This window comes from Anguilla rostrata, chromosome 17 (genome assembly GCF_018555375.3).
Source record: "Anguilla rostrata isolate EN2019 chromosome 17, ASM1855537v3, whole genome shotgun sequence".
In the NCBI taxonomy this organism is placed as follows: Eukaryota; Metazoa; Chordata; class Actinopteri; order Anguilliformes; family Anguillidae; genus Anguilla; species Anguilla rostrata.
Window position 1 is genome coordinate 6,457,224 of NC_057949.1, and position 70,537 is coordinate 6,527,760.

Here is a 70,537-nt window from a genome sequence, read left to right on the forward strand (position 1 = left end):
GACCAGGCGCTCGCCGTGCAGACGCATTTCAACCGGCTGGTGGACAAGGTCAGCCAGGACTCCAGATTCCTGCAGGAGGCCCTGGCCAGGTAACAGCACCACCCAGCCCTGCATGCTCGCTGTCCTACGGAAGGAACGTAGTCTCTGCTGATCTAAAGAAGGTGCTCATTTCATGTTTTGGTGCCAATGCAGCTCCTGGTAGAGTGAGTATATGAGAGAAAGTTACTGAAGATGGAGTGACCCCCCTGCTCGAGTCACAATAAGGGTATGATTGGTACTTGGGTACCTGATGGGACCTGGATTTAGTTACGTGTCCTGCATAGGCAAAAGCAGCAGTCAGAAACCTGTAGCAGATTTGACAAGCTCCTTTATACTGAGCATACAGAAGTCGGAGAGACCCTTGCCAATGATGTCACAGCTGAGAGATATCATGCCCATTTTAATTATCCCTTTTCCCCAGCACTATCAAAGTGGATGATTTCATCGCAAGATTGTTCGACATATACACGCACGTTCTTCAGGAGGGCTGCTCTCAGGTAGGCAAACGGACGTTTTCTCGGTTTATAAATCTACTTTATGGCACTTTGATTGATTGACATGTGATACAAATACACTGTATAAATACACTAATAAACTGTAATATTTCCAATTCACAGCCAGTGTAGCCAGCAGTCACAACGATGCTTTGTAATGCGACAGCTTATTTCCTGGAAGAGCTGTCCGGTGTAAATGCTCATGAATGGCGCAGTGAAGGTGAAGACGATAATTGTACGTAATCAATGCTCATTAACAGTTCAGAGTTTTGTGGTTGTGCTTCCTCAGCCAGTCGCCGTGGGCCTGAATCGCTCAGACTACATGCTGGACCAGGGGCCCGACGGGAACCCGGCCCTGAAGCAGATCGAGATCAACACCATCGCAGTCGGCTGCGGCGGGGTGTCCTCGCGGCTTCCGGCCCTCCACAGGTACGGCGCGCCCTGACGGGAGGGGACGCGAGGGCGAGGCGGGTGACCCCTCAGGTGACCGGCTCTCCGGCACCGTAGGAACCGCCCCTGCTTAGGGCGGGGGCTCGATTCCCGCCATTGCACTTTCGGACCGATCGACCCTTCTCCCGTCACGACGTGAAAAGAGTTTGGGATCCCAGAACTCGGCTGAAGCAGCTCCAGGGTGCACGCTGTTATTTGCATTAAAGTATTTGCCTGCCTGACACCATATAGCCCCTTTCACACAGCTAATACCGCACCTGAGCCGCCTCAGGTAACAGGTTCCCTTTCCCACAGAATTTGTAATGCGGTATTCGAGCCGTCTTTACCTTTCACACACAGTGGAACTCAACTCTTGTGAATGAATTGTTTACGTTCCCTTACCATAAGCCGCGTTTCCACCAAAAGTACCCGGAACTTTTAGTCCCAGGAACTACTTTTCAAGGAACTAAAAGGTTCCTTCAGCCCATTGTTGTCTGCGTTTCCACCGCGGTCTAAAGCCCCGCGAAGATTAGGCAAATTAGCCCACTGACATTTTAAAAAGCGACGTTGTCGTCGGTCCATCTGGCCTATGATTTCTTCTGTAACCCCATACTACCACCGAAGTAGCTTACATTGTTTTCTAATAACCGGGACAGCCCGGAGGGGTTTATTCCACTTATATACAACGGGTTACCAACAATGACTATATATGGTTACTTTTGTATTTATTGATTTTTTCGATTTAATCACCTGAAATTGAAATATTCTTCCGCGGCTGTTTGGGCATATTTTACCGTTGTGAAGCAAAGCTGTCGTTGGTAGTTGGACTTGGACCGTTGTTATGCAACAAATAGGTTATAACAGGCCAATGGGGCTGAATACATGGCTGACATCGGTGTGCCTCGCCCATGGGATGAAGTTTATTGACAATTCCAATATCTTTTGGAACTGTAAAGACCACTTTAAACCTGATGGGGTTCATCCAAACATCACTGGGTCCAGACTACTCGGTGCCAACCTACGTCATGCTCTCGGGATGCCATACCCAAACAGGAATGTGAGGATAAGTGCAAAGGACAGTGCACACAGGCAGACAGCCTGTATCTCTCCCCCCTCACCTGACCCTCTGCTCCACATCACCCAAGGAATTCAGAGGATGCCTCTGTCCCAATCAGGGACCCAATGACCCCCCTCCCCCCTTCCACCACACTCACCAATCAAGGAGTTAGTTAAAGCTGCCACGCTGAAGCTCAGTCAAATTGATGAACTATTAAACAGCAATAACCACAGACATCATCACTCAGGTGTCTACCAGAAATGAGACAGACCCCATGCCGCTTCCTTAAACATACCGGTGATCTTAACCAGCCGGTGGCATGGTCAAACACATCGTAGCAATCACAGACCATCTGGTACCTGTCTCAGTAATCTTAAATTTGTCAATGTTCAGGCACAACCAGTCTCCTTTCCTGTCACAGAATCCCTACAGCTGAAATTAGCTGTCTTTAATGTCAGATCATTGGCTAACAAATCATTGTTGATTAATGATCTGATAATTGAAAAGAATTTACATTGTATGTTTTTAGTTGAGACCTGGCTAAACGGCACTACTGGTGTAGCAACACTGATAGAGGCTTGTCCTCCAAACTATAATTTTTATCAGTCAGTCAGACAAAACAGGAAAGGAGGTGGGATTGCAGTCATTTTCTCTAGACAGTTTGCATTTCTCTAGACATCTTCCCTGTTTTTATGTTCATTCTATGTCACATTAATTATGGCATTCTATCCCCGTTTTTATAATTATGGCATTTCATCACTGTTTTTATGTTCATTCTATGTCTATTTTCATGTGAAGCAGTCGGTGCATGTAATTTCTTTATTGTAAAGCACATTGTATGAAAGGTGCTATACAAATAATGTTTATTATTATTATTATTATTATTATTATTATTATTGTTATTATTGGCTCACAGTGTGTTGAAGGAGTGCTCAGGCTTCATGCCTCTTGTGTAGGTAAAGGTGGTGCATTGTGCATTGTTCACTACTGTAAAGTGGTATGAAAACAGGCATTATTTTCCTATGGGTTTTTAGTGCATAAGCCGGTTTGTAGCAATAGTAATTATTAATGCTAAAGTAGATCTTGATATGGAAGAAGGATGGGAGGAGTTTCCAAAAATATGCTTCCATTACTAAATTCTGTTCATTTTTAATATACTGCAATACAGTAAGAAAAGCAGTGATCCCAATGCACTTTCCTCCCATTATAATCACAACTCGATTATGGCTGTTTGTGAGAGTATCACTGTGTCCAGCGCGAAGAATGCCTCCCTCGTAAGGAACCTGAACCTTTGCTCGGGTGTCAACTCTGACCAGCGGGAAAATTCTGCCGTGTGACTACCTGAAAATTAGTCGGAAAATATGTTTCCGAAAATGCCACCTTTCTCTCGTGTCACTCCAGGCACATTCTGAGGGTCGCTGGCCGAGCGGAAGAGCAGAAAATGATCCAGGACAATAACCCGGTGGCAGGGATCGCCAAGGCCCTGGCCATGGCCTGGAAGCTGTATGACCGTGAGAGGTGGGCTATATATTAGGCAAGTAGGGGCTCCGCTACTCTCTATAAAGTGTTTCGGAAGCCCCTGTGGAAATCATGTTAAGTCTGTTGGCTTTGCAGTTAGCTCACAGATTCTGTGGTAAAGAGGATTCTGAGAGTGATTTGTTGCCATTCGGGTGTAGACAGCACTGGGTACAGTGTAACATCACGGTTTTCATATTTCCTAGATAACCCATGTTAGATTGTTGACATTCACGTAACCTTGAGTTGAGCGTGTTGAGTTGGTGATGTGATGAGCTGAGTTGTGATTCTATTACTGTTGTTGGGTGGTTCATAGAAGTCTGCCTCTTATCAGACCATCAAAGTAAAACAGACTGTTTACTGTGCTGACAGGGAGTCAGCAAGTGTGATGAAGAGACAATGCTCAGTTGCAAAACATCCTACTGGATCAGCATTCGTACAATGATACAATGTAATCATGGTTTGTATTGTTGGAAAACTGATATCACGGGGAACCAGTTGGTGTCTTTGGTGGTGGGGTGCTGACTAAAGATCTTCATACCTATGGGTCAGCGCCCAGCCAGATACAAAGGTTAACCCAGTGTGATATGCTTACAAAGGTATGTTGTCATTATTACTGAACACACTGCAAAACTGCATTCTTTTTAACAAGACATTCCTCTTTGACTCTTAACACTGCCCACCTAGCAGTTTTATGGTCCTAACATACACATAAAACTCAGGATATCTGTACTAATCACAACTGTAGTGTCGTAGCAGGATACACAATTGTATTTATGCAGGCTACATAAGCCAAAGACATGTTCGCATCTGCCAAGATAGATAGCGATTTGTATATAGCCACACTACTGGCAGACGGCAGTCTCCTCCATCTTTGCGAAACTGTTGGCACAGAGGAAAGGTTAAAACATTATTATGGAGTCAGTTAACTGAGATCACATTAAATGAATCCCATTACAGTAGCACCAGGTCTACACACTACACACGTTCCTTCACCATTCAGATACTTCTGCTGTTTGGGTTGTGGAGGGGCTTTTTGAAGTGGGTGACCTCGACGTGATGAGTTTTGGTTTCTTACTGTTGGTGACCTTGTTGGTGACCTGTTTGTGACCTTGACACATGTGTCTGAGTGGTTTCTTACACAGTCAACCTTAGCTGGCTTACCCCCGAAAAACTGGTTTCACACATGTCCTCATGACTTACTGTAGAATCTCATTCTGTCCACGGGCTCCAATTCACCCTCTTTAGCTGTCTTCACTTCTTTTGCATTTCCTTTCAGGATAATCATCGCCGTTGGTATCACTGTGTAGCTGAGATAGATTAGCTTTGTAGTTGAGCTTTGTTTGCAATTCTAATAGCAGGTTTTGTTTGGTTGGCTTTTACGCTTATTGATTTTAGATGAGTCTCTTCTGTGCCTTGTTGGTGACATCACACTTCCTGTGTTCCTGAAACAGCACTGGTGTTGTCTGGATGGCGTGCCGTCACTGTGAAAATTTGGGCATACGCTGGGACCTTGAAATTATTTCCATGGATTCCTTTCGTGCTGCAGTGAATAGGGAACGTTTCACAGCTTCAGAATTTGGCTGACATTAGTAATACTGCAGTTTGCCCCTAAATGCGGTCATATTTTATTAACAAAAGGAGGGCATCAGAACTAATGGAGAAGGTTTTGAATGAACGCGGTCTAATGGCAGAAGGTTTAACACCGCTGGTCTTCTTTTCTGCAGGGCCGTGGTCATGTTTCTGGTGGCGGATTCTGAGTTAAATATCTACGACCATCGATGTGTTGAGAATGAGCTGTGGAACAGGTGAGATGTGTCCAAACGGGACGGGTTCACTTCACACCTTGTCTATCTGAACTCTTCTGAAGGGTGCTCACGTGTCTTCATTTGCACACCTTGTCTATCTGAACTCTTCTGAAGGGTGCGCACGTGTCTTCATTTGCATCTCAAAGGGATTCCTCACTCCAAGTCACTGCGGTTACTGTGTGGGACGTTATGGTAGTGTAATTTACGTGCATGTTTCCATTCAGACTTGTAAATGCCTTTTTTGTCTGTCCGCAGGGGTATTCCAGTCATACGAAGGAGGTTCGTGGATGTGTGTAAGACAGGGTCTCTGGACCAGGACAAGAGGCTGTTTGTGTAGGTTTATGATGATGTTTTCAACATGTAGGTCAGATAATGGATTTGATCACTTAACTCTTCTTTACTCTTCAGAGGCTTCAGAACACTTGTTTTTGCAAATGGCTCAAAATGCACTGCAGCTGTTCTTGCTCTGTTTTTTTTGCTGCAAAACATCTATGCTAGATTTAGCTAAACGATTGACTTCACAGATTTGCCATTAGTCTAACATTGAAATGCTCTGTTTGTATCATTACTTTTTAGGAAATGGACAAAATGTGTCAAGTGAAATGACTTTGTTTCTTTTTTGTCTTCGTAGAGATGGCCAAGAGGTTGCAATAGTGTACTTCCGTAGTGGGTTCATGCCACAGAACTACACGGAACAGGTCAGTGCGCAGTTACGGTTATTCTGAAGCTCTCTTCTATTTGACACCGTATCCGTATCTTGGGCCAGTACTGAAGAGCCCACTTCACCCATTGCTGTTCATCGAATGCAGTGAAGAAAATTGGCAATTAAAAAGCACGACTCACAGTCAGAATTGTACAGCTTCAGTTTCTATGCAGCATTTACCGCCTTTGAGAAGTTGGACTTGAAGACGGATCAGCGTAGAGCCTGGAATGCGCCTTTGTTTTGAGTGTTTGATTACAGGTCACCAAGCGAGCTTGTTGCATTACACTACATTACAGGCATTTAGCAGACACTCTTATCCAGAGCGACTTACAAAACTTTCACATAACATTTTTACATTGTATCCATTCATACAGCTAGATATATACTGAAGCAATTCCAGTTAAGTACCTTGCTCAAGGGTACAACGGCAGTGTCCTTACCCGGGAATCAAACCTGCGACCTTTCGCTTACAAGCCCAGTTCCTTACCCGCTGTGCTACACTCCGTTCCTTACCCGCTGTGCTACAACTTACCTTACCTGTTGCATTTGAACAGGTTTCATTATTCCTGCCGAAGAAGTCAACGCTTAGTGTGCGTCGGTGAGGAGTTCCTCCGATAAACCAAGAGCGACCTGATCATCGGTTTATCCTCGTCCCTGCCGGCCGCGAGTGTTCGTGGAGTGAAAATGTCACGAGGCCGTCCCGTCTTTTCGGCCGTGTTCGCAGCCTTCTGATCTTTACGACTCCACCGGAACGCCGGCGTCGGGACGGTCAGAGTCCACAGACGGTCAAAATCGAACCTTAACGGTCCTTCAGGCTGTCGATTCAGGCTGTGGACGGAGTGTAGCACAGTGGGTAAGGAACTGGGCTTGTAACCGAAAGGTCGCAGGTTTGATTCCCGGGTAGGACATTGCCGTTGTACCCTTGAGCAAGGTACTTAACCGAAAGTGCTTCATTATATATCCAGCTGTATAAATGGATACAGTGTAAAAAAAGTTGTGTAAGTCGCTCTGGATAAGAGCGCCTGTAATGTAATGATTCGACAAATGGCTACATGCCTCAAGAAATATGAACATTGCCTTTTATCCTGGAAATCCTGGATTCTTAATTCCAGTTTTTTTCAAAGATGGACTAATTGTAGTCACGCTGTAGGCGTGTAATGCATTTTTGCATTGAATTGAAATACTGACCGTACAAAAAGGACCTGGCCACAGCCTTACTGGCTCAGCCACTGCATTAATTGTGTGAGCTAGCCTTGATGTTCACGGCTATGGCTAGCTGCTGCCTTTACGAGAATTGTACCTAACCTGAGCTGCATTAGCGTTTGTTCCGTCAAACTTCGGTACACCCTTATTGTACGCGGCTTAAAGCGACTGCCAAATGACTGCACTGCAATGCAGAAACGTGAATGCCTTATAGCACTTTGAGAAGGAGAAGCAGAGCACTCTGGCTTATAGGAAAATTCCTTTTTTAAATTCCAGCAACTAAGTTCTAAAAAGCCCCACAGAATAGATTCTCAGGCTCGTGTCGATCAGCCGACGAATCGCCTCGGAATCGATCGACGATCGGTGCAGCCGACGGACGGCGTCCGACAGCGTCCGATCCTCCGGCCAGCCCGACCCTACGCCTGAGAAAAATTTCTCGTCGTGTGAAAATGCGAGCTGCTCTGAATAAGGGTGTCTGATAGACGGAGACGCCCTTGTTTCAGGGTGTGACCCTGATCCCGAGTGGTGCGTGTGTGTGTGCGTGTGTGTGTGTGTGTGTGTGCAGGGCTGGGGGGCCCGGCTCATGGTGGAGCGCTCTCTGGCGCTCAAGTGCCCCGACATCGCCACCCACTTGGCCGGAACCAAAAAGGTCCAGCAGGAGCTGGCCCGCCCCGGGGTCCTGGAGAAGTTCTTTCCGGATGACCCGGAGGCTGTGGCTCTGATCCAAGCAACGTTTACTGGACTTCACACTCTGGACATGGTGAGAGAGAGAGAGAAAAAAAGCTTCAAAAGCTAAACAACGCTGTGAAAACAATGAAATCATTTTGTAATAATGATTATTTAAAAGGAAAATGTTTTGGTGAGTTAAATCATGAACTGATACATCGTTAAAGATGATACAGTTCAGCAATATAGGGGAAGTGTGCGCAAACAAAATCACGTATGTTTTATCTTCCTGTTCAGGAAATGCCAGCACAGAGCTTCGCATATTAGTAATAAATTGGTAAAACATACAATGTTTAAGGTCACCAGAGAATGAATTGGCCTGATGCTCCAACATGGAAAAGCATGCCTTTCGTTTTTACATGTCAGTGATTTTAAAGGCTGAATGTGAGAACCTCGTCTTACATTTATCTCGGTCTACAAAATGGATACTTCTGTCTCCCTCAGTGTGCTGCTTGGAAATGAACACCGAATATAGCACGGTGTTGAGGCCAGTCTGTGGCGTTACCACGTTTTTACTCAGTCCGCTGAGTGGACCGGGTGGATGTGAGTGAGGAACGGTTTTTAATGCGAGCCGCAATCGGGGGGCGATCGCCGGACGTTTGCGCAGGCGGCCTGACGCATACGGTTCGTTTTCTGCTTGCGCAGGGAGAGGAGGGAGACAAGTCTGTGGCCATGGCCTTGGCAAACCCGGACCAGTACGTCCTGAAACCCCAGAGGGAAGGAGGGGGTACGACCGTTCCACTTTTTTTCATTTTTTTTTTCATATTCCAGCGTTTCTTTTATTTCGGACGGCGCCCTCGACGCACTCTTCGCTCGTCTGTGATTCGCCGGCTGACGGCCGGTTCTCGTTCCGGCAGGTAACAACGTCTACGGCGACGACATCCGCCGGGCGCTGTCGGGAGCCGCGGGCGGCGCGGAAAGGACGGCCTACATTCTGATGGACAGGGTCCGGCCCCGCCCCTTCTGCAACTACCTGCTGAGGGGCGGCTGCCCCCTCGGACCCAGCGCGTGCGTGAGCGAGCTGGGCGTCTTCGGGGCTTACGTGAGGTACGCGCCGCCCCCTAACGGAGTGGGCCACATTCGTTTCACCGGGCACTTTCACGTGAATCGGAAATTAAACCATAGCCTACAGTAATTCACCAAAAAAAAAATAGCATGTAATAATAAAATGAAGCTTAAAATCATTACATGCGTAAGCGACAATGTGGATATGTTGACGGCACAGACATTTTGAGGGTTACTGTTTGATCGGACACATTTTCAGTGTAATATCTGATGCGATTCAGCAGTTTCGGAGTCTCTGTGTGCTAAAACCTGTTAGCCGTTTGCCGTGCGTTTGTGCTCTTCCACACAGACAGGGGAAAGATATGCTGCTCAATGAGTGCGTGGGACATCTTCTCAGAACCAAGAGTGCAGAATGTTCCGAAGGAAGTGTGTTCGTAGGGGCGGCCCTGGACACCCCGCTTCTAGTCTGACCCGCCTCCTGGAGGATCGGCCGCCTGTTGGAACAGCGTACCAGAAATACCTCGAAGAGCCTTTCCACCTAATGTGCTGCTCTATGCTACAAATAATACATTAAAAAAAAAACTTTCATCAATGCATATTTTTGGTGTATATTCATATTTGTGCAATTTAAAAATAGTCTGGGGGGGTAGGGTTGTGGGGGGTTAATGGCATTTAATAGGCTGAAATATTGGCTCGTTTTCATTATTTACAGGAAAAAGCATAATATGGGCAAAGACAGCCTTTCCGTATGATTTGCTGTAGGCCTACTGCAATGTTGTTACTAAGGTGGAAATTATTCAAGATGCCAATTGCCTACTGCTGATAAATTCACCCCATTACTTAAAAACTTAAATTACACTTTATGTCAGCATGTTTTCATTAAGAGATTGCAAATTCACTGAAAAAAATGAACATTTGTGTCCTTCGAAAAGCGGTAGTCAGTCTACAATTAGAAGCAGAAGGTGGTGTTATTACTATCTGCCAAACTAGCACAATGGAAATAACAGCAAGTAGGCTATTCTATAAACTCCTGCAGCCACTGCTGTGATGTTTGTCCTCTCACAGCACATAGGCAAATTTTGGCACTTACTGAGCATATCGAAATATGAGGGTAGCCAAAAAATACAAATAAATAGATAACACTCAAAAATGATGTAAAATCTAAATAAATTAGATATTTTGTCCCTAAAATAATAAATTATATTAATAAATTAATCTTATGTATTATTTTATATTCATGCAGTCGTCATCTTTGTAATCAACATGTTTAACATCATCACCACGAGTAATGACATATGAAAAATAAATAGGCTAACATAAAGAAATAATGAGAATAGCTTAAAATTTTCATTTGATCTAACATTATTTTTGAGATGATGCTGATAAAGGCGAATATCATGCAAAAACAGAAATACTACAACTAATAACATTTTTAATAACAGTAAGCTATTAGCTGTAAAAATGCTGTCAACATAATAATATGGTGGAATCCTTTATTATATGATTAGTAATAATATCAAAATAACAATATAACCAAAACAATAATGAAAGTGGATCTATGTAATTCTAGGTCATGGTTTAATACTCTGCGTATTCTGATACATTGGTACTGCGTAAGCAACTCTGAATTCAACCCTTATGTGCACCGATGAGTCAATAACAGTCAATTCAATTCCATTCAATAATGCTTTATTGGCATGACTGTATAGAACAATATTGCCAAAGCAATTCACAATTAAACAATTAACAATAACACATGACACAATTAATACAATAAATTAATAAACAAATAAATAACCAAAGCCAAACCTACAGACAATCTGCAAGTTAAATGACAAATAATAAAGGACAATAATAAAAAATAAAGACTACCAACAATGCAGATAACAGAGATGGTGCCTCACTGGTTGTCCCTCATTTTGTGACAGGAGGCCATATACCTTGCAGCCAATGCCACACATTTTTTCTCCGCGAGTATATAGGGGAGTTTTTCGAGATTATTGTAATTAGAGAATTTAGGTGAAATTGTTCCAATTTTAGAAAATACATTTTTCTTATGTCTTCATATTTTGTGCATTCTGTGAGGAAGTGCAGCTCTGTCTCCACTGCCCCCTGATCGCAGTGGGAGCACCGCCTGTCCTCTCTGGGCAGCCAGGTCTGCCTGTTATGGCTGGTCTCTATGGCCAGGCTGTGCTCACTGAGTCTGTACACTGTCAATGCTTTTCTCAATTTGTTATCAGTCACCATGGTCAAATATTCTGCCATGGTGTACGGTCTTTTTAGGGCCAAATAGCATTTAAGCTTATGTTTTTGTGGTTTCATTCCAATATGTGATATAGTTTTCTTTTTCTTTCATCATAATTTGTCCTATTTAACAAAATCACATTGTATGTGTACCTCACTGCCATAAAGTGCAATTGGTTTGATCACTGATTCTAATATTTTGAGCCAGATCCTAATTAGAATTTTGATTTTAATTGATTTTTTGATGGCATAGAAAGCTCTTCTTGCTTCCTCTTTCAGTTCATTCATGGCCAAGCTGAAATTTCCTATGGAACTGATTCTTAAGCCTAAATAAGTATAATTAGTTGTTGATTATATGGTATGTTTTCCTTGGGTAAAATTTTAAGTGATTCCCTGAGATCTGGACCTTTTCTGGAAAATTAATATTTTAGTTTTCTTTTGATTAACTGTCAGGGCCCAGGTCTAAAAGAGCCAGGTTCTGCTGTAATCCCTCTTTTGTGGGCAACAGCAGAACCAGGTCATCTGCGTACAGAAGACATTTAATTTCTGTGTCATGCAGAGTGAGGCCAGGGGCTGCAGATTGCTCCAGCAATGTTGCCAATTTGTTAATATAAATGTTGAATAGGGTAGGACTCAAACTGTGACCCTGTCTCACTCCACGCCCTTGAGTAAAGAAATCTGTTTGTTTAGTTCCAATTTTGACTGCACATTTGCTATTTGTGTACATTGATTTGATGACATCATAACATTTCCCTCTACACCACTTTCAATAAGTTTAAAGAATAAACCTTCATGCCAAATGGAATCAAATGCTTTCTGGAAATCAACAAAGCAAGCAAAAATTTTGGCTTTGTTTTGGTTCACATATTTATCCACTAGGGTGTGCAGGGTGAAAATGTGGTCAGATGTTTTGGTAAAAATCCAATTTGACTTTTACTCAGGACATTGTGCTTAATAAGGAAGTCTATGATTCTTGTATTTAAAATACTGCAAAATGCCTTTCCCAGATTACTGTTAACACAAATGCCTTGGTAGTTGTTTGGGTCAAATTTATCTCCACTCCTGAAAATAGTTATGAGTCCTTGGTTCCAGATTTCAGGGAAATGACCCACACTCAGAACAAAATTGAACAGTTTTAGAATGGCTAACCTAAATTTGCTATCTGTGTGTTTCAGCATCTCATTTAAGATGCCCCATCTGCCCCACAGGCTTTTCTGTGTTGCAAGGCCTTCAATTTTTTCACAAGTTCTGATTCGGTAATTTTATAATCTAGAGGGTTCTGATTGTCTTTAACAATTTTTTCAAGGTTGTTCAGTTTTTCACATATTTGGTTTTGTTCTGGGTTCTTTATTGTCTTACTATATAATTGTTCAGAATAATTCTTCCATAGTTCTCCGTTTTGGATGGCCAACGCATCATGGTGTGGTTTGTTTAAAGATTTCCAGTTGTCCCAGAAGTTATTCAGCTTATACATAACAACCAGACTGGGTTTATCTCAGAGACAAACTCACGATAACATCAGACGATTGTTGCACATATTAAACCATATCCAACAGAACAATCTTGAAGCCTTCTTATTTAGTCTGGATGCTGAGAAGGCTTTTGATTCAGTGAGTTGGCCTTTCTTATATAAAGTTTTTTTTCTTCCAGTCCAGTTTTTTCTTCCAGTCCAGTTTTTCTTAACAGTTCTAAAATCAATGCACTACAAAATCCAGTCTAATGCAATTTCAGGGGAGGCACCACCATCAAAAACGAAAGCTTTTGGTTCTATAACTTTTATAGTTTCATAAAATGAATAAACTATGGTTAAATAATCGTTATGAATTGTTAATTTAGATGATAATATAACACCATCGTCACGTACTCAAATCATAAAATGAGCCAAGTATTTAGTCGCAGAGGGGTTTTGTAGGCTAATTTTATTCAATTGTCCTATTTATATATTTATTTAAATTATTATTATTATTATTCTTTATTCATATTATTATTCATCTTCTTGACTGTAATTCCTCATTTGTTGATTTTGCTGTTGGCTACCTTTTATTTTCAGCTTTGATTTGATCCATATTTTATAGTCATGTATTTCAATTTCTCTTTATTTGCCGCTGTTGATCATCTATGTATTCCAGTTTACAGTGAATCCAAGACACAATCATAGTTTTTATGTTTTTATTTTAGACATTAAAACAGAATAAAATATAAGAAACTACTTTAAGACAAAGCAAACAAAACTGAAAAATCCCATGTCAATACAAAATTCAACTGCTTTATCAATCAAAATGTGTAAATTATTACTATCAGATTAATAAAAACATTATTATACAACATTCTCAAGTGTCATCAGCAACTGTTTCTAAAAGGATTTTCTTTACTCACAAATACAACTGTCTGCCTCTGTCTCTTCCCTCTGATTGATGTCTGATCTCTAATGCATTTAATTATGTAGACTCAAAACAGAAGTTTCCATTAAGAATGGCGGGAACAAAATGTTTTAAAGTTATGTATGGGCAGAGATCAGTGCCAACAGAAAGTGAATTTGAATGGCATAACCTTTTGTGGTGCAATTATTTGAGCACATTGAAGTTGAATTTTTAAGTTGAAATGAAGAGTGCAATTTGAATGCATAAAGACCGAGTTCAATTTCAAACCATTACATTCAGTTTCAAATAGTGAAACACAAATTCAGTTTGAATACAAATTCCATTTTTAAGTGCAATAATTCAGCTTTAACATTACATATTTAAATAGTTGCAATTCAAACTGTTGCACTAATTTCTGCCCATAATGACCCATTCTAAATTACAGAAATATTTTTGGTCTGACTTTATGTCATCAATATAATAACAATATTTAACATTAAACAGATTTTTAAAAAATTTAAAAATAAAAAAAAAACAGTTCCTGCAAATGGCTTCCCATGGAGTCATTGCAGTTCTGCATACCATTGTTTACGTCTTATGCAGGTAAATCACACCACGTTCTGTATAGCAGAACAGGCTCAGATATAATGCTTCACTGGTAACTCTCTTGTTGGGAAGGGGTGGTATCGTCAATGAACTGCCAGAAAGAGAGAGAGAAATAAGAGCGAAAGAGAGTGAGAAACAGGAAAATGGACAGTTGCAGCTGTTCTTAATATTATCAGTAGCATATATATTTCTATGAATAGCACATGATTTTATTATATGATTGTAGGCTATTATTGCATTTATTTAACATTTGCAACCACAATGATATAATTCATAATTTCTGTCATATACCCTTTTATTATTAGTGATAACACAACAAGCAAAGCCAGTAGTTGTAGTTTTAAGGAAAATTTGTTTTACATTATTTGAAGTTACATCAGTTATAAACCATATATACTCTTCAATTCAATATGCAAAATATAAAATAATAACGTGCCATGTCGCATTTCATAGCCAAGGCGCTAGGCTTGTAACTCAGAGGTTTCAGGTTTGTGTGGGGCACTGCCATTTTACCCTTAATGGCATACTATGCAGGATTTCATAGCCTGTGTTTACAATCAAAGAAGTCTCCTCCTCCATCTTCAACCCCACCTACTCACGCCAGGTCAGTTACCCCGCTGAATGCAGCTAGCTGGATAGCTAGCGGTCACCGTGGGAAGAGCCACCGTGAATGACAGTTAGAAGGCAGATCCAGTTCTAGCTTAATTAATTCTATTACGTCTAACTTTATTGCTGGAACTTTACATTTAAAAATTTCAGACCCTTGCCAAAGCCCTTATTGTCGCCAGCTTCACACTGCCATTAAATGTTGCACACAGGTCCGACAGAAAACAAGTCAACTCTGCCTCACTTTTAATTCCCCTTGGCGAACTTCAGCTGATGCCACAGAGTAAAATCAATCAACTTTAGGGTCCTGTTCGCTGGTCTTTTTGCTTCGCTGTACCTGGACCTCTTTGCTAGCTAGCTCTGCAGCCACACACACCCCTCCCCACACAGAAAACAGGGTCACAGAAATGTGACAGACACATTTTAGAATAACAAATACAGGTAAAGGTGCACAAATTTGGTGAAAGTGAGTAACGACAGAGATCGCCAGTGCATCACAGATATGCTTTAGCCTGGTTCTTTGATAATATTTACAATTTTTCAGGTAAAAATCCCGCATAGTATGCCTTTAAGCACTTAGTGTGCACTGCTCCTGTTAATATGCAGCTGTATGAACTGTACGTAATCTGTGTAAGTCACCTAAATAAGTGCATTTGCTACATGTGTAAATGTAATGCATTTTGACCATCCTTCATGTACCTCTTTACTTCACTCTAGTGTGTTTCTTTTGCACCTATACATCGTGAACCAATGCACTTGTTGTACGTCGCTCTGGATAAGAGCGTCTGCTAAATGCCTGTAATGTAATGTAATGTAATGTAGAAGACATATGCAGGGGTATTTCATGAGACAGAGCACCTGTTTGTGCTGTGGTCCAGGGGTGTGCTAGATTTGGGGGATTACCTCGCGTGTGTTGACGTAGTCTGAGTTGCTGTTGTTGTCACTGTCCACATTATCAAGGGAGACCCCTGCAGATGCAGACAGCACACGGATAGGGTCAAATGAACAGCAGCACATCCATCGCACATCATAACATCCGTCACATCCATCACATCCGTCACACATCATAACATCCATCACACATCCATCACACATGTATCACAAATGTCACAAATCTTTGTCACATCGTCCATCGCGTTTGTTACACATCGTCACACATCCATCAACTCCGTCACATATCCATCACATTCATGACACATACATCATATTCGTTGCATCATCCATCACATCCGTCACAAATCCATTACACATCCATCACATCATCACATTTGTTACACATCATCACACATCCATCACACCTGTCACAATTCACCTTCACTGCAGCTAACAGCCCCACCAGCACCACAATTCAACATCATTCATCAATGAAAAAAATCCCCTTTTTGATGATTTGATGTGACACTAACTTTGCTCAGTGAGGTACTGCAAATTCATGTTTCTACAAGTATTCGAAATGTACCAACCTGGGGAAAGCTTATAGCACTCTCCACCAGCTTCCACGTTAATGTAGTTTTGACTGCTGCCGTCTGTGAATACACACACACAGGTATGAGAAAGAGAGACAGAGTGAGAGTGAGTGTGTGTGTTTGGTTTAGTATTGTCAAGTTTCATTGATGCATAATGAATTAAAGATGTTTTTTTCCACGTTCAGATACTGATGTTCAGATACTGTACACATTAAGTACATATGAATATGTTTAATTTGCTTGTTGTTTTCTGTTCTGCTTTCTCTTAATTTATGTATATTTTATGGTGCACTAAAAAAATAATAAAAAGAAAAGCTGGTAATGAGCTATAATTTAAAATAATAATAATTATTATTATATTTATATTTATATAGTTGATTGCTTACCAGAACGGTTATCATCCTCAGCCAAATTAACGTAATTACCGTGATCTAGAAAAGTTCAGACAAGTTCAAGTTTGGAATCTGTGACAATAACAAAAATATTTCTACAGCTATGACAAGGCATTTTAAGACATTACAGTAAAAACATTAATTTTTCATTACACACAAATTTGCAAGTGAATAAAATCATAGGCCAAACCAGCAACTCATTTCCCCTTAATAATAATAATAATAATAATAATAATAATAATAATAATAATAACTATTTTTATTATTAGGATTATTATTATTATTGTTATTGTTGTTGTTGTTGTTGTTGTTGTTGTTATTATTATTATTATTATCATTATTATTATTATTATTATTATTATTCTCTGCATGGACACCAGACTCTGCTAATGGATCCTCTTTACCTGAACTCTGCGTGGACATCAGGCTCTGCTGAGATCTACAATTGGACACAGCTACAGGCGGATCTGCCAACACCTCTCTGAAACACACAGAAACTATTATAGATATCATTTAGCACTGCCACTAACACACAAACACACACACACACAAATGTATACACATAGACACATACATACTTACCCCAACGTGCATATATACATGTCAGAGACAGAAAAACAGACAGACTGGCAGGCAGGCAGGCAGACAGGCAGGCAGACAGACAGACAGACAGACAGACAGACAGACAGACAGACAGACAGACAGACAGGCAGGCAGACAGACAGACAGACAGACAGGCAGACAGACAGACAGACAGGTACTCACATGTAGCCTTCTCCCTTCTCGTTGTACTCCTCGTCACTGTCAGGATTCTCATTGATGTAGTCGTCTGCGGAGAGTGAAAACGCGCTCATAAAGCCCATCGGAGGAGGTTTATTTGGTGGAAACTGTAACCACCATGACGCATTCAACTGCATTCATACTGCATCACGGTGGTCACAGGACAGCAACATGTCCCCAATGACCTTTTCTAATGACCTTCTGGTTTCAGGGCTTTTCGGGGGCTTGTGGTTTAACACCAAATAACTCCAAAGCAGCTTGCACAGTTACATTAAGGTTTAACAAGCTATACGGATCATTTTCTAGCGTTTATTCATAATTATAAACGTCAAAATATTATGTTCTTTCCTTGAGTGTAGAAGGCTTGGGCTGCAAGTACCATAAGAAATAGTCCCAACTGAAAATAAGATTTTAAATAATTTTAGGATACTTTTAAGAAATCAATGCACACACACACGCACACAAAACCTCTAGGGGCATAACATCACTGCACAAACTGCTTTGAAGTGACTTGAAGTGTCTTTTCTTGCTTTGGACCAAAAACTCTGGACTTTCCCCTGACATACCTGCCATTGTAAAGTTTAGTGGTGGTGAGAAACTTCTGTTAATGTCTCAAATATCCATTCATTGATCTACAAACCATGTGGGCCAACTGAAAATATTGATTATATTTAATACATGTTGCAATTGAAATGTGTAAATGCTTGCGAAGCAACTATACCCAAATTTCTTTAAAAAAAATTTTGTACTGTATGTTCTATATGCTATATGTATCGTATTGTTTTATACCAACACTGTGTTCGCTGCTACCTTGACCAGGTCTCTCTTGACAAAGAGATTTTGGATCTCAGTGAGACTTCTTGGTTAAATGAAGCTTTATAAAAAAATAATAATTATATGCTAAAACTGAAATAACATTTTTTTTTAAACAATTTTTTTAAAAACAGAAAACAACCTGAAAAAAAAATCTCTTTAAAGTCATAGTATTTATTTTCTTTGGTTCTTCATGTGTGATATAGTCTAACCATTTAAAAATGATTATTTTGATTGGGCAGAGTCTTTAATGTTCTGCTCTAGAGTTAGACTGTCCTGAATATTCTGCAATTATTTATCTATTGTGTCCAGCTCCAGCAAGATACTGTCTTTTGAAGTAACAATTCAGTCCATTTGAATTGAATCATGTTTTCAATCACTGTTACAGTTTTTTTGAAAAAGGAATACTTAATCGACAAATAGTTTTACTGTTATTACTGAACATTGGAAATTAGTTCAGAATCAGTTAGTAGAAAAGAGTTGCTTTTTTAAAAACTCTCATATAAATTTACCTGAAGTATGGGAACAAACACATAACAGACATGAATGATTGAATGTAAATAATTACCATCTTGAGAGGCAGGATTCGCATAGGTGGTAGGGCTTCCTCCTGTAAGTAATGTTTTTGATGTACATTTATCATTTCCAAATACCAATTAAAAGGCTCAGGGAAAAGGGTGTGATTAATTAAGCCCTTTAATGAAAAAGTGGCCAATCGAGAGAGAGAAAGTAGAGAGAAAGAGAGTGGTGTGTGAGAGATAGAAAGAGAGAGAGCGAGAGAGAGCAAAAAAACTTACCATCTACACGAGGAATGTGGGAAGAACAACGATGCATTTCGAGCATAGGAGAACTGAGAAACACAGGAACAGAGATCACATCATACTGCTATCATTTTGCCTGTCTTAGTGGCCCATGTTGTTATTGTATTTTCTTCTTATTACCTACATACTATGGCTGGGTGTTGCAAAGTGGGATCTAGTTAATGTGCAATTTAGCCAGTAAACCCAATCAAATATGTTTAAACATGTATCAGTTGTACCCTTTGAATGTAAGAAGTGTATAATTAACAATAATAAAAATAACAGAAACAGCAGAAGAATAATAACAAAAACAATGAATATTATTATTGTTATTATTAGTGTTAATATGTATATTAATATTAACATTAATGTTAATATTAATATTTTAACATTTGAGACTCCTTTGACAGAAGGAGAGCACAGCGAGTAAGAAAATGAGACCAAATTATGTGGCAAATATATAGATATGTGTCCTGCAGAAACCAGTGGGGGGGGGGGGGGATTCCACAGGTAATGTTCTGTAGTCCAGTCAGTGAGACCCAAAGAAGGTCAGAGAAGGTCAGAGGTCAGCTGTACACAGACTGTGCTGAACCAGAGATACACAGCTGTACCCAGACTGTGTCTGCAGAAACCCCAGTGGCACAGTGTGCTGAAGAGATACACAGGTAATGTTCTGTAGCACAGACTGTGCTGAACCAGAGATACACAGCTGTCACAGACTGTGCTGAACCAGAGATACACAGCCGTACCCAGACTGTTCTGAACCAGAGATACACAGCTGTGCACAGACTGTGCTGAACCAGAGATACACAGCTGTGCACAGACTGTGCTGAACCAGAGATACACAGCTGTGCACAGACTGTGCTGAACCAGAGATACACAGCCGTACCCAGACTGTGCTGAACCAGAGATACACAGCTGTACACAGACTGTGCTGAACCAGAGATACACAGCCGTCACAGACTGTGCGAACCAGAGATACAGCTGTACCAGACTGTGCTGAACCAGAGATACACAGCTGTACCAGACTGTGCTGAACCAGAGATACACAGCTGTACCAGACTGTGCTGAACCAGAGATACACAGCGTACACAGACTGTGCTGAACCAGAGATACACAGCTGTACCAGACTGTGCTGAACCAGAGATACACAGCCGTACACAGACTGTTCTGAACCAGAGATACACAGCTGTACACAGACTGTGCTGAACCAGAGATACACAGCTGTACACAGACTGTGCTGAACCAGAGATACACAGCTGTACACAGACTGTGCTGAACCAGAGGTACACAGCTGTACCCAGACTGTGCTGAACCAGAGATACACAGCTGTACCCAGACTGTGCTGAACCAGAGATACACAGCTGTACCCAGACTGTGCTGAACCAGAGATACACAGCTGTACCCAGACTGTGCTGAACCAGAGATACACAGCTGTACCCAGACTGTGCTGAACCAGAGATACACAGCTGTACTCAGACTGTGCTGAACCAGAGATACACAGCTGTACCCAGACTGTTCTGAACCAGAGATACACAGCTGCACTCAGACTGTGCTGAACCAGAGATACACAGCTGTCCACTGCTGACGAGATACCACTGTCGACTGCGAACCAGAGATACACAGCTGTACCAGACTGTGTCTGAACCAGAGATACACAGCTGTCACCAGACTGTGCTGAACCAGAGATACACAGCTGCCAGACGGGCTAAACCGATCACGCGACTAGATGGCTGAACCAGAGATACACAGCTGTACCCAGACTGTGCTGAACCAGATATACACAGCTGCGCTCAGACTGTGCTGAACCAGAGATACACAGCTGTACTCAGACTGTGCTGAACCAGAGATACACAGCTGTACTCAGACTGTGCTGAACCAGAGATACACAGCTGTACCCAGACTGTGCTGAACCAGAGACACACAGCTGCTCTCAGACTATGCTGAACCAGAGATACACAGCTGCTCTCACGCTGTGCTGGACCTTGGCAAGCTGGAGTGATGGCACTGACCTACCTGGCAAAAGGGAGGTGGGTGGAATTTCCTGAACTTCTGGTGGAGACAGGAAGAACCGTGCCTAAAATCACATGACCACACCCCTTTAATTCACAGATTCACATGTAAACCTTCTTATCTCTTCCTCCTCATCATCATCATCAACATCTTCATCTTCATAATCGTGATCATAATTACAATGCTCGCCATCATCATCATCATCCTCATAATCATGATAGCCATGATGATGATGATTATCATCATCTAATGGTTTATTACCAGTTCTTATATTTTCTCCAGTCTGGAAATCCAGAATGTCATTCTAACTTTGTCCACTTACTGCCAGATTCTTTTCAAGTGCAGGAGAGTAAACACAAGCCCATTGGCCCTCCAAAATGCCTGCTCCCAAATGCTGCTCCATGTATTCTGTGGGCTTTACCTACAGCACTTCACAGCTGGAGCTGACTGACTGCTGGTGCCATGGCAATGAATATCCTGGCAACAGAACCCTCCCTCTCTAGGTGACAATGCAACCAATCAGATGATGCCACCTATCAGAATTGCTCTACAGAACTCCAAACCACAGGGTGTCAGGGTTTGATTATAGACTGGGAGGGGACTTTTCTGATTTATAAAAGGAAAAAGATTTTTAGATAAGAAATACACATATTTACATGTAGGTCTCACAACTCTGAATCCATGGGGGTTGTGGTCCCTGCAGAAACAGGAAAATGTATAATAATAAAGTTGATACACAGCAAAAGGTTACACAATTTCTCTGATCATATGGAGTTGTATAATGTAGTATAATTGAAGATGGAGCTCTTACTGTATAAGGGGTTGCATAATGGAAGATGGAGCTCTTACTGTATAAGGGGTTATATAATGGAAGATGGAGCTCTTACTGTATAAGGGGTTATATAATGGAAGATGGAGCTCTTACTGTATAAGGGGTTATATAATGGAAGATGGAGCTCTTACTGTATAAGGGGTTATATAATTGAAGATGGAGCTCTTACTGTATAAGGGGTTATATAATGGAAGATGGAGCTCTTACTGTATAAGGGGTTATATAATGGAAGATGGAGCTCTTACTGTATAAGGGGTTATATAATGGAAGATGGAGCTCTTACTGTATAAGGGGTTGCATAATGGAAGATGGAGCTCTTACTGTATAAGGGGTTATATAATTGAAGATGGAGCTCTTACTGTATAAGGGGTTGCATAATGGAAGATGGAGCTCTTACTGTATAAGGGGTTATATAATGGAAGATGGAGCTCTTACTGTATAAGGGGTTGCATAATGGAAGATGGAGCTCTTACTGTATAAGGGGTTATATAATGGAAGATGGAGCCCTTACTGTATAAGGGGTTATATAATGGAAGATGGAGCCTTACTGTTGTATGTAGTCGTCGGTGAAGTGTTCTGGGATAGTCGCTGAGGAGACAGAAATCTATGTTCATTGATGGTGAAACACTTCACTCTGCTTTACTTCCTTTTTCCCCATCCCCCATTCCTGTTTTCATCCCTCCCCCAATCTTCTCCTTCTGAGTAACATAATCCTGTCTGATCACACTCTCTCTCACACACCTTTTCTTTCTATTTCGCAATATTCCTCTTTGCATTGTCATTGTTTATTATTATTATTATTATTATTATTATTATTATATCAACAGTAACAACAATAATAATGAAAATAACTTTTCAAAGTGTACAAAGCAATATACACAAAACATTTAGAATTAATAAATAAAACCAAATACATTGAATAAAATAAAAGACAAAACATTGAATTAAACAGTAATACATTTAAAACAGTTGCATAGTATTGAAAGAAAGTTCTCACTGTAAATAAATAGCATAAATAAAATGAATTCATGCTTACTGCGGTGTGCGGACCGCCTGCAGCCACCACACAGGCCAATCAGAAGCACCACAGATACAGCCAGGAGGATCCCACTCAGCAGAGATCCCAGAGCTGCAGCCTCCATCACTGCAGTCTGGACACTCACCAGGAGAAACATGGAGGTTAATAATAATAATAATAATAATAATAATAATAACAGCAACTACAACAATAACAACAACAACAGCAAAAACAATAATAATAATGATATAATAATAATAGTATCAATAAACATAATATAATAATAATAGTAACAATAAAAATAAACATAATAATAATAATAATAATAATAACAGCAAGAACAACAACAACAACAATAATAATAATAATAATAATAATAATTGTACAGCTCTTTTTTTTTGCTGGTGCACAAATCACTTGACACCACAAAAGAATATATAAAAAGAAATATAAACATTAAAAACTGAACAAAACATAAATACAGTAAAAATAGTTCAGGTTGAAAGCAAGTTTTTTTTTTTTTTTTAAGTGTCTTTAATCAACATCTAAAAGAAGACAGTCACTGATAAAAAAATGAGGCAAATTATTCCATTTGGCCCAATCTGTGAATGCCCTTTCTCCTCCTCTTGTAAAATCAGTGGCTGTGACAGTGAGGAGGTCTTTAGCTGAGGATTTATGAAGAGTGCTTAATGTAATACTGCATTAATGTATAGATGCACATACCCTAACCATTATCTGAGCTGAGGCAGACAGACACAGTCATCCTTGCCTGGCTTCAATTACCCGTTGTCACTGACATTTATGAATTGTCACTTTTCTGTTAATTATACGTGTATTATTCCAAGCACCTTGCACTGCAGTGCTATGGTTCCAGAGGCTGTGCATTTGAATGTATTAATTGTATAGCATTTATTTACACTTATCAACATAAATAAGTTTTATACTGTGCTGGTACTTCCTTGCTTGACTGCAGTTCTCTCACATTGCATGTGCCATAGGAAACAGGGGGTTTCTGGCCAGACGTGATATGCAATGATTATAGGAATATATTTCATATTGTAAAAACTTTTTTTCAAATATAACCCTTTCTAACTTTTTATAGGGGGCTACTGGATGCCTTTGAGCCTGGGTGGGGGTCTTTGGATCAGAAAAGCCCCTGCTTTAAACCATGAACACTCAAAAGTCCCTATAGCATTCACTGTAAAGCCGGCAGCTTGCCAGAATCTTCTAGAAGTATCAAATAGTTCCTTTATCACACACAGAAAATTTCCAATCAACACCTCAAATAATATTAATAAAACACGAGAAAGTGAACTATTCTTGTAAATCATTGTCACACTAAAAAGAGAACTTGATTTATTGATTTGATAGCCAAGAAAGTGCAAGAAAGATAACAGTTATTGTGAGGTGTGAGGTGAAAATGGTTAGGATCAGATTCATCTCATTAACCTGTAGAATCATTTTCTTGTTAAAATACAATGTTGGCCAATGGTTCCTCACTAAAATGTTTATTAGGGCAGAGATTTAGCCAACGGGGGTGAGGGTTGTCAGGTTTAAACACCCCTGTTTTCCCCACAAAATGATGACTGTGCTATGAGTATAATATGTGGAAGACACCTCCCCCCCGACAGAAGAGGATTACAGGAAAATTTAATTACCAGCCCTCACACCCCAATATCAATAATTTAGTTAAATTTGTTGGATCGGTTCAGAATTTTGAACACCCCAAAAATGACTTCCTGTCACAGGATTACACCACCGCTTGTGTCTGAAAAAGATACTTTAAATGTGTTTTTTCCTCTTTGTGGCTGAATTCAGTGTTGAATTGACAGGAAGTGGATTTCCTGTCGCTTGCAAAGAAACAAACCCCACGCCATCTCCCCACGGTACACCCTGAACCCCCTTCTGTCCCCATTAAAGCGAACATACAATCGTTTACACCAAAGAACAGGACACTGATCGCCCTGCTTCGATCGTGCCTTTCTTTAAACCTCCAAACGGTCAATACAGGGCCAGAAAGTGACCGCGGCATGAACCCCGGCGTGCTCGCGAGGTTCAAACGCCTCTGGTCACCCTTCGGTTCGAGCCCTGCGACTTGCAGCGTAAGGGTCGCCCTGTGGTTCGCCGCGCCAGACCACAAACAGTGGCCACGAGCGACAGGGCCAGGTGCTAATAGAGCACATTTGCTGACGGAACATCGTCGTAGATACAGGGGGGGCAGGTACCACAGAACACAAACCTGCTGAACTCTGCTTTTTGTGAGTTAATAAGGAGACCTAGATCGATCATTGCTTTACATCACTGTTGACAAATTCAAAAGAGAATCAGTACCTATTTTCTAGAATATACGTGTGCTGTATGTACGAAATTGGCCAAAATCTTTCTGAAGTAAAGGCTTGAATTCCTAATGCGTGATACCAAGAAGTCAAACAACTCACCAATTGTGCAGCTGTCCAGTTGCGAAGGTTACTCTCGACGTGCAGTTATACAAGCTTCGTAGAAAATACCCCAAAGGTTCTTGGTTAAAATGCAAAATCTCACAGCAAAAACTGTAAGCTGGCCCCAGGCGGCACGTAGGCGAAACTCCTCACCAACAGTCACACTCTGAGTTCCGCCATCTTAGGATGTTAGTCCCTCTGGCTTCTCTCCATCGGCCACACCTGTTACACTCGTTCTCCACTGCGCATTTCCATCCAATTTCTGTCTTTATTTCTTAGTTTTAATTTCTGCCTCTCTTTTTGTTCTTGTTGCTACCAGTGTCAGGTTCTACCTGGCCTCAATTATTACTTTAAAACTCAATTATTGACTTGCTCTGCCAGCGTTATATTCTCCAGAAGTATTGATATTCCCCGGCTAGATCTGGATATAATCTGTTAGTCTTTCGGGTGGCTTCTTTCCTCTCTCCTCCACTCAACTCCTAGAACATGGGTTCTGAACCCTCCCTCCCTCTCTCTCTCCGCTCCCTTACCTCACTCTCTTTTTCCCTTTGAGGTCACCAACTCAAACTTCTGACAAGGTGTATCTCGGTCATCAAACCTCTTCAGAAAAGAGTGCCCAAAACCATCCTGTCTCTATCTATGGAGTCACTTCTCACTCTAACAGCTCAACTGAGTATTTCAATGTGCTTTCTTGTACAAAATGGCAGTTTATCATGCCAATGATGTAATGGTGGAAGAGTAAAATGATGCTCCAGTGAGCCTTTCATGAATACACGCCCAATTTAAATATCCAATAAATGTGCACCAATAAAATTGCAAGTCAGGCATTTAAGCTGTGTGTTTTCATTACTCTTTGTCACTATTTGAGCAGGCTGAACGTTCTCAGTCCTTGCAGTTACGGCTCAGTTTTTCGGCGATCAGACCGAATTACCACACGGCACCACGTGTCAGCCGTGTGGGAAAGCCCCTCCCCCCCTCCGCGCCGCGGCAACGCCATGGCGAGAGGCTGGTTCACACATCCGCTGTGCGTGCCGTTCCCCCCCCACCCCCACCCTCACCCCCACCCCCAACCCCCCGGCAAACAGGAAACCAAACATGAAGACGGGAAACGAAGGGCCCTCCTTCGCTCCTTCAAAGAAAAACGAGTGACGAGTAAACGAAAAAGGCCTGGTAACGATGGAGTGATGGTGAGAGGAGTGCAGAGGAGGAGAGCGGTGGAGCGGGGGGTAGAGAGAGAAGGAGTGTAGCGGAGAGGGATTGGGAGGGAGGTAGAGAGAGAGAGGGAGTGTAGAGGATGAGAGTGATGGGGTGAGAGAGAGAGAGGGAGTGTAGAGGAGAGCGATGGGGTGGGGGGGTAGAGAGAGAGGGAGTGTAGAGGAGAGCGATGGGGAGGGGGGTAGAGAGAGAGGGAGTGTAGAGGAGAGTGATGGGGTGGGGGGTAGAGAGAGCGATTTTTGTGTGGTTACTTAATGAATAATAATTTGCAGGTGTCTGCAACAAAAACTCTGAGTCAAAGTCAGATAAAAGACTGATGCTAATTTTTAATCATCCTTTAATCTTTAAAAAAAAATGTTACAACAAAAGACCAAAAAGCAAAATTATATCGTTGTTACATGTTTCTTTTAAAAAATAACAAACATAATGTACTGTTAGAATATACCACAATTGTCTTCCTTAAAAAAAAAAAAAAAAAAAAAAAGAAATCAAAGAAACCGAAGCCCATCCTCGGAATCTGGTGATAAACCTCCCGTCACACTGCATCTTCACGACCAAGGAAGTTACACACAAGTTTATTCCTTATTAATGTTCCAGATGAGTCGCATCGCATTCCTTGATTGCTTTCTGAAGATGAACCGTTGCAGAAAAAGGGATGAGCTCCACCAATCACAACGTACGTCAGTCACAACAAACCAACCAACACCAACGGTGATCGGTGCACGTATTTCCAGGTGCCCTGTGGGTATCAAGGAAGTATGATTTTTTTTTTTTTAAATGACCACTGGCCTGATTCTAATAGTTGTTGTCTTTGCGCTCTGTGATTGGTGGAACTCCTCTCAGATTTACACCAGTGAGGAAGGGCATAGCTATCACATGACCGTCAGCGTGCCAGCCGATTGGCCTGGGAGGAGATGGTCCGCAGTGCTAAGGGTTCGCTGTGAGACAGTAAGCACAGAGGCCAGGGTGCGACAGATCAATTCTGTAGTGAGACTTCCTTAGCTCCAGAGCCTGAGTCCACTGTACACCAGAAGAAACCCTGTGTCTCTCCACGCCATTTCCCTCACCAAGTCCAGCACCAAAATGGCGCCTTAAAAAAAAAACCTGCATATCATTTCCAAACAAGAAAACCGTCTCCAGTGTTAAAAAAATAAAATAAAAAATAAAATAAAAATAAAAAACCTTTTGGAAGCATAATCCTCTAGACAGATAAGTGAAGTATACACAATATTAGGCATTGGCTAGGTCAACACGGACCATAATTATTAATGATATTGACCTAATAAAAATGACGATTAATAATCTGAGACCGACGCAAAACCCGGCGATATGGACAGTGTAACGAGGAAACGAGCAGAGCGGATTGCGGACTGCGAGAAGCCGCAGACCGCTAGGAGGCGGGGCTATACTGAAGGCCATCTCAGAGACTGTAAATCCTTTCTCTAAGGCCAGCCCCCTGGAAAAGTCTGCACGGACAGGTGCAGTTTAACCGTCAGGGTCACGCTGGACCAATCGCAGGGCAGGGTGGAGTGCAGTCAGGGGCATTTCTAGAGCAAAGGCCAATGGCGGAGCGGGACGTAGTGGTTAGAGCTCTGGACGAGGGAGCAGAGGGGTCCGCAGCTCCAAACTCCACCCGTGTGCTTTTTAAAAAAACTACCGTACTGCAACCACAGCAAAACACACAAGTGACAAAATATCCCTGAACTGTTTTTAGCCTGTCTCCTCATTAAGAACAGGTTGAATTCAGCAACAACCCACAATTTCAGTGAAGTAAAGGGGACTGCAGGGGAACTACCGAGGGTGCACTTTCTCCCAGATCACCCTAAACTCTTAAAATAGTGACGGTCATCAAAATGCAGTATTGTGCCCTTTTAACCCTTTTTACACTCCAAGAACCCAGAATACTCTCGATATGCCTCCCTCAGATGAACTGATCTAATTACATGAACCTGTCTCCCTGAAAATGGTCTGTCACCCTCATATGAACACCTCCCATGCTGGCTGTCGCTGCCCCCTAGTGGCAGCACCGGAACTGTGACACACACGCAGCCATCCGTCATTAACATGCAGTAATCCCAGCCAGGTGAGTTTACTAAGGTAAGAGCAGGGACTGGGTGATGCGGACGGATGCGCAGACAGAGCAGGTACAGGACATCCGTACGGCTATCCTAAACTCAGTTCCATAAAGTCTTAAGCTAATGTGTCTTCTGACGTTTTTCAAGCAAATCGGAAATGTTCCCAAAACAGCGATATAAACAAACCAAAAAAAAAAGAATTACAATAGTAATAAATAACCGTTTGAAAAAAATTCCCTAGAGAGGAAACGAAGTCCGATTAACGACCGTCCAGGCGCGGCGGCGGCGAAACGCGGCCGAGAAGCTTCGCCACTTCCTCTCGGGCGAGCGCGCGCGGGACGCGGCTCCGCGGGTTTCCCAGCGTCCCTTCCTCCCGTCGTCAAATCAGAACGCTCGAAACGGGCACCTTCGTGGACCTCCCTCTCTTAGGCACGACGATCGGGTCATCGCCTGATGACAAAAAAACCACAACAAAAAAAAAACTCATGAAAACTCAAAAATCATAAGTTAATATGCAGGTCCTCACCAGCATATTAGCTCAATACGCAATTCATTTAATGTGACTTTCTCTCATTTCTACTGCGTCACGAATGCGACTATATATTAAATTAGCTCCACCCTCCAATGATGATGTCACCTAGCCATAACTCCTCCCCTTTCCCTCACTGTACAAAATAAATCCAGAAAGTTCAGTGGAACGGGCAGTTCAGATGAAGCAAAAACAAAATTCCAAATGTTCCGTTTTGTTTTAAATATTGTGAGCGCTTTAAATATTGCTGATCTGTGTGGTCACTTCTGGCACTACGATTTTTACTTCACTCTAGTGTGAAGTAAACTTCACAAAAGTTGTGTAAGTCGCTCTGGATAAGAGCGTCTGCTAAATGCCTGTAATGTAATGTAATGTTTTTCTGCACCTCTGCACCTTGAACTGATGCACTTGTTGTACGTCGCTCTGGATAAGAGCGTCTGCTAAATGCCTGTAATGTAATATTGCAAATGGGACCTAAGAAATACAGAGGAAATACAAGATTTCTTGTGACTACGTTCTCATTAGCATTGTAAATGTCACCAGTTTCATTCACTAAAATAAGACGAGAACTTGTATCCCAATACCGTCATCGCTTCAAATGTTTTTTTTAGCAGACAGAGGAAGTGCAGGTTGGTCACACCAGTTAACCTGAGGGGGGCGACGGAACATAACAAATTCAGTTTTTTGGGGAAGGGGGGGGGCGGTCTTCACCTGAGGGTGCGTAGTTCTCCGCCTCGTTCCTGTCTTTCTCAATGAAGAGGGCGGTGGCCAGGAAGAAGGCTCCGCCCACCACAGCCACAAAGGAGCAGAGCAGGAGGGACAGCTGCAGGGAGCGGAACTGCCACAGGTACGAGTCCGACTTCCGCAGGGAGTCCGACACCTGGGGGGGGTTTAGCACACACACGCACACACACGCACACACAGAAGGAGATGCGTCAAAACGGCCGGGGTGAAATGTATGCTGGGAAATACCTGCTACTACTATCTATACACAGAAACGCAAATAAAACCAAAAGCTGAAAAAAAAGTCCTTCAGATCCCACATTCAACAAAATGTTACCATCCAAAATATACATATCAAACATTAAAGAACGTTGAATGTTGTTCTGAACACCGCTGGAAACAGAAGCTTGCTAAACAATTGGAACACAGAGGAAACGCATTTTATTAGTTTCTAAAGGGTTAAAGGATTTAGAACATCAACTTGAGCCAGGTCTGACATGAGCGCTGGACAGGAAAAGGGAGAGAACACTGAGTGGGGCACTGAGGGTTAACTGTGGGATGGAAAGAGTGTGTGAACCAATTAGGGGGAGGAACAGAGTGTGTGGGCCAATGAGGGGGAGGGACAGAGCATGTGAACCAATGAGGGTGAGGGACAGAGCATGTGAACCAATGAGGGCGAGGGACAGAGCGTGTGAGCCAATGAGGGTGAGGAACAGAGCATGTGAGCCAATGAGGGGTAGGGACAGAGTGTGTGAGCCAATGAGGGGGGGGGGGCAGAGTGTATGAGCCAATGAGGGAGAGGGACAGAGTATGTGAGCCAATAAGGAGGTGGGGGGGGTTGTTTCAGCCAATAGGGCGACAGTACTGACCACTCCAATGAGGTAGGGGCTCCCTGCATCCCCCAGCAGGTGGGAGACCACAATCTGAAAGGCTTCAGCTGTCGAGCGGCGTGTTGGCACGACAACATACTGACACAGAGTGGGGGGAGAGAGAGAGAGAGAGAGAGAGAGAGGCAAGTTTGACCTAGTTAGCTCACTTCCATAGCGAGGAACAGCACTTTTTCCACATTCACCACACAGCCACTGTCCTGCGTGCTATTCCAATACCAGCCCCTTCACAGCTCACGCATTATAAAGCTGCTAAACGGAAGTGAGAAATGACTTAGGTTTCACATTGCATAAGTTCTACAAATTTATTAACATCAAGATATACAACACATTTCCTGTGCAGAACCACAGACCTGCAGTCAGTTCCTTAGGGCACAAGTACTGGTGTACCTTTTCTCTAACAAATACAATCCGAAAGACATTAGCAAAGGTCGTAAGACACGTCTCTTCAGACTCTACCTTGACTAACTTTAACACTGCACTGCCCTGCAGGGCAATCCCCAATCAAGCAGGGCTTTCATGTAACACCTGTATCTTCATCTCTTGTAATCGTGCCTCACTTCTAGCTAACTTAGCCATAGCTTTACTGCATTAACTGGACTTGAGGTTCATGGCTATGGATAACTGACACTTCATGAGAATTGTACCTTATCTGACCTGTGCTATGCATTTGTACCAGTGACCTTCAGTATGCAGTTATTGTGCGTCACTTTGGATAAAAGCGTCTGCCTAATAAAATGTAATGCACAGACATATATGTGAAACGTGTATTTTAACATCCCTGTAGTACAGATATTGAGTATACTGCAATATACTGTAAATATATGCTTTTTGAAAAATAAAATGCTCACATTTCACATCAATCTATTGTTCTCAATATATTGCAATATCTGAAAGTGGCAACAATTTTTAAAAAATATTTGTGCATATTGAAAAAATATTTTATTTGAATGTACTGCACTGCATTCCATGTCCAGGTGGGGTAAGATGCACACTGAAGCACGAAAGTGAATCATGACCCTGAACAATGTGAGCTACAGAGAGCTGAATAAAAACCGTTGACTTCAAACGACCCTGCAACTGCAGATCTGTCACTCTCAGAAACGGCTGAATTCAAACGACTGCAGCTGCATGGTAAATGGTAAATGGATGCATTTATATAGCGCTTTTATCCAAAGCGCTTTACAATTGACGCCTCTCATTCGCACAGCAGTTAGGGGTTAGGTGTCTTGCCAAGGACACTTCGACACGCCCAGGGCGGGTTTGAACCGGCAACCTCCGACTGCCAGACAATCAGTCTTACCTCCTGAGCTATGTCCGCCCGCGCTGCAAATCTCATTCTCGGGAATGACTGAATTCAAACGACTCTGCAACTGCAAATCTGTCGCTATGGGAAACGGCTGAATTCAGACGGCTCTGATTGGCCAGACGTTCTCTCCCAGCGTTGGGACCCGGAGCAGAACGGTGGCCCGCAGGAAGGCCGGCGGTTGTGTGTGTGTGTGTGTGTGTGTGTGTGAGCGTGTGTGTGTGTGTGTGAGTGTGTGTGTAAGCTCCATGACAACGCAGGGCAGGATGACAGGCAGACTCACCAGCAGTATGTCCGCCACTATCGCCCAGTTCATGGACAGGAAGGTCTCTCCAAAGAATATAAACACCTGGGAGGGAACAGAGGAATCAAAACGAAGGGAGTGAGGGACCAAGAGAAATACAGAGAGAGAGGGAGATTCTGGCAATTTTTACAAATGTATTTTATGCCAATAAAGCTTGTAAAATGTTGAATCTGAAATTGAGAGGGGGGGAGGGAAAGACGCTCTTACATAGGCGGCGATAGAGAGAGAGAGAGAGAGAGGGAGGGAGAGAGAAAGACAGGGAGAGAGAGTGGCTCTTACGCAGGTGGCGATAGAGTGATATAGACACAGAGAGAGAGAGTGGCTCTTACGTAGGTGCCGATAGAGCGATATAGACAGAGAGAGAGAGAGAGAGTGAGAGTGGCCCTTACATAGGTGGCGACGGTGCTGGCCTGCGCGAAGACGATGGCGAGGTAGAGGAAGGGAGCGGCCAGGAGCAGGCCGGCCGCACAGACCAGCGGGTCGGCCCGAGGGGTCCTCATCCTCAGCCTCCTGCTCACCTCCACTCCGCTGGCCACGCCCAGGACTCCCGTCACACAGGTAATTATCCCAAAATACAGGCTGGGGGGGGGACAACACGTGTCTTTCACTTTTCATCTGTCCGTGAGATGCCAGCACTTAATACTACTGCTACTTCATGACTCTGCCAAGGTGCATTCAAAATGAGTCAAAGAGTGAGTAACACAGGGGCTGATGGGAAATGAAGTCTTTGAAGTAAGGAAATAAGGACATTTCCAGTATGTTTACAACTGGATGTGGTTAAAAATAAGAAATAAAAAAACATTTATTCAACATATATAGACTACACTTATACTAGCATAATTATAATTCTAACCACTGAGGGAAATGTATGAATATTTGATAATTTCCCATATTTTTGAACACCTTGATGTGCTGCATTAACACAGCCATTTTGATTTTCTGAAGTCTGCCTTCCCAGTACAGCTCCAATGACCTTGTGTTGTTTCTAATCAGTCTAATCTGTTTGCATTTGCTCTTCTGTTTCATACCTAATGCAGCAAAGAATGAGTGTTGTAATAAGCAGAAAGGTTAGTAAAGTCCATTTCAAACGCTCTCTCACAAGTCATATGTTTTTCTTGTGTTGTGTTACAGATAAAACAAATCTTCACCTTGGACTTTAGAGCAGAAACTAGATTGGATTTATATAAATCGACAGAAACAGAACCCATGATCTTTCATGACTGGCTGAACACAATCTGCCCCTCCAGTATGAAGGACGGGGCAGATTTCTCGAGTGTTCCCACGTTCCACTGTCGTATGACAGCAGTGTGTTTGCCACTGCAGGGTAATGGGGCACAGCTCTCTCGGATCTGCTGAATCTGAGCGGTGGAACTGCTCTAAGACATCGCTGACCCCTTCCTCAAGCAGGACCATTTACCGCATCCCCATCCCGGCCTCTAACCCTCTTAGCCTCCAATGCCCTCAGCCTCTAACCCTCTCAGCCTCCAACACCCTCGGCCTCTAACCCTCTCAGCCTCCAATACCCTCGGCCTCTAACCCTCTCAGCCTCCAATACCCTCAGCCTCTAACCCTCTCAGCCTCCAATACCCTCAGCCTCTAACCCACTCAGCCTCCAATGCCCTCAGCCTCTAACCCTCTCAGCCTCCAATGCCCTCGGCCTCTAACCCTCTCAGCCTCCAACACCCTCAGCCTCTAACCCTCTCAGCTTCCAATGCCCTCAGCCTCTAACCCTCTCAGCCTCCAATACCCTCACCCTCTAACCCTCTCAGCCTCCAACACCCTCAGCCTCCAACCCTCTCAGCCTCCAACACCCTCAGCCTCCAACACCCTCAGCCTCCAACACCCTCAGCCTCCAACCCTCTCAGCCTCCAACACCCTCGGCCTCTAACCCTCTTAGCCTCCAACACCCTCGGCCTCTAACCCTCTCATCCTCCAATGCCCTCGGCCTCTAACCCTCTTTTTTTTCCAGTTTCACCTGTACACAGGAACACCTGCTACACTGCCTCCTGTCAAAGGTGTTGCCCGTCTCCAGCCACACCCGTTTGAAGGCGTTACCTGTCCTCGGACTCACCTGTCGGAGGTGTCGCAGGGCCCAGAGCGGCAGGGGGGCTTTTCTCCGGTGAAGATGGCGGCCCTGAGCAGGAAGGCTGGGGCCCAGAGGGCCAGAGACCCCGTCACAAAAGCCACGGCGGTAAAGCCAAAGGTGGAGAGGATGAAGCTCTTACTGCGGGAGAGAACACAGCCGCAAATATAAACCATAAACATGGAACACAGCCGCAAATATAAACCATGAACACAAAACACAACCGCAAACATAAACCATAAACATGGATCAGAGCCACAAACATAAACCATAAACATGGAACACAGCCGCAAACATAAACCATAAACACGGAACACAGCCGCAAACATAAACCATAAACACGGAACAGTAAAAATGCAAACACAAACACGGTTAATAGGGTAACTGCTATGGTTTGAGGGGCAGAGGAGCAGATTGTGACGGTGGTCTGGGGGCAGAAGGGCAGATTGTGACGGTGGTCTGGGGGCAGAGGAGCAGATTGTGACGGGGTTGGGGCAGAAGGCAGATTGACGGTGCTTGGGGCAGAAGGGCAGATGTGACGTGGTCTGGGGGCAGAAGGGCAGATTGTGACGGTGGTCTGGGGCAGAAGGGCAGATTGTGACGGTGGTCTGGGGGCAGAGGAGCAGATTGTGACGGTGGTCTGGGGGCAGAAGGGCAGATTGTGATGGTGCTTTGGGGGCAGAAGGGCAGATTGTGAAGGTGCTTTGAGGGCAGCGGGGCCTACTTTTTGCTGAGGGCCTGGATGTCCGCAGTCCAGCTGGTCCTGTGCAGGCTGTGCTCTGGACGAGCCTCGATGGCTCCTCTCTTGGGCTCTTTCACCACCACGAAGAGCAGCAGCACCGCCAGCAGTCCCAGACCTGGGGTTACCTACAGGGACAGGAGCAGGGGTGATGCACGCATGTGCATGCGCACACACGCACGTGCGCACACACACATACATACACTTGAACATGCAAACGTACGCACACACACACGCATGCATGCACATGCACGCACGCACACTAGACTCACCCGTAGAGCCCAGTGCCAGTCCTGAGCCACATCATCCACTTTGGAGCCCACAATGTAGCCAAAGCCACTGAGAGAGGAGAGAGGAGCGCGTAACAGTCATTTAAAATAACCCTAGGCTAGGCTATAGAGAAGCAGCGCTGTATGTGCAGTGTGCAAGGCTATAGATAAGCAGCTATATGCTGTGCGCTAGGCTACAGAGAAGCAGCACTGTGCAGTGTGCTAGGCTATAGAGAAGCAGCGATATGCTTTGTGCTAGGCTATAGAGAAGGAGCACTGTGCAGTGTGCTAGGCTATAGAGAAGCAGCTATATGCTGTGCGCTAGGCTATAGAGAAGCAGCTATATGCTGTGCGCTAGGCTATAGAGAAGCAGCTATATGTAGTGCTGTAGGCTATAGAGAAGCAGCTATATGTCGTGCGCTAGGCTATAGATAAGCAGCTATATGCTGTGCGCTAGGCTATAGAGAAGCAGCACTGTGCAGTGCGCTAGGCTACAGAGAAGCAGTTATATGCTGTGCACTAGGCTACAGAGAAGCAGCTATATGCTGTGCTAGGCTAAGAGAATGTGCTAGGCTACAGAGAAGCAGCTATATGCTGTGCGCTAGGCTACAGAGAAGCAGCTATATGCTGTGCGCTAGGCTACAGAGAAGCAGCTATATGCTGTGCGCTAGGCTACAGAGAAGCAGCTATATGCTGTGCGCTAGGCTACAGAGAAGCAGTTATATGCTGTGCGCTAGGCTACAGAGAAGCAGCTATATGCTGTGCACTAGGCTATAGAGAAGCAGCTATATGCTATGCTAGGCTATAGAGAAGCAGCTACATGCTGAGCGCTAGGTTATAGAGAAGCAGCTATATGCAGTGCGCTAGGCTATAGAGAAGCAGCTATATGCTGTGCGCTAGGCTATAGATAAGCAGCTATATGCTGTGCGCTAGGCTATAGAGAAGCAGCCATATGCTGTGTGCTAGGCTATAGAGGAGCAGCGCTGGATATGCGGTATCCTAGGTTACCACTAACAGGCACTCTACTCTCAGTCTTACAGCTGAACTCACCTGCCCACAGGGATGGCAAAGTAGAAGACTGACAGCATCCTGGTCCTCTTCTCCTTGATGAAGAGGTCAGCAATGATGGTGGGGGCTATGGTCGAGTAGCTGGCCTCTCCCACCCCCACCAAACCCCGAGTGAGGAGCAGCGCCCAGAAATGCTGACAAAGCAAGAGCAGAGGGGGTACTCTGAAATTTGGCACTCTTATCTCTAACTGCTGTTCCGTCAGAGAGTAACCCAAGTAAACACGGCCTCTTTTGCTTTTGCATGCTACAAATCAATCATCTACATTCTGTCATGCTCGGCAAAAACCACTCTTCTGGTCAGGTGTTGTAATACAAGTCCCATCAACCACTTCACCGACACCTCACAGACATCACAGACAATGACTCTGCAGTGAACTATGGGAAAATAAGGGATTGTACTGACACGTCAAACTGCTTGACTGACAGAGGATAAGTACCTCCTCATGTATACATGGCTAATTTCGAAATCATAAAGATCAGGTGTGATTCTACAGAACATTCTCATCAAGCAGAACATTGCATATGTTTTTTCCAAAGTATTATCATGTTCAGAAATACATGTTTGTGTGCAAATTTTCCCTACAAAACAGATAACATACTACCAGAAACGAACATAGTTAACAGGACGAATGTGCCTGCGTTGTGGTACAGTTAGCAGGGTACACAGGCCTGTGTTCTGGCACAGTTAGCAGGATAAACATGCCTGTTAAAAGGAGGACAGGCATAAGTAAGAACTCACATCTTTGGGGGTGTAGGAGCTGGCTAAAGTCACCAAAGCCCAGAAGCTGATGCCAGCACACATTATCAGCTTCCTGTTGTACCTGTCGCCAAGGTAACCAAACACCGGAGCCAGAAACATATAGCTGCAGATAAACACTAATAGAGAGAGGGAGGGAGGGAGGGAGGGAGGACAGAGAGAGACAGAAAGGAAGAGAGAAGCCAGATAAAAGGTTCATGCATTCCCCAAGTCAGCTATAACAACCCCAGCCTTTTATGAACACAGGGATGGCTGAGCACCTATGCCTGACAAGTAAATAACTTTTATTTATATAGCACCTCTCACAGACAAGAGTCAAGAGTGCTTCATAATTATAGACCCTTCCCACAGTGCATCACACCGAATTACTGAACACAGCAACATGCTACCACCAAAGCTCAGCTCAAGGGTGAACAAGGAGAGCGGGAAAAGCTCACTCTGTTTACTCTCTTTACTTTCTACCACCCAGGCAGAATGACCCCCCCACCCCCACCCCAGAACTCAGCAGCACTCAACACCAGGGCTCGGGCCTCATACTGAACAGCTGAACACCCCCGGCACTGAACACGCTCTGCGAGGACTGAACCCTACCTGTCTGCAGGAGCCCAGACTCGCCGTCGTTAATCCCGAAGAACTGCTCAATGTCTGGAAGGACACCTGAGACACAGAGACCAAGGGGATTATGGGTAGGACCTGCCACAGTGACCCATAATTAACAACAGGGCACAAATAATACGACTATGACTTTAATTATAATTAGTATCATTATTAATCTGTTCATAAATGTCTATCTGTTCATTAATAATAGCATCAATAACAAATAATCAAATCAAATAATGATATCTATTTATTATAACTAAAGCAATGACTCACAATAATAATAATGTAATTACATTAATATGGATTATCACTATAATGAATATGAGTGGGATTATTATTATTAACAGACGGAAAGCCTGAGGGAGTTGCGATGGGAATGTGCTGATTGGGATCTATCTGGACCCCACACAGACACAGGGAAGAGGAGTGCTGTACCAGCCACAGTGAATCGGTCCATGTAGTTCAGCAGGTTGATGTAGCAGAGCACGCCCACGGTCAGATAGGCCCTCCGATTGGACACCCCGCTGGCCGACTCCTCTGCGCCGAGCCCCGCTTCCGGCTCCCCGGACCCCTCCGCCTCGTTGTCGTCGTCGTCGCCGAAGAAGGGCGTGGCGTCGGAGCTGGGGTCGGTGTGAGCCATCGCTGCTGCGGGGGCCGAGGCACAATTACAGTAGGTTTAGGGGACTGGGCAAACCATGATGAAGAACAAGGGTTAAAAAAAAAAAAAAAAACACATTTTCGCTAAACGCATTCACACGGAGCACTTTAAACCCTGTGCACACTGATTGCACTTTAAAGCAAATTCACACGAAAGGCTCATTAACAATAAAGTTCACTTTCTGGGGTATTCCGACATCACTTCATTTTTAGTGCATGTTTTCAATTGGTCATGTGTGGTGAAGCATATTTTGGACATCTACCGAAGTTTCCACTTTCCAGTGGCTAATACTTGGCCATTCAAGGGTTGTTCTCGAAGGGGAAAAAAAGGCATTTCAAGCAAAGTAACTTTATACAACCTTTGTAAGCATATAACGTCGCTGTATGTTTGTATATTACTCAATTGTTTTTCAAAAAAACTTTGTTGCATCTTATTTTGACTGGAACTATTTTCCTATTCTGTTGCTTTGGCAGTTACTCAAATATTGGGAATTGAAAGGTCAAAGATAAAACTCGTGACACATGTTTAACCACCTCTGTCATGAGGAAGTGTGGGGTGTTTGTTTGTGTATGTGTGTAACCATGATTGCATGAGAGAGTATGTGTGTGTCTGTCTGTGAGCATGAGTGTGTACGCATGTGAGCAAGTGTGTGTATTTTGAAAAAAAGCCCAAAAACTATAGTGCCCACTTGGCAGATATAGGGTGTATATAGTCCCCTCATGGTGACATAGATTGTGCGTGTGTGTGTGTGTAAACAAAGTTTCGTACCTACTAAATTCCCGGAAAAGACACAAGGTTACATTAACACAAACACAGCAGATAGGTTTATAAGTATATGTATACTATCCGTATATGTATAAGCATAAGGACACATTATTAACTGAAAAAAAACATGAGCACAGTTAAGAAATAGCCAGACCAACTGCAACACAAAGCTGAGAGAAGAGAGAAGAGAGAAATGGAGGGATCGCTGCTTCCCTTTATCGCCGCCCTGAGTCACATGCACCCTCTGGCCCACATGCCCAAACAACACCCGTGTGGGTCTCTCATTGTTCCCAATCTGCTTTCGCTAACGGGCACAATACAAATTATGAGTCACAGGTTCAGAAATAAGACACGTTTAGGCTGGTGCTGGTAGGCTCTCACAAACTTACAAACAAACCAGACAAGGAAACTAAGCATAGACACTAGTGCTGCTATCTACAAAACCATCAATAGCCCACAAGACACAAAAAGACATACCGATTCTGAGATGGGCATATATGGCAAACAACTGACCCTAAATCAGGGGTTACTACCCTCAAGTACCTCCAAATATTCTGGTTTGTATTCCGACCTGAACTGCATTTCTGATGTATTAAGATCTGTTATGTTTTTTTAATTAAACACGTTTAATTTCTAATGAGGGATAGTTTGCCCTCTCAGTGCTATATTGTTAAAAACATTAGCTGAATTGAACTGAATGTTGATTGAATACAGGCCGCGGTCACAAAGCTATACCATTTGTGGAAAATTAGTTGCATGTGAAAGCAGGAGCCAAACTAGCATTGTGTTTTAGAAAGCAATAATCAAGTTAAATATTCAAGACACAGGTTGGAATGAAAGCTAGCACACAAGGACCTGCTCAAGGGTCAGAGTTGAAAACCCCTGAGGCAAATAACTGGATCTCAGACTACACTCACTGCAAGCTGTGGTTCTTCGCTGTGGTTCACTCAACAATGTTTAATACTCATTGGCGCAGTTCTCCTTTTCTAGTTTGTACAACGTTTTGATGTTCAGTCGTCGGTTGATGTTCAATAGGCTAGTCGACATGCAGTCAATCGAGTGGACACTTCATGCAATTTCTGCATCTCTAGGGAATTCCTGCACATCGATCCCTGATCTTTGCACTTGTGTCTGCATTTCAAGTCACCACGGATTAGAGCATCAACTAAATTGCCGGTAAAGTACCCCTCTCAGGTTAGCCAAACTCAAGTTCTGGAAGGTCGCAGTGTATGTGGATATTAGTTTCCGTTTAATCCGCAGACTATTAAGACCTTGAGGGTAAGGTGTGTGTATAACGAATGAACGGCTGAATGATTCACTGACGCCCAAACACCAATGCATCAATGCAGCCCTCCAAGACTGGAGTTTGACACTCAGACCCTAGCTATAGACTACCTGGGATATACTGTGCAACGGCTTTCTTTATGCAATATTTAAGTCGATAGTATAGCAACTAGGCTATCTTCTTTTTAGATACGTGGTGCCTTTTTTAAGTCCTCGTTAAAGATCCCAAGCACATTTGTCGGCATTTAGCAGACGCTTCGACCCTGAGTGACCTACACAGATTACGTTTTAATTTTACATACTATGCATTTATACAGCTGGATATTTACTGAAGCGATTCCGGTTAAGTACCTTGCTCAAGGGTACAACAGCAGTGCACCAGTCGTGAATTGAACACCCAAACTCTGAAGAACAAGTCCAGTTCACAAACTATTATATTACACTTCCGCCCTCATCATATGATTACAGTTCGGCACGTGTAAAGTTCATTAAACCAAACACTTAGCTGGCCAAAATCTTCTCCTTCAGTCCCATTAGATATAGATGATAGACGGTATGTAGCCAGTTAAATCAGGAGATTACAGACAGGGCATCCCCGTTTAAGAACAGTGTGGAAGCCAAAGCTAGCTAACTTGGATATACTGATGAAACTAACTTGACAATAAGAACAAGTTTGACAATCCTTATTCACCAAACAGTAACCTTGTCATGGCAATGTAAGACCGTAAAGGAGTCATTACTAATAATGTAACAGAACGCAAACTGTAGGTTTCAGCCTATTCCATAGCCTTAGCCATCGCACAAGCTAAGTAACACATAAATAGCTAGCAACTGGTTGTTTAAACACATTTAACAAGCTAGCAATCCGCAATGCACAAACCTACTTTGCCTATGTAGATATTAATTCTCAGCTAAAGATAATCAACTGATCTTTGCCATTTATTTTCTCGTCGGCTAGACTAATGATAGCTAGCTAAGCTACTCTAGCGACATAGCGTTAGCTACGATTTTGTTTTGTTTACCTGACAATCAGAGCAGTGATCTGCAAAAACCGGAGGCGTTTTGATGCCTTTGTATTTCTTTGCCCTTCGTTTTAACGCCACTTCGGTTGTTTTCACACGTAGTGTGTTGCTTTCTTTCAGTTCGAGTTCCAGTTTATGGACATTGATGTGCTTGTCTACGTTAGTCAGCTAACTGGCTAACTGCGGCGTTGCTTTGGGACACTCGCTGCCGCCATGTTTAATTTATATCATCAGCTCTCACATGACGACTATTGCCACACCAGTCTGACATCAGGAGGGGCCCGGGCGCAATCAGCAGTTTTCTGCACGCGCATCAATTTTTCGGGTACATTTCAGGGGCGCTGGAAGATATTTTGTCCGGGACGGGGGGTTGTGTGGCTACCGACGGAAATGCTAGTGACGTCACCATTTCAATATTAGTTGGTTTAATAAAATTCGGAAAAAAAATGTAAAAAAATAAAATTTGTTGAACAAACAGGGAGGGTCTTGAAACTAAGTAGTTTAAATTTCAACTTGGTGCACATGATCACATAGCTATGCAAAACATACATTTATAATATAAAGTTTGCACAAATGCAAATAATGCTCCTTCACAATTCAAAATAAACAAGTCCATGCACAAACACCTTGCATGTAGAATAAAAACAGTGATTCACGACACTGGACTAAACAAACGAACGTCTTTTCTTTACATATTCATTCACAGCAAAAAAAAAAAAAAAAAAACGTAAGTCATCCACCTTTTAAGCATTTACAGAAATTCACCCTAGTTCCATTTCATAAATGCAACCCTGGTCCCGGATAGCCACAAGGTGTACTGGTTTCAGTAGTTTAATTCATCTGTCAGAGCAGCCAATTATAGAGTTTACTAAACTCACCTGGTTACCAGCATCCCACCCCCCAACCATGGAAATAAACTTGTTTCAGGCAAGCTTTTCTCATTGAAGCACTGCTTAAACAATGAGGTTTATTAAAACTCTAACCAATGAGCTTAACGTCACTTTAAACTGGGTTTCCAAAGCTAATGTGATTTTCGCTACTGTGATGGAAATTAAATGAGGTTATCAGATAGGACAGCAGAAACATGAAGCGGGACAATAAGAATTACAAATACGGTCATTCTGCAAGCTGCTGCAGTTTACAGTATGCACACACCACAGCTATCGCCATCTGACTGATAAGTAGCTACAAACTCAGTTCAAGTGCAGGCAACATGACAAAAACCAAATACTGCTATTTTACCAAAAATGTCATTTTATTCCAAAGACTTACAACGGTGTACACATACCCCATTCAATTGTCCTGAATTTTAAGATGCTTAAATTAATATTACTTTATTCATTATAAATTGTACAGTTATTTAAATAACCCACAGCATTAATGTGATACGTACACCTCGCTGAGTTATTGCAGTGCGTTCCCTGCCATTCTGTACAGGACTGTTGGGGAGAGAGTTCAACGTTTATTTTTGTCCCGTCCTCTCCAGTGTTAATCTCGTCTGTTGCCACGCAACCACATCATTAGGCCCACACTTCGATGACATCGCCATCCTCCATGTCCAGCTGGGAGGGCGTATGGCTGTCCGCGACCTTTGACCCGTCGAACAGGAAGCGGACTTCGCTCCTGGAGGAGATGCCCAGATGGGAGAGATACTGAGAGAGGATGGGCCCCAAAGGATCTTCCTGAAGAACAGAGAGAAAGGGGCGGAGTTACTGCTTCAGCTCTACACCGCAGCCAACATGCAACACAGGCACTACATCTCAGGCGTGGCTTTGTGTCACGGTAACAGTACATTACCATGGTATCCATATGGGCCGAAATGCTCGTCATAAAGACACAGCAAAAACACTGTCGTTTGGCTCCAGTTAATAATGACCTTGTGTAGGGAATAGTCCTGGGTAGACCCTTTGTCCTTGCTCTGTAGTCGCACAGTGATGATGTCACGATCACTCTCTTTCTCTGTGTCTCCCTCTGCGATCACCACACAGTCTGGGGAAAAAAGGGGTTGTGGGTAGGAGCTGATGTGTAGTTTTAAAATTTACAGTACTGAAAAATCACAAACATGGTTCCAGAAACCAGAATACACTCAGGTATTTGAATGTCTGAATCAGCCAGGCACTCAAAAACTACATTCTCCAGCATGACGGAGACCTCACCGATGATGTCAGCGATACCCAGGCCCAGCTCGTTTGCCGTGGACTCGACAGGAAGTTCCGTGTCTTTCCTCAGCAGCAGGATGCGGGACGTCGGGACGTTCAGTTTGACTGACAGCTGCTGTACCGCCACGCTGAGAGGAGCGGTCTGCAATTAAAACCAGAGATCAGCCGCCAGTCACGTGCTCACTGTCACATGATCGGACTGGCCATGATGCTGATTGGCTGTCATTTCAGCACCTAAGATATGGGTGATGTTTTTTTTTTTCGACTGAAGCTTTGGAAGGCTGGAGGTGCACTACTGCATGCGGTATGATTACAGAATGGGGAAAAGAAAAGGAGTAAAAGAACGCAGATTCCTGGAAGGCAGTTATTATTGCACTCAAAAGTATTTGCTAATTACCGGTACATCACCCAGCTCATAATATGCCAAGAACCATATGCACGCAACCACAAAACTGACAGCCACACCTTCACACTGTTTCCCTGTAGAATTCTCTCCATTTATGCACACAGTACATCCGGATGCTTACAATAAAGAAGTGGGCGATGCACCAGGAAACAGCCTAGCTTCACTACGCAAGCGTGTTTTCCCACCCACCCCTCAGGTCCTGAATATACCCAATGACAGGGTTCATTCAGGGTGTTACCCCGCCCCTCAGGTCCTGAATATACCCAATGACAGGGTTCATTCAGGGTGTTACCCCGCCCCTCAGGTCCTGAATATACCCAATGACAGGGTTCATTCAGGGTGTTACCCCGCCCCTCAGGTCCTGAATATACCCAATGACAGGGTTCGTTCAGGGTGTAACCCCGCCCCTCAGATCCTGAATATACCCAATGACAGGGTTCGTTCAGGGTGTTACCCCGCCCCTCAGGTCCTGAATATACCCAATGACAGGGTTCATTCAGGGTGTAACCCCGCCCCTCAGGTCCTGAATATACCCAATGACAGGGTTCATTCAGGGTGTAACCCTGCCCCTTTAAAGGAAAAATAAAAAATGATAAAAGGGGGGGACTTTAAGGGAAAAATAAGAAATTACTGTTTACATATATTTACTCGCTTTTATATAACCTTAAGAAATCATTTAAATTGCTTTTCTGTCTAACTGAGAATTATTGGTTTTCCCCAGAAAACTGTCTCTGCATTTCTCCATTGTTTTAAGCCACGTTAGCCTGGAAGTCAGAATTTCTAAACAAGTCAGTTTCTCAGAAATCTGATATGTTTTAACCAATCAGAGACGAGCTGCAAAACTGCACTATGTGCAGTTTTAGACAAACAGCTCTGGGGAAAATTCCAGAACATGCCTTTCACCTACTTTGAACTGTATAAAATGAAGGACTTTTCACCAGTTCGGACAGCTTTCATACAGAGGCGTTGTTGCACTGTGTGGATTCTCCTCTTCAGCCGAATAAAGGTAACTGAACTGAATATTGTGTGCAAGTCTGTTGGACTCTTCTCACCGACCGGGGGAAATTAAGGTAATTTCCACCACACCCGTCAGGTCCTGAATATAACGAATGACAGGGTTCGTTCAGCAAGTTCACTTCACAGACCCCTCCTCAGTAACATGAATTACAGAGTTCATCCAATCAAATGCAGGTGTGACGAAACCCTGACCCATCTCTATGTCAGTGGTCTCCAACCCCGGTCCTGGAGAGCTACAGGGTCTGCTGGTTTTTGTTTTCACCTTAAAATCAGCACACAATTGAGACCCAAGACACCAGGTGAGTTGAGTTAACTGTGTAATCAACAGCTCTAGTTGATTCATGAAGTGCAGAGTCACTATGAAAACCAGCAGACCCTGTAGCTCTCCAGGACCGGGGTAGGAGACCACTGCTCTATGTTGAAGACTGCACTGTGCCACCTCGTTATAAAGCCTAAACCTGCTCCCCATTGGCAGCAGGACTGCGAGGGGGTGGGAGGGTTAGGGTTCGGGTTCGGGGGGGGGAGGGGTCTTACAGACTGCATGGGGATCTTGTGCAGGTCGGTGCGGCAGCGGAATTTGAGCGGTATCTCCCGCGACTCGTCGCTCCGCTCCAGCACCGCGTGGGGGGCCGAGATGATGACGACCTCGTCGTCTTCGCTGTCGTCATAGCGACGGTCGCCGGCGCCCGTCCGTGCCGGGGACAGGAGCGAGCCAATGGCGTTCAGCTTTCTGTCCAGCTCCCTGAGAGAGAGAGAGAGAGAGAGAGAGAGAGAGAGAGAGAGAGAGAGAGAGAGAGAGAGGGACGCAACGAGAGTGAGAGAGAGGGGGAGATCAGGAGCGACAGAGAGAGAGAACGGGAGCGAAAGAGCGAGAGAGAGAGCAAACTTAGTACACACACAGACACACACAAACAGACAGATATGCAGCCCTACACACGCACACAGACGCACGCTCACCTGATCTTGCGATTGGCCCGCATGGTGACCTTTGCTTGGGGGCTCTGAGGGGGCGGGGGCGGAGACAGCGAGCGGAAACTTTGCCTAAAAACACAACAAAAACCAAGAGCCAACAAGGCAGAGTGAGAAATGAAGAAAGGCACATTTACATCTTACAATTCCACACATTTCCTAAAATTATCTTCTGTACTTCAGCATAGCATTATGGTTAGGGAACCCGGATTATAGGCTGGAGTCCCAGGTGCAGCATTACCACTGTGTAAATGAACTGTATGTCAGAGAGTGTAGAGTGAATTATCCAGCTGTGTAAATGGACTGTAGGTCAGAGAGTGTAGAGTGAATTATCCAGCTGTGTAAATGGATTGTATGTAAGAGAGTGTAGAGTGAATTATCCAGCTGTGTAAATGGACTGTATGTAAGAGTGTAGAGTGAATTATCCAGCTGTGTAAATGGACTGTATGTAAGAGTGTAGAGTGAATTATCCAGCTGTGTAAATGGACTGTAGGTCAGAGAGTGTAAAAAGTTAATTATCCAGCTGTGTAAATGGACTGTGTGTCAGATTGTGTAGAGTGAATTATCCAGCTGTGTAAATGGACTGTATGTAAGAGTGTAGAGTGAATTATCCAGCTGTGTAAATGGACTGTATGTAAGAGTGTAGAGTGAATATCCCTTGTAAATGACTGTAGTCATAGGTGTAAAAAGTTAAGTATCCAGCTGTGTAAATGGACTGTATGTCAGAGAGTGTAGAGTGAATTATCCAGCTGTGTAAATGGACTGTATGTAAGTGTAGAGTGAATTATCCAGCTGTGTAAATGGACTGTATGTCAGAGAGTGTAGAGTGAATTATCCAGCTGTGTAAATGGACTGTATGTCAGAGAGTGTAGAGTGAATTATCCAGCTGTGTAAATGGACTGTATGTAAGTGTAGAGTGAATTATCCAGCTGTGTAAATGGACTGTATGTCAGAGAGTGTAGAGTGAATTATCCAGCTGTGTAAATGGACTGTATGTCAGAGAGTGTAGAGTGAATTATCCAGCTGTGTAAATGGACTGCATGTCAGAGTGTAAAAAATTAATTATCCAGCTGTGTAAATGGACTGCATGTCAGAGTGTAAAAAATTAATTATCCAGCTGTGTAAATGGACTGTATGTCAGAGAGTGTAAAAAGTTAATTATCCAGCTGTGTAAATGGACTGTATGTAAGAGTGTGTAGACTGAATTATCCAGCCGTGTAAATGGACTTCAAATTCCTGTGCTAAAGGGAACTTCTCAATTCAATGCCGACGCTGCCACCTACTGGCCAAGTAGACATTTGTTTTTAGTTCTTGCAGCATCATCTCAGAATAGATCTTTATACAGCATTTCAATTTAGGACTAATAGTATGCTTTTTTTTTTTTTTTTTTTTTTTTTTAACCTTTGAAAAGTATGTGTTTTGGAATGCTTCTGTTCCCGCAAAATTCTAAGTCAGTGTTCTAGAATTCCATTGTGTTCAGTTACTGGTACTGATTGTGACATCAGCAGTAGCATGTTCAGTTAATCAATCTGATTCTAATCACACCATTGTGATGTCACACCTTCAAGGGTTAACACTGGTTTGTGCTTATGACCAGAAAGACGCAGCTTCCTGCAATGACTGACATTTCCTCACCCTATACACTGCCGCTGAAACAAAAGTATGTGACCGCAGCCACACAAACGGTCCAATAATTGTGGAAGTGTGGAGTCCTGAGTCCCAAGGTCAGCACTTAACGGGCTATAGAATGGACCAGTGAGTTAAAGCTTTAGCTGGCCATATGACCCCAGCTTCACTGCTTTAGGCCGGCTTTACACGGTGCAATTTATGTGCAACTTCAGTCCCTTTGTCGCATTGAGTTGCACCGCGTAAACCCACCTGCGACACACTTGAAACTGGTTTGCAACACAGCTGCAACTCCTGCAGTCCCGGTTGCGCAAGCAGCACACGGACCACGCAGGAGGAGGCAGGAGAGAGAGCAGAAGCCGGCCACACACACGCATGCAGGCTGCTCTAGTTTGCACGCTCTGCAACTGATGAGGGCCGTTACCGCGACGACGCGGGCCAGGAAATGCGACGGAGACATTACAAAAAAAGGGCATGGAAAAAAGACACGGCAAACAAACATGCAAATCAGAAAAAGATCCACCGACGCAGCGTCACAGCGATACACGTTGAAAGGAGGCGACTCACTGGCTCTCATCTTTCTCGGCGTCCTCCTCCGAGTCAGAGAGGATGGTGGTGATTGGCTGCTCTTCAGCAGGGGGCGGAGCCTGTGACCAAGGCCACGGTTTTGGCACCTCTGCATCATTGCCTGCACAAGACACAAACTACAATGCTGGGGACTGCTCTCTTGTACGGGTGGGCCCCACGGTCATCGAAACCAGACCGTGCCGGTGCCGACTGGCCAGCAACCCCACAGGGTGGACCGCAAAAAACTCAAAATGTCATGACCGCTGGCTTTTGACCCATTATTATCAGTTATTAAAATTCTTCCATTCCATATAACCAAAGTGACACCTAGTGTCAGAATTAGGGACTGTGTTAAGTGTGAAACTGAAACTGGGCTAGATTACAATTTAGGATGAATTGCCAGATTGGAGCAATGTGTTTTACTCTGTCTTGCTTGACTTTCAGGAGGGACTCTACTTGACTTGCTTGATTCTAAGCACTGTAACTTGAGACTTGACTCAAGACTTGAAGGTTAAGACTTGAAATTTACTTGTAACCTATTCCCACCTTTGCCTGATCAAAATATATATTTAAGCTCCTTTAATGATGCTGAATCTCCTGCTGTAAAAGAGGAGAGCACACTACACTTTCCTGTGTAAGTGTAGGCAGAAATTTAATTGTTTAATTAGTTTTTAATACAAGGCAGAAGATTCAATGCTAAAAAATACCTGTATGGCACATGGACACTGGTATAACAACAGACATTCAAAGTGACAGCCCATCACTAGAACAGAGAGAGTGGGTTAATGCAAGTCAAAGAACAGGGGTGTAAAATACCTGTGCTATCTGCATGTACAAAAACAGATGGCTTCAACTGCAAACTGCTGTTGACCTAAAATGAAAAAAATAATAAAATCACTGCGACACAAACACTGGTTTGTCACATCCCACTACTCGAAGCACACAATGTTCAATTTCACAATATTATATTTTCAGAAAAATAGGCACAATATGGTACAAAAGTACACAGCTACGTTGACCAGTAGGTTTAGTCTTAGCGTCCTTGGTTTCTCGAAAGTCAACAGTTCACCATGAGTCACACATGGTGAACACAACTACCGAAATTCAAAAATTATGATATAAGACACACCTTGTTGGAGTAAATGGGTACCGTTATTAGGGTTGTAGGGTCGATTATGCGTCGTCTTTTTGGTGGCGGTCTGACTGGGGTCCCAACCTCCGAGTCACTGTCGCTGTCCGACACCTGAAAACCACTCAGTAAGAATCTGCACAGATCAGCGCGAATCACCGGCATCAATCACAAGAACTATACACACCTATCTACAACAGACGGACCGTTTCTCATACTCACTGCCAAGAGCTGTACCTAAACAGCACGACAGACAGACGTCGAACTTAAGAAATCAGCTAGTTTAGGTTAGCTCAAGTAAAACAACTATAAAGCTGTTTAACTAGCAAGCCAAGTTAAGAAGCTAAACCAGCTAGCTTACATTAGTGAACAACAATGTTTTCTAACAGCTGTTAAGCTAGTTAAGGCGATTAATTTAATAATAATATTAATATAAAGGAAATCGTATCATCTATCATATCGGTACTATTAACTTATATTAGTTAGCTAGCAAGCTATTATCGCGAAACAGCTAACCGAATTTCACCAAGTAACGCCAGCAATTAAATGAAAGCATAGAAACGTAGCTAACTAAGATACTCTGCTTCCATTGACTGAAGCAAAGTAGATGTTAGTGAGCTAATTTCCCAAGTTAAACGTTTTGGAAGAGTCACACTTACAGTTTCAGCCATTATTTTTCGGGCGGGAGGTGCTGTTTTACTCTCAACCCTCTGTATCGCAGCACCAGCTGCCAATCAACGCATTTTTCCACAATTACCTGTTACTGTTGGTTGAATCTATAATTTATCGCGTCTCGGTACGGTGGCTTCATTGGCTATGTTGTTTTAAAGGCGGGGTTTAAAAAACAAAATCTTTTCTTATTGGCTCAAACTTTCAACAGACAGGTCAGTGTCACAAATTAGGCGTGAAGTGGCAGAGACTCTCAGTGCTTACAAACATTCATATCTGTACGTTCTGACTCCATTTCAACAGACTGAATTCATAAACAACTTCACACGTTCACACAATAAAGTCCCAAACTTAGGGGATGGTGCCTTTTTCCCTATTTGTTCTTCTTCTTCCTGCCTGATTGCATCATCACAAATTCTCAAGGCCCACAAAGAATGTCTCCCCATTGGACATTTAGGTACATCACCCAATAACAAGACCAGGTCAAAACCTAGTATATGGCTGGACCTAACACACTTCATCCTGCCGACCAACTTCATCACTCACTTAATCACTCACTCAGTCACAGACATTCGCGTTTATAGGGCTGGCCCCGCTGTTGCAGTCCAGCCAAAAACATTGTATACACACTAGTAGCTCACAGAGTAGCGTGTCTACACAAGACACTTTTGGAAGAGTGACAGGCCGGGTTCAAATCCCCCCTTGGACTCAAGAAAACCTCTCACTCATTACACTGCCTTGCTGGGTAACTAAAAATAGAATATTTACAAAAAGAAATGATGTCTGATGAAAAACACGCCTTCAACGTACAAAAATATGCCAAGTTACTCACACGTACAAAGCAGGGCCTAAGACATTACTTTAAATCTAGGCCTGCCATTAAAAGTATTGATCTTAAAATTGCTGGTGTCCTGCTGCTCCTCATCCAGTCTCTCGTGTGCGTCTTCGCCTGGCGGTATTTTCGATGCAGCAGCTTCGGGGGATTCTGGGTCTCACGCTGCCTTCACATTGTGCTCGACATTTCGGTCACCATAGCCACACCATAGCCAATGAATGGCTTTCTGGGAAAATGAAACCAAGTAAATCTTCCTCTTCTTCTTCCCCCTGTTCCAGATGTTATTCATGACAGTTATGGCCTGATCCAGGCTCCACATTCACCTCACCCCCCAGCTGTGCTCCTGCTGGTGGACGAGCTCATCAGACTGAACAGGAAGAAGGAGGAAATCCCTATGGTGAAAGCAGAGCTGCTTCCCCCTGGCACAGTCCCTAAATAAAAAAGCCCTCTCTCACAGCACATTAGCATGATCACTGTACCAGCCAGAATACCCATCTGGCTCACTCACATCATAAACCACCGGGCAGGTGGCAGGCGCCGTTGGTGACGATGTCAGAAATATTTTAGCAGGAGAATAATAAGGCATCAGACAAGACAGGAAATGATAGCTACCTGCGTAAAGAGGTTTAGAGGTACATTATTTAATTTTAACAGCTTCTCTAACATAACTGATTTAATTCCACTCACTGTATGGTATTATCAGAAAGTATGCGTGTGAAAATACTTTGGTCTGGCTTATCGATCTTTTTTTTTATTTTAATTTAAATTAACGTCTTGTTCAATGTCTTCTGTCTTGTAAATTAGAAGTAGCAAGCCTGCATTCATAATATGATGTATTATTTCAATTCCCTTTCTTTAATTGACTACATATTTAATTTAATCATTAATAATTATTTAATAATCTTAATAACACCTGACTTTGTTTTGACTTGTTGGTTGATTCCACCAGGTTTGTGTAGACTGACCTATTAACAAATTCGGCAATTTAATTGAGTGAGGGGTTCTAGCAGGCAATCCCACTTGCTGAACATTTTAACAAGATTCAGAAAATAAACATATTTTTACTTAATCCTCGCTTCCCCAACACCCTTACTGGTACAACATGCGAAGTGTCACACAGGATGTTTAAGCCCTAAATGCAGAAGACTGGTTAGACACAAACAGAAAACACAAAAAGTAATATTTTAAACTGGTTCTTTCTGGTTTAAAAATGTACAACTTTGTGTAATCTTGGGGAACGCTGTTCTCTCAAAATCATCAAGGAATCTTTACACTGTAACTTCAGTAGAAGTGGATGGTTCCTGTATGTTAAGCTAACACTGTAGAACAGAAAAACATGTTTTTTATCTACACAATACACATACAAGCTAATCGCAAATGAATGTTCAATAATGACATTGTTGGTAATTAATATATGCAATTAATACCTAGTCCATAATTTAAAATATATATATTTCTAGCTGTCTTATGCTCAAGTCCCTAACAATTTGGACAGTAACATGTATAAATAAATGAACATTTCATGAATAAATCTTACATGAATCCTTTATTCTTTGATTCTCCGATGTCCACATGAAATGTAAATGCACAGCATTTTATATTAAGGAGCATATTTCAGATTTTTTAAATCATGATTTTTATCTTGACTCTGAAGGCAGAATCAGTTTTGCTGAGTCACGATGACCGAAGAATCAGACACACTCTGAATGCATTAAGCTTTTATTCATGTATTTGTTGAGCTTATTTGAGCATTTGAACTTGGCGAAACAAAGCAAATAAGATAAATAAAATGAAAATGAAAATATCTCCACCTCTTTTCTGATAAAGTCTGTTTACTATAGTTTCCTGGTTCAAGTCTCAGGAGTCTGAAAGTCCCAAAAAAAACCCTTATTGAAGCTTGACTACACAAAGAGCTATAGTGTCAGAATATGGTCTTTCAGTCACTGAAAAGTCCTAAGATTCCCAAGTGGGACCCACATCTTACCTTAAATCGCACTCTGTTTATGTGTAAGTGCATATTTGTTTTAATCAGGCACTTGCAGTTTTCTTGGCAACAGAGTGCCGTTTGACCACAAAGGCAGCGGGCGAATCAGAGTTCTCAGATTCTCAAAGTTTAATTTCACACCTGCACCACTGAGCAGTTTGAGTTTGATAAAATCTTGAGCTACATTGAGAGGCTCATAGATTTTTAAGAGAGAAAAGCTACAAGGGGGAACATTTCGAGCTTGGAATTTCAAGTGTTACACCAAAGGCCCTACGCTGTAGGAAGACCACTCTCTGCTCTAAGCTGTATACTCTTCACTCAATGCTCTAAGCTGTATACACTATGCTCTAAGCTCAATGCGGATAACATCGGACAGTGAACTTTGGCAGAGCTATCAGGGACTGTGAGAACACACGTCGCTGTTTAGGCTCAATTTTTCGCTGTCAGAAATGGACTTGCCTCCGTAGCAACGGTAACCGGAAACAAAGTATCCCTACATCCGGTTTTGGTCGCCATCTTGTGAAATAGGCCTATGCTCTTAGTTCTATGCTCTATGCTCTTGCTCACGGGTTCAGGTCATTCGGGTCACATGTGATCATGACTTTGACCCCCAGGCCCTGGCGCATGGTCTCAGGGGCCTGCAGGGCCTGCTCCAGCGGGAAACGGTGCGTCACCAGGGGTTTGACGTTCACCTGCTTGGAGGCCAACAAGAGGATTGCCACTGGCCACCTGAAAGAGGGAAAGCGCAGCCAATGAGGGCACAGCAACAGACCCACATTATCACAAGCAGCAGTATGGTAGCACGGTATAACGGTTCGATAACCGTGGTTGGAACTCAGAGGATGCTGATTCCATCTGACAGGTTCGAGCTATTATGGTTACATTTATTATAGCCCTCGTTGTGATTGCTTTATTCTGATTTAAGTTGTTTTTTGTTTTTACTTAATTCTTAATATACATTCACACACACACACACACACCCAAACACAGACTCTGCAACAGGCTTCCCACTGTTAGGGACAGATGGCCACATACAGAGTTCAATCATTGTTTGTAAGGATGTACACCAGCCGCAGATCAAAGGGGCGTCACCGGCAGCAGACGAAACTGGCGGCTGTCTCGTTTAGATCCGGACGGAGCGCTCGTCGAGGCGCCGTGGCGAGTCTCTCTCTGCGCGTCGGAACGAAAACTTTCCGAACGGAAAGTGGTCATCGGCGCGTCGCTTCACCGGTCCGACTCGGTTCCGCAACGCGAGAGGAATCCCCGACAGATCCCAGGGGAGGCCGAGTCGTGTTCCAGGCGCTTCTGTAAAATCCAGCGGTGCGCATTGATTTCATGTGAAAACATATATGTGCTGTGTGAGCCTCTCTGGACAGAACATCTGTTTAAGAGCATAAATGTGTATTTCTCATTCCTAGGAGCACCACTGAAGACCGCACGTAGCCTTGTGTTATCGGCACAGTTTATGTTCTCCCATGCACTGCTAATACGGTTTGATTCGCACGTTCACGGGGTGCAAAAACACGCTTGGGCGAGCGATCGGGGCAGTCAGGACGGCACCGAGAAGCCCCGGTGGTTCGAACCGCGGTCCCGGAGAGCCGCGGGGCTGTGTTCACCGGGGCGTGGCCGGGTCGCTCAATCTTGCCGTCGAAAAAAAAAGCCACCAGGGCAAAGCGTGCGGGTGTTTCTGCTGCTACTCAGCACGCCAACGGCGAAATAAAGCAGCCGATTGCGCAATGAGTTCCACTCACTGGACCGGCTCGTCGCTGCGGAATCGGCCGCTGATGTTAAGGCGAAAAGTCAGTCACCCTAAAAGGGTGAGAACCAGCACTTATACTGTACTTTGTATTATCTTGATGTTGCAGCTTGTCAAGCCTCCTAGTTTGACTTAGCATTGGTTAGGTCAGAGTGATGTTTACTGTGTGAACTGGACTTAATGTGTTCATGGCTATGAATAACTGTTACGTAATGAGTATCGTACTGGAGGGCTGCATTGGGATTGGGTACCCGCAGGTCCCGACGCGAAGGCTGAGGGAGGGGTGGTTTTTACTCTGTTGCGGATGGGAGCAGGCGATCGGATTCAAGCTCGCAATATAAGTGCAAGATGACAATCACGTGAAAACGGCATTTAACATGTTATGTCAAAAAACTGTTTTCGTTTGTTTTCATAAAAAGAACCCGTTACTAATTATGTCTCATGATGCTTTACTTTTTTCTATAACCAACACATGAATTTAATGTTTCTTTCATTTAATGTTTATTTGGTTATTCTGTTGCGGAGAGGGAGGACAAATAACATGGCAAGGTGTTGACTAACGGTAAACTGAACGGTAAAAGTCGCACACTCAATATGCTCCAGTTCCATTTTCTCGTAGCCAACATTTCATCACCCAAAGGCGGGTGGCGAAACTGGAACTGGAGCATAGAGTGTACGGCTTTCTTTTTTTCTTTCTTTCTGTTAGTTATTCCAAACATCTCGTTTTAAACACCAGTAGACTCCTTTCATAGACCCTCGTCCTCTATATAAAAAGGTAGGCCTAAATGAAGTTTTCTCTCAGCAGGATTGGAGCAGGCGAGAGACCAACAGCAAGCAGTTGTGCGGGCGGGCGTGGTTAAAATATCCATGGTTGCGGGCGGGAGTGGTTAAAATATCCATGGTTGCGGGCGGGAGTGGTTAAAATATCCACGGTTGCGGGCGGGAGCGGAACAGACGTGTCGCCGGAGCGGGCGTGGAGTGGTCAGAAACGTAGCAGTTTGCGGGCGGGTGCGGGATTGAAAAAACACTGTATATTGTACCTTATCTGACCTGCGTTTCGTAGGGGTTCCAATGACCATCGATATGCGCTTATTGTACGTCGCTTTGGATAAAAGCATCTGCCAAATAAATATAATGTAATGCAATGCCCTGTAATGCAAGGCAATGTAATGTAATGTAATGTAATGTAATGTAATGTACTGTAATGTACTGTAATGTAATGTAATGAGAGCGGACACCAGTGGTCAGACCGGCCGCATGTGAAGATGGCGGCCATGGCGGAGGTTATTTACGTGTTGCAGTAGAGGAAACTCCCTCGGATCTCCACCTCTCTGACCTCTCTGACCTCTCTGCATTCTGCTGTAAACATCTACAGTTTGTTGTGGAGCATTAACAGAATGAATTATACATTTCAATAGGTGCAAAGCTTTCATTTAAACTGTGCTAATTGGTGGGTCATTGTTACGTTCCACGTCGTGTGTTTTTTTCTCCCCCCTCTGTAACGCTGCAGGAGAGCCAATCATCATCCCATTCGCTGTCCCCGCTGTCAATCATCGTTAACCTGGTCCCGCCTCCACCAATCACATCCCTCCTCTGGAAGACAAAAACTGCGTGGCTGCTGCTGCTCCTCGTCTCTCTGTCATTTGATCTCTGTTTGTTTTCGCTGTGTGGTTGTGTATGTGCGGTAGAGATTTAGAGACCTGTGTGTGCGTGTAAACGTTTCCCCTGCTTGTGTATGTGTGGTTGTCTGCGTGTGGTTCAGGCCCTGGGGCAGGTACGAGAGAGGCCTGCACGCAGGAGGAAACTTGTATGGACACATTAGAAAAGGGGTGGTTGCCAACTGTGTATTTTGGTTTGTAAGAGTAGTTAGATAAACAGTCTTTTGTTTTGCTTAGCTAGTCAGATTATCGTTTGTTCTAGCGCTGTTTGGTTTTGTTTATTTCATTTCTTTGGCTACATCCATGTCCCTTGGCCTTGTGACCTAGTTGTGTCTTTGTTTTATGTAAACTTGTAACATATGTAAATATCACTTCACTTGCACTCTTACAATAATAACATCTTTAATATCACCTGCAACCTTGCCTGACCTGATTATTTACCCTAAACGTGCTGAACACCTTTTCACCCGGACACTTTACTTTGCTATATACGTTACGTACTCCTTCCTACCCCTAGACACCTTGAGAGACGTAAGTCATCCAAACAAAGCACAAAACTTCCCCATTTTTTCCCCCAATTTGGAAAGTCCAATCATACACAGCTGTGCTCATGCTGCACAGGACAGTGTAGATAAGCACACATTCCCCTCTGAAGCATGTGATATGACCAGCCACTTCTTTTCACACCACATACATGAGTGGAGGAAGAAGCCGAATGGGTAGCTTTAGCAAGCACACAGTGGGCACCTGATCAACTAGTGGGGGTCATTAGAGGGGTGAGATCCCAACTGAACACTCTTTAACCCTGTGCAATGCTACTGAACACCCCCTAACCCTGAGCAATGCTACTGAACACCCCCTAACCCTGAGCAATGCTACTGAATACCCCCTAACCCTGGGCAATGCTACTGAACACCCCATAACCCTGAGCAATGCTACTGAACACCCCATAACCCTGAGCAATGCTACTGAACACTCCCTAACCCTGGGCAATGCTACTGAACACTCCCTAACCCTGAGCAATGCTACTGAACACTCCCTAACCCTGAGCAATGCTACTGAACACTCCCTAACCCTGGGCAATGCTACTGAACACCCCCTAACCCTGAGCAATTCTACTGAACAACTTTGTTCAGACTACTTTGATTAGATGTTGTTATTGGCAGACAATGTAGCAAAATGTCTTCCACTGTTATCGTACAATTGCGAGACAACTGATATCACAATGAATATGGCAGACACCCATCAGATTTCCCTTCCTCACCACTTATCACCACCTGTGATGCACCCATCGCCTTAGCAACCAGCAAGCAGACCAGCCCAATTGGTCCTGTGATGAAATTCAGAGGAAGGGATGTTATAGTTAAATAAGGCAACTGATATCACAATGAATATGGCAGACACCCATCAGATTTCCCTTCCTCACCACTTATCACCACCTGTGATGCACCCATCGCCTTAGCAACCAGCAAGCAGACCAGCCCAATTGGTCCTGTGATGAAATTCAGAGGAAGAGATGTTGTTATAGTTAAATAAGCCCAAGGAAAATATAAAACATTGTAAAACTATTAAACAAAATGACAGTGTGTGGCAACGTCGCACATAATGTGCATGAAAAGAATAAAATGAGGTGACGACTTTTTCAATATGTTCACCGCTTCCAATGAAGCAGCATGTAGGGGAAAGTGCTATAAGAGGATTAAAGACTTAACCACTCTTACTCGCTGTTCACTTCCTGAAAATTCTGATATGCGGGAAAACAGTGAGATACAGAATTAATCTTTCGGTGCTGCAGTGTTTAGTTGAAGGGTGCAGCTATGTGTGACGGGGAGGTGAGCAATCTGTAGCTGATAGGATTCTCAAAAAATATTGCTCTTTTCAGGGAAATAAAACAGGACTGCTAGAGACGGTGCCTACCACAAGCCATCCTTGGCACTCCTGTTATCAACACAGCGCCTTTTTTAATAAAATACATTCCAGCTAGTGACTTATGCAGGATTTTAATGATTGGTGGGTTGTTCTGAACATGGGAGGAACAAACTTATCTGCCCTGGGTCTGCTGATATGCGCCACAACAATGAGGCCTGTTAACAGACCTGGCAGCAGTTCCATACTGGCAGCTAATGATGCAGGTGGAATGGCCGGCGCCCTGCGGCAGTTCCGCAGTTTACCTGCACCACAGACCAGCACAGTGCTGCCCAGAGTCACCTGACCTGAGCCCTGCGAGTGTTCCACAGTTTACCTGCACCACAGACCAGCACAGTGCTGCCCAGAGTCACCTGACCTGAGCCCTGCGAGTGTTCCGCAGTTTACCTGCACCACAGACCAGCACAGTGCTGCCCAGAGTCACCTGACCTGTGCCCTGTGAGTGTTCTGCAGTTTACCTGCACCACAGACCAGCACAGTGCTGCCCAGAGTCACCTGACCTGAGCCCTGAGAGTGTTCCGCAGTTTACCTGCACCACAGACCAGCACAGCGCTGCCCAGAGTCACCTGACCTGTGCCCTGTGAGTGTTCCGCAGTTTACCTGCACCACAGACCAGCACAGTGCTGCCCAGAGTCACCTGACCTGAGCCCTGTGAGTGTTCCGCAGTTTACCTGCACCACAGACCAGCACAGTGCTGCCCAGAGTCACCTGACCTGAGCCCTGTGAGTGTTCCGCAGTTTACCTGCACCACAGACCAGCACAGCGCTGCCCAGAGTCACCTGACCTGAGCCCTGCGACAGGCGTGGATGCCCACATACAGGGGCTCAACTTCATAGGTCAGGCTATCAGGCAGCCTATAAAAAAAGAAAAACAGACGGCATTGGTTCATGCCACTGGCCAATGGGGAGACACCAGCAGTCACAGGAGTGGGCGGGAGCACACACTGACAGCGCTGAACTCTGAAAGACTGCCACTAATGTCAGTGAAACTTTGTGGGATGAACATAGCATTAACAAGTGGCCAGTTTTATATGTGCGTGAGTCTAGTTCAAGTATATATAACTCTGCACAATTTGGCAGATCGCTCAATGGTAACAGAAGTCGGCACTGTGTGTGTAGTACCTGGAGAGGTTCCCATCGTCTGGGGGTGTGGTGCAGCCCCAGACGTCTGGGGGTGTGGCGCAGCAGAAGATGGTGGGGATAGGTTGTACCGGCCAGTTTTGAAAAACTCATCCATCTCAGGAGGCACTGCAGGCTCAACCGCTACTCTGTCACCTACACGATCAAACACAAGACATTTTTCTGTAAAAAAGCATTCATGATTCAACAGGAAACGTCTGTTTTTTTTTACTCTTCTTGGATATACAATGTAATGTCTTGGCCAACTGATTCCATTTCAATAGGTACGATATTCTTTATTCACTGTGAGGCACAATCCAGTGTTTTTATTGTAGAACTCCTGCACTACTGTCCAAAGGTCTGGTAACCATGGTGATCAGCAGACTTGGGTGAAATACGTATTTGAAGAACTTAAAACCTTTGGAACCTCCTGTACATCCCTGAACATTTTCAACAAAACATGTTGCTAAGTAAAACTTACTGTCATGTGAAAGAAGAATTTTTATCAGACACTTCTTTTCAAATTGGCAGCCGTTTGAGGTATTTTACTGAGTTTTACAAAGGGGTGGTAACTTCAAATAAAGTATCTGCCCAAGGTCTAGTCATCAGAGCATGCCAGTTGATGGGATACATATTCTATAAATTAAAATAAAGTTCAGACACATATCTCTATTGTTCTGATCACTTAGGTCTTTGGATTTTCATCTATCACGGACTCATCCACTCAGAACCTCAAATAATTAGTACACACATATAATGTAGTACGTTATTTCTGTAGTAAAAATAAATATGGGATGAAGCAATAAGACCAAATGTCTACAGATTTGCGTTGTACTTGCCCGGCTGGAGGTGCTTCAAATGGTTCAATACACTCACGTTTCATTCGTCAAGCTAACTAACGTCTAGATGTTGGATGCTGGAGTCCGTGCAAATAATGTTATAGCAGAATTTACCAATCTGAGATCGCCAGGAGAATGTACCACTACGGACAGATTTTCTTTATCCATTACGGACACATTTTCTTTAACCATGACGACAATCCGATATAAATCCGTGATAAATTCAATTGTTCAGCGAAAACACTGCAGCACGCCTGTCTTAACTACACTCAGAAGTATTCAAGGTGCCTTTTCCTGTTTATTTATTTATACCAAAATGGTAGAACTTGCACAACTAACTATTAATACAGCACGTGTCAGGTCATGAGTGTTTTCGTTTGGATTGTGACCATAGACTGTGATTGTTACCATGTAAATTATCAAGTAAATTAACTAAAACGCTAAGCAATTGATGTAAAATACCTTGCAAGAAAGGTTTTCTGTCGAGATATATTTTGTTTCAACTAAAAAGTGAGCAATACATGCAGAAGATTCAAGGAAAGTAAGGAGCTGGATGTTTGTGCATGCCGTTATAACTCCGTTATTACAAACATTACGGTATTCCGATGGAATCCACGATATTGTTGGTAACAAAATTTACAGTGCCGTAACAATACATTTTTCCCTTTCCTGATTTCCTCTATTATTGCATATTTGTCATGCTGAATAGGTGCAGATACTTGCACAAAATATAATATTAGACAAAGCAATCAGAGTGAACACAAAGCACAATTTTAAAATTATTAATTATATGAAAAAGTTATCAAACACCACCCCCCCCCCAGTTTAAATATCTGCCCGTGGCAACGGCTTCGCTCTGTGGGAAAATGATTGTTGGGGCGACTGATTCTTGAGAGATATAATACATTGCTCTAACACATATAACCATGTTAGCTACGATGTTTGATTATGCTATACACAGAAGTAGAAAGGTCACACAATTATAAAGAAGTGGAGAACTGCATAGGCAGGACAGATGTAGCCTGTTAATGTCATCAACAAAGCAGCACTGATTAGAAATGTTAATAATAATGACCCATATGGCATCAAAGCTGGGTAACAACAATAACAGATGATCACAAGCGGTAGGGACTGCCACAGCCTGAAAACGAATGAATTCTGGAGGGGAAAAAATAAACAATAGAGATCCTGTCCTTTCTGACACCAATCAGTGCCTGCCCTCTGTACGCTGTCGTGTGTACTTCCATCTTCCAGAGGAACGCAGACCCCACACTGAGCTGCGCGGACATCCATACAGTTCGCGAGCAGAATAAACAAGAATAATTAAAACGTACGTTTCTAGTACATCCGAGGATCTGTGACGCAGCCATTTGCAAGCCTATTATAACCGCGTTTTACTGCTTCATCCGTCGTGCCGGCTTTCTTATAGCATCTTATAGCATTTCTTATAGCAAGTCTATGCCTCTCCATTCCAGCACACGCGGAAAGGCTGTGAGCACGAGATAGATGCATGCTAGTGACGAGAAAATTAGCATACAGATTGGGACCGTTTAATTAATTCGCGCCTTGCTGTGAATAATCACGGCCTCAAACGCTTCTTGCTGTTGAGCTGAAACTGTGCGCGATTCATAAATCACGTAGAGACAGGTGTACGGCTGCTGTACGTGTAAATCCTTTCCAATTGGAAAACAAGCTGAAATAATACCTCATTAAGTCAGTAAATATGTAAATACGCCCTGAATGACTGCAGAAAAAAGAAAAAACAAACACATCAACACAGAAAGTTAAATACAGAATATATTTACACTGTCATCATATGATATGATGTTGTACCTCTGGCACTGTTCTTATAACCTTGCTGTACGCCCTGGAATCGAGTGGCCACTGAATGTCTCAGTGTAAATGTAATAATGAAGGTGCAATGGGGGTGTGTGTGTCTGTGTGTGTGTGTGTTTTTGGGGGGGGGGGCGTCGGGGGGGTTCACAGCTGCTCTTTAGAGAACAGGGTGTCTCCTGGCACACACCCCCCCCCCCTCTCTGGCAGCACTGTAATCCTCCTCCGGATGAGAGAGCGAGCGAGTGAGTGAGCGAGACAGCGAGAGCGCATGGCGGGTTACTGCAGCGTTTACACATGGACTAAGCAGAAAAAAGAATATATTTGATAAGACAGAGGGGAGAGTGTGCTGTGCACACACTGACTCACTGAAGTGAACACTGTTCTTTCCACTGCAGCAGTTCAAATGAATAAAACTAATAACACGAGTTGAATACGGGGAACTGAAAAGGTGGTTGCTCGTGACACAGGAGTGGAGCGGGGGGTTCAGGAAGAACAGTACTCACAAGCAAGAAAAACAAACACGTCCCTGAATAATCTTCACACAGTCATGCTGTAAAACCGTGTGCAGGTATCTAACTGGGTCATTATTAATGACCCCATGCGTTTCTGCACACTCCACATACCAGCAGACAATGCAGCTACATCAGCCACTGAACCTCTACACATCTCCCACACAGTGCAGATATATCAGCCACTGAACCTCTACACATCTCCCACACAGTGCAGCTATATCAGCCACTGAACCTCTACACATCTCCCACACAGTGCAGCTATATCAGCCACTGAACCTCTACACATCTCCCACACAGTGCAGCTATATCAGCCACTGAACCTCTGCACATCTCCCACACAGTGCAGCTATACCAGCCACTGAACCTCTACACCTCTCCCACACAGTGCAGCTATATCAGCCACTGAACCTCTACACATCTCCCACACAGTGCAGCTATATCAGCCACTGAACCTCTACACATCTCCCACACAGTGCAGCTATATCAGCCACTGAACCTCTACACATCTCACACAGTGCAGCTATACCAGCCACTGAACCTCCACAGCTCTCCCACACAGTGCAGCTATATCAGCCACTGAACCTCTACACATCTCCCACACTGGGCAGCTATATCAGCCACTGAACCTCTACACATCTCACACAGTGCAGCTATACCAGCCACTGAACCTCCACAGCTCTCCCACACAGTGCAGCTATACCAGCCACTGAACCTCTACACATCTCCCACACAGTGCAGCTATATCAGCCACTGAACCTCTACACATCTCCCACACAGTGCAGCTATATCAGCCACTGAACCTCTACACATCTCACACAGTGCAGCTATATCAGCCACTGAACCTCTACACATCTCCCACACAGTGCAGCTATATCAGCCACTGAACCTCTACAGCTCTCCCACACTGGGCAGCTATATCAGCCACTGAACGTCCACACATCTCCCACACAGTGCAGCTATATCAGCCACTGAACCTCTACACATCTCCCACACAGTGCAGCTATATCAGCCACTGAACCTCTACACATCTCCCACACAGTGCAGCTACATCAGCCACTGAACCTCCACACATCTCCCACACAGTGCAGCTATATCAGCCACTGAACCTCTACACATCTCCCACACAGTGCAGCTATACCAGCCACTGAACCTCTACACATCTCCCACACAGTGCAGCCACATCAGCCACTGAACCTCCACAGCTCTCCCACACGATTCTAGCCCGCGGAACTGCTCTCTCCTTTCTTTATCAGTGTTGTCCACATCATAGCTGAGGGCCAGAAGCAAATGACTCGACAGGACTAAATTACAGCAATTTGTAAGCCATTACGGAAATAACCTTTCCCATTACTTTGAGTCAAGAGCGCCCAACGCGCTCCCATCTCTGGTTATGAGCCTGACAGTTAATTTGAGGCGGCTAATTTGATTACACACCGGCTGAATGGCAGTACCCCAGGAGCCGTTTCCTTGTGTAGCGCCGGTCACCCCTGCGCTACTTCCCGAGTTAATTCAAGTCAAGTCGATTATGGTCATTAGCACCTTGTAGGTACAACGGCACCGGGGACGGGCGCGCCAGGAAATCGGTCTGCAATTCGGGCGGTATCCCTCGCTCCTCTCCTCTGCTCCGTACCGCGTTTAAATAGGTCATTCTCTCCGTCCGCCTGCATCCCCGGTCCCGGAGGGTCGCAGGCTCTGTCCTCACTCAGCACTTAGCTGACCGATTAACGCAGTCGTCAGCTATGCAGGTAATGCACCTCACCTGGAATCATGAGTCTGAACCGGTTGGTGATTTTAAAGAGAAAAACAAAAATAAGAGACCCTGCAGCTCCTCAAGCCCAGAATTTCTGGCCCGGTCTTGTTCAACAGTACAGAATACTACGCTAGTTAGCGGAAGTTAGCGTATTTAGCCTGTGGCAGCGTCGTGATACGGACCCGAGCTCGTAATCTAGTGGTTGCAGGTTCAATTCGCAGGTGAGGCACTGTTGTTGAGTCTTCGCATAAGGTACTTCTACTGAATGGCTTCAGTACCTGTTTGAATATAAAATGTAGTTGTGTGAGGTGTTCTTATAAAAGCCTCCACTGCATGCCAGAAACGTAACACAAATGATTATCCAAGACTTGAGCCCACAGCTTCTGTACATTCGCTACCACACCCAGAAGATTTAAAGATGTCACAGAACCAGTGACCCTATGATCTGAGGTTGTCCTGAGGGTGCAGCTGTGCATTTAAATGGCCCGTGCTCGGGCCATTAAGATGCACAAATCCAGATTGATTGAGGTGGTCTTATTAGCGAGTTTTATTAGCGCGTCTGCAGGTCACTGGCTAGCGAGTCGAGGGGCCTGGGGACCTGGGGGCCTGGGGGCCTGGGGGCCTGGGGGTCGAGGGGCCTGGGGGCCTGGGGGCCGAGGGGCCTGGGGTCGAGGGGCCTGGGGGCCTGGGGGCCGAGGGGCCTGGGGGTCGAGGGGCCTGGGGCCTGGGGGCCTGGGGGCCTGGGGGTCGAGGGCCTGGGGGCCGAGGGGCCTGGGGTGTCGAGGGGCCTGGGGGCCTGGGGGTCGAGGGGCCTGGGGGCTTGGGGGCCAAGGGGCCTGGGGGCCTGGGGGCCGAGGGGCCTGGGGGCCTGGGGGTCGAGGGGCCTGGGGGCCTGGGGGCCTGGGGGTCGAGGGCCTGGGGGCTTGGGGGCCTGGGGGTCGAGGGGCCTGGGGGCCTGGGGGCCTGGGGGTCGAGGGGCCTGGGGGCTTGGGGGCCTGGGGGTCGAGGGGCCTGGGGGCCTGGGGGCCTGGGGGTCCAGGGGCCTGGGGGCCGAGGGCTGGGGGCCTGGGGCAGGGCCTGGGGCTTGGGGGCCTGGGGTCGAGGGGCCTGGGGCTTGGGGCCTGGGGTCGAGGGCTGGGGCCTGGGGCCTGGGGGCCGAGGGGCCGCTTGGGGGCCTGGGGGTCGAGGGACCTGGGGATCTGGGGGCCTGGGGGTCGGGGGGCCTGGGGGCCTGGGGGCCGAGGCCGGCGGCCATTATCCCCCACCGCTCCCCCGCAGCACGGCGCCGGGTCGGCTTTCCGCCTGGCTGCCGGTTCCGTCTCACGGCCTCCATCTGGCTTTGCACCAGGCCCAGAGACAGGAAGGAGAGGTGGGGGGTAATTCGGGGTTACATCTGGCATCAGCACAATTTGGCACCACCGAGGAAACGGAATGTCTTGTTTCTGAGAGAGGTGCAAAAAGGACATTTTAGCTGCATTTCCCTCAAGTCAAGAGTGGCCAAGAGTGGTCTTTTTTTGCAAATCTTGAAGGATGCTGGTTGGAGTTGGCGGCCCACATAGAGGGGTCCTGTGTTCCACCCCCATTACACCCCATTACACCACCTTAAACCCCATCACACCCCCATAAATCCCATCACACCCCCAGCACACCCCATTACACCCCCATAAACCCCATCATACCCCCATTACACCCCATCACACCCCCATTACACCCACATTACACCCCATTACGCCCCATCACACTCCCATAAATCCCATTACACCCCATCACACTCCCATAAACCCACTACACCCCATTACACCCCATCACACCCCTAAACCCCATCACACCCCATCACACCCTATCACCCCCATAAACCCTCATACCCCCATTACACCCCATCACACCCCCATAAACCCCATACACCTCATTACACCCGCATTACACCCCATCACACCCACATTACACCCCATGACCCATTACACCCCATCACACCCCCACAAACCCATTACACCCCATCACACCCCCATGAACCCCATTACACCCCATAAACCCATAAACCCCATACACCCATCACACCCCCATTACATCCCCATTACACCCCATCACCCCCATGAACCCATACACCCCATCACACCCCCTATAACCCCATTACACCCCATCACACCCATTACACTCCCATAAATCCCATCACACCCTCATTACACCACCATCACACCCCCATAAACCCCATCACACTCCCATAAATCCCATTACACCCTCATCACACCCCATTACACTCCCATTACACCCCCATCATATCCCCATTACACCCCATCACACCCCCATAAACCCCATTACACCTCATTACACCCGCATTACACCCCCATCATACCCCCATTACACCTCCCCATTAAATTACAGTGACTGAGACCCTCTTATCCACAGAGGTACAGAAGTGGAGAACATCAGTGTTACTCTCAGGAATTCAAAAATGTGCATTCACCAAGAAGGCACAGAGGCCTGTTTATAATGAAAAATAAACCTAATTTATGTTTACAATTAGCAATACCTACTGTAACAAAATAGGGTATGACTGGACAGATAACCATAATAAGATAATCTTACATAGCTACCAGTAACATTATCCAGTCGGAACTCCAAAGATATTTAAAGTGGGTCAAGGGCTGCATGGTGCAGTCTAAAGCGGTCAATCTCCGGTCTGGGTTAGAAGGGGTAAAGGTTTCCCAATTCCCCATTCCCTATTTCCCAATAGCCTGATCTATTGAATATTGACCTGAACCGAAAATAATATATAAAATGGAAGAAATCAGTACTTCTTGATCTGCCCTGATCATTAAAATGAATTACGCATGGAGCAGGAGAAGAGCAGGTGTGTCCCCCCTCTTTCAGTGAAATAAAATCTGGGCCTTCTGTAGTTTTTTAAATAAGTTAAAAGTTGGCATTTGAATCTTGCATCTAAGTCTGGCGTGCTACATTTCATCCCTGGTCTTTTTGAAATATTCTGATGTCTTTTTTGAACTTTGGTCTTGGCACATAATTCGGATTATCTTGGGAGAGACAAAGCTGTGGTTTGGTATCTTCTTTCACTCATTTCTTTTGTGACTGTTGCAATAGACAATTGTGATTTAATGGTGTTAATAATGAAAAAACAAAAGTTTAGCAACAATAAGGCACACACATTATGTATTGCGTATGTTCTAAACTGTGCCTCTGAGCATGTGACTACCTGCTTGTATTTTTTTATGTATAATCTGTTGCAACCACTTTTTTCTGTTTCTGTTAAGCCCCTGCCAGTTCCCCTTAGGGAGGTGGCGGTACATCCCACTCCTCCTTATCGCCAAGGCCAAACTTCACGCCAGCAGACTGGAGTCTGTGCGACCCACACAGGCTAGGCTAACAACACGTGAGGGGGAAAGTACTGGTGAGAAAGAACAAAGGAGTGTGTGTGTGTGTGTGTGTGTGTGTCCCTTAGAAACAAACACAGACAGAAACTTTTTTGAGATTCTCTCCTGCGAGAGCTCTTGAACCGTGTCTCCTATCTGCAGATTTAATAAAACGCTTGAAGCTTGAAGTAGTGTCTCAGTCTCTCTTCCTTAGATTAATAAACATGTTGACTTTCCACAACACTGTGAACTTGTCTATGTAACATTACTTGTTTATTTTAACCTCTGTCTTTAGATTAGATGTTGCATATTTGTTGTAATTTTTTTTTTTTTTTTTAATCTCTTCATTATAATCTGTTGTACATTTTGATAAATGTTGAACCAACCAGGTGGCTCTGCCTATCAGTGGATTCAGTGATTTAATTGATAATTGATATCTGAAAATAATTAACAAATTAAATCAAATAAATGTATTTTACATGTTGGATAAGTGTTGGATTTAACTTCTGATGTACTTCAGTTTGGTATTCAGAGTGCCAAACATTAAATGAGAGTTTTAGCTGTTGAAACTGCTGGATTCAGAAATTAAACATATTTTACTTAATCCTCACTTCCCCGACAACACCAATTATTTATCTATCAATCTATCTGTCAGTCTGTCTGTCTGTTTGTCACAGTGGAAGTTTAAACCCACTAAAAGACAACTAAGTAATTAACAGTCATTTTATTTAGGGAGGAGAAAGAATGAGCATAATGTAAGATGATTTTACATAAAATATATGGTATTATGAGGATGTGAATCAATCCTGGTTCAAAATATGTTCTTCTCATTATCAAATTAACCAACATGACAGTTTATATTTGCAAATATTATAGCTTGCCCTCAAGTAGCTCTAAAAGGAATTTAATATTTCAGTTTGTTTATCGAATTTGCATTTACATTCAATTACAAACTATCACGAGACGGAGGCATCTGGCGGGGGTAGATTGCTGTGAGCATGTTTTCATATGCCTGGTTAAGCCTTGAGCGCGTGGGAGCAAGCTGGGCGCTCGTGCGCTTTCACTTTTTATTTCTGTATTATTATCATTTTATAACTCTGCCTCCTGTGTGATACGGATGGAAAATATGCGCTCAGCAAACTACCGGCCTCAAACCGGCACTTCGGAGAGCGGCAGAAAACGGCGCGGTGAGTCACTGCGTAATGAAAAACAGGTGCTATGAGTGTTTGGGGAAGAATACAGTCAGAATCTGCTGACCAGGAAAGAAGAGCTACGCTAATAACAAACAAAAGAAGAAGAAGAGAAAAAAAACACCCATCTCAGCCTCATTATACTGGCTTCCAGTTTCTTTCAGAAATTAGTTTCAAATTTCACTAATTGGTTTTACGGCTTGGTCTTGCTCCACAATACGTTATAGGTTTCTCAAAAGCATAAACCCCATCAGACCACTACAACCTTAGATCTTCAACAGAAAACCTCGTAAGGCCCCTGACTCTTCATTTGAATCATAATTAAAGACCCATTTTTTAATAAAGGCCCATTAAATATTAAATAGATTCATATAATCTGAAAATGGCAAGATGGTTCCTGGCCAAAGGTAGCAAAAAATAGGATATGCAAGTTAATATTCTACAGAGTGAATAAAATCGTGTGATAAATGACTGGAGTTTCAAGTGTTTTACAGTCTTGTGTTTGTGTGATTAATTTGTTGGACAGATGCCTATCAAGGGCAATATACTGTATGCTTGTAGTGCAGTCCAAAGTACAAAATACATTCAGATTGCGAGATATGAAAGTTGGGACGGGTCACGGGTCCATTACAAGTACAGTAAACATCTATTTATATATGAATATATTTAGCCAGGGAAAGATGTTTACCATAAAATTAAAATAAATAAAAAGTCAATGGGAAGTAGTGGATAAAGGTACCGCATGCGTGCACCGCAGCACGGAGTAGAACGTTCTACCCGTCCTGTTTTCCGTACTGCCTACGTCACTGCCCTACTCACGGTCATATTTGGCTAGAGAAGTGCTCCCTGCCCTGAGGTTTTTTCTTTCCTTGAGTCTGTTTGGGTACAGTGCATGTGACTCATAAACAGCAAGAGCACGTAGCATATGGAATTTCTCGAACATTCCAGAATTTATTTGAAAAGTTATGTCCACTGTAGCCTAACAAGCTATGTTTACAAACGGTTGCCTATGAACGTATAGTGTGCCTTTATTTGATCTATTTCACGAAAAGCTCTTAAGACACTCTAAACAAAATAAAACAGATTTTTCCTGAAATAGATATATTCTGAAAATGCTGATCTCATCTATACATAACCCGAGAAACAGAAAATAAAGGTTCTGAGCATGGTTTTGAGGCGTGCGCCCACGGTGGCACTTACAGTAGGCTATTGTAACGGTATCTAGCTCGAGTGGTGTTTGCCAACTTGCGAAATGCACTTACCCAAATGACTTAACTATAAATTGAATTAGCTATTCGAACATAAAGAAACAATAGAAAAATATGTATACAGCTGACTCATTTCAACTGTTTTTTTTTCAGCTGAATAAACGTTGGGCAAAAAATCTGATGCAATTCGTGAGTAACACATAAACTCGTAACAGGGCGGAGGGTAAGAAGTGAGTCCCGGGAGAGGGCGGGGAAATACTGCTATAAAAACCGAATGACTGGTAAACAGAAAGAGTAAAACAACAAGAAAAAGAAGAGAGGAAGACGCGAGACAGACGGAAACAACAAGAAAGTAGTTTTTGTTTGGTATAAAAAGCGATAGGTAGG

At 44.0% G+C, this 70,537-nt stretch overlaps 5 protein-coding genes across 15 annotated transcripts in view; 2 read left to right on the forward strand and 3 right to left on the reverse strand.

Moving 5' to 3' along the window:
* Nucleotides 1-9,586, forward strand: part of LOC135242947 (glutathione synthetase-like) — a 12,556-nt gene extending 2,970 nt beyond the window's left edge. For 6 of the 7 annotated variants that reach the window (XM_064314305.1, XM_064314304.1, XM_064314309.1 and 3 more), the window contains exons 3-13: nt 1-89; nt 461-536; nt 823-962; nt 3,421-3,537; nt 5,262-5,342; nt 5,598-5,675; nt 5,974-6,040; nt 7,814-8,008; nt 8,620-8,701; nt 8,832-9,021; nt 9,296-9,586. The exon at nt 1-89 is cut by the window's left edge and continues 57 nt beyond it. In XM_064314305.1, the coding sequence (XP_064170375.1) occupies nt 1-89; nt 461-536; nt 823-962; nt 3,421-3,537; nt 5,262-5,342; nt 5,598-5,675; nt 5,974-6,040; nt 7,814-8,008; nt 8,620-8,701; nt 8,832-9,021; nt 9,296-9,449 (1,269 nt within the window). In that variant the 3' untranslated portion in view covers nt 9,450-9,586. The remainder of the gene's footprint in view (nt 90-460; nt 537-822; nt 963-3,420; nt 3,538-5,261; nt 5,343-5,597; nt 5,676-5,973; nt 6,041-7,813; nt 8,009-8,619; nt 8,702-8,831; nt 9,022-9,295) is intronic. The other variant, XM_064314311.1, reaches the window with a different exon arrangement.
* A 3,792-nt stretch (nt 9,587-13,378) lies between these two features.
* Nucleotides 13,379-26,254, reverse strand: LOC135243633 (uncharacterized). 3 transcript variants are annotated; one of them, XM_064315604.1, is made up of 13 exons: nt 25,348-26,254; nt 22,928-23,042; nt 22,440-22,479; nt 21,716-21,756; nt 21,063-21,123; nt 19,044-19,096; nt 18,815-18,856; nt 17,419-17,482; nt 17,058-17,134; nt 16,648-16,692; nt 16,259-16,321; nt 15,654-15,763; nt 13,379-14,280 (listed from the first exon to the last, which is right to left on the reverse strand). In XM_064315604.1, exons 2-12 carry the CDS (start codon nt 23,031-23,033, stop codon nt 15,681-15,683), a joined length of 675 nt encoding a protein of 224 aa, XP_064171674.1. In that variant the 5' UTR covers nt 23,034-23,042; nt 25,348-26,254; the 3' UTR covers nt 13,379-14,280; nt 15,654-15,680. The 3 variants fall into 3 exon arrangements, with proteins under 3 accessions (XP_064171674.1, XP_064171673.1, XP_064171672.1); XM_064315603.1 differs by having other exon boundaries at nt 15,699-15,763; nt 22,928-23,049; XM_064315602.1 differs by having other exon boundaries at nt 15,699-15,763; nt 25,348-26,253.
* A 628-nt stretch (nt 26,255-26,882) lies between these two features.
* spns1 (SPNS lysolipid transporter 1, lysophospholipid) lies at nt 26,883-41,903 on the reverse strand. 2 transcript variants are annotated; one of them, XM_064316172.1, is made up of 13 exons: nt 41,632-41,903; nt 38,338-38,544; nt 37,894-37,959; nt 37,285-37,421; nt 36,528-36,679; nt 35,481-35,547; nt 35,194-35,336; nt 34,458-34,610; nt 32,776-32,965; nt 32,366-32,431; nt 30,759-30,857; nt 29,878-30,046; nt 26,883-29,087 (listed from the first exon to the last, which is right to left on the reverse strand). In XM_064316172.1, exons 2-13 carry the CDS (start codon nt 38,540-38,542, stop codon nt 29,017-29,019), a joined length of 1,518 nt encoding a protein of 505 aa, XP_064172242.1. In that variant the 5' UTR covers nt 38,543-38,544; nt 41,632-41,903; the 3' UTR covers nt 26,883-29,016. The 2 variants fall into 2 exon arrangements, with proteins under 2 accessions (XP_064172242.1, XP_064172240.1); XM_064316170.1 differs by having other exon boundaries at nt 38,338-38,547; nt 41,632-41,898.
* A 964-nt stretch (nt 41,904-42,867) lies between these two features.
* nfatc2ip (nuclear factor of activated T cells 2 interacting protein) lies at nt 42,868-50,310 on the reverse strand. 2 transcript variants are annotated; one of them, XM_064316183.1, is made up of 9 exons: nt 50,164-50,310; nt 49,505-49,618; nt 49,192-49,246; nt 48,376-48,496; nt 46,171-46,254; nt 45,748-45,955; nt 43,788-43,932; nt 43,508-43,620; nt 42,868-43,313 (listed from the first exon to the last, which is right to left on the reverse strand). In XM_064316183.1, exons 1-9 carry the CDS (start codon nt 50,173-50,175, stop codon nt 43,152-43,154), a joined length of 1,014 nt encoding a protein of 337 aa, XP_064172253.1. In that variant the 5' UTR covers nt 50,176-50,310; the 3' UTR covers nt 42,868-43,151. The 2 variants fall into 2 exon arrangements, with proteins under 2 accessions (XP_064172253.1, XP_064172251.1); XM_064316181.1 differs by lacking the exon at nt 50,164-50,310 and having other exon boundaries at nt 49,505-50,156.
* Nucleotides 50,311-70,419: 20,109 nt separating this feature from the next.
* Nucleotides 70,420-70,537, forward strand: part of LOC135243646 (nuclear protein 1-like) — a 1,398-nt gene continuing 1,280 nt past the window's right edge. The window contains exon 1 of the mRNA XM_064315620.1: nt 70,420-70,537. This exon is cut by the window's right edge and continues 207 nt beyond it. The gene's annotated coding sequence lies outside the window, so the exon portion shown is untranslated.

Coding starts and splice junctions, on each gene's coding strand:
- LOC135243633 (XM_064315603.1), bottom strand. CDS start 23,033: ATGGAGGCTGCAGCTCTGGGATCTCTGCTGAGTGGGATCCTCCTGGCT. Junction 22,480..22,927: donor CAGGCGGTCCGCACACCGCA/GTAAGCATGAAT, acceptor CTGTCTCCTCAG/CGACTATCCCAGAACACTTC. Junction 18,857..19,043: donor CCACATTCCTCGTGTAGATG/GTAAGTTTTTTT, acceptor CATTACTTACAG/GAGGAAGCCCTACCACCTAT.
- spns1 (XM_064316172.1), bottom strand. CDS start 38,542: ATGGCTCACACCGACCCCAGCTCCGACGCCACGCCCTTCTTCGGCGAC. Junction 32,432..32,775: donor CCAGCACCGTCGCCACCTAT/GTAAGGGCCACT, acceptor GTTCCCTCCCAG/GTGTTTATATTCTTTGGAGA. Junction 30,047..30,758: donor GCCCCTACCTCATTGGAGTG/GTCAGTACTGTC, acceptor AACCCCCCCCAG/GTGTCGGACTCCCTGCGGAA.
- nfatc2ip (XM_064316181.1), bottom strand. CDS start 49,669: ATGCCGGTGATTCGCGCTGATCTGTGCAGATTCTTACTGAGTGGTTTT. Junction 43,933..45,747: donor ACAAGATCCCCATGCAGTCT/GTAAGACCCCTC, acceptor TTTTAATTGCAG/ACCGCTCCTCTCAGCGTGGC. Junction 43,314..43,507: donor AGGACTATTCCCTACACAAG/GTCATTATTAAC, acceptor TCTGTTCTTCAG/GAAGATCCTTTGGGGCCCAT.